Raw genomic sequence first — 61,472 nt, 5'->3', positions numbered from 1 at the left:
AGGAACTGGTATGTACAAGCAGAGAGCGAGTGAGGGAAAAATGCATTTAACTGTGGGGAAGGCGAAGCTGGAGACAGGACAGTGGTGTGAAGTGCCACAGGGCGGTGCATCCAGGAGTGCCAATGTTCTTCTGGCCACTGCTGGTGTGGGGTTGTACATAGAAAATAATAGGGGTGCATTTTTTTAGGCGCAGCATTCGCTGTGTGTTCTGGCCTTAAGAGAGTGCAGTCCCTTACTCCATTGGAAATACATGTGATGGGATAATGCCCTTTTAAACACCAGCAATGAAATTTTGTTCAGTAACACTGCGCTCTGAGAATGCAGGGTTACTTGTGGTCCCTAAAGTCTCCAAAAGTAGATCATGAGCCAGACCCTCCAGCTATCAGGCTCCTCTCCTGTGGAATCATCTTCCTGTTACAGTCCGGGAGGCAGACACCGTCTCCACATTTAAGACTAGACTTAAGACTTTCCTCTTTGATAAAGCTTATAGTTAGGGCTGGCTCAGGCTTGCCCTGTACCAGCCCCTAGTTAGGCTGACTTAGGCCTAGTCTGCTGGAGGACGCCCCTACAATACACCGGGCACCTTCTCTCCTTCTCTGTCTCTCTCTCTCTCTCTCTCGTATCCTATTACTGCATCTTGCTAACTCGGCCATTCTGGATGTCACTAACTCGGCTTCTTCTCCGGAGCCTTTGTGCTCCACTGTCTCTCAGATTAACTCATATCGCAGCGGTGCCTGGATAGTGTGACGTGTGTGGTTGTGCTGCTGCCGTGGTCCTGCCAGATGCCTCCTGCTGCTGCTGCCATCATTAGTAATTACTGTGCGTTCACACCAAATGCGATGGACACGATGTCATCGCCCGTAATGCGAGTATCGCGTCGCTTGATCACAAATGCCACCTTTTTGATCATCGCTTCATCGCTTCAATCGCGATGACGCAACCCTCCTCCCGCAATTTTCTTCACCTCCCGCTATTTTCTCGTCAACCATGGCTGAGTTAACTACCGTAGCTGCTCTTTATCTGTTGTGGACATCTGATTTGGATCGGAGACCCAAATGCCGCCGTGTCTGGGTTCACAATATCCTCCAGAAACGCACACAGCTGGGTGAATATCATCATCTCCTGCAAGAGCTGCGTCTGGATGACGGTCGTTTCCAGCGGTACTTCAGGCTGACGCTGGCCCAGTTTGAGGACCTGTTGGCCCATATCAGTGCGAGGATCTCCCGCCTGGACACCAACTACAGGCGCTCCATCCCAGCTGCGGAGCGCCTGTCCATCTGTCTCCAGTTAGTTGCTTATAATTTCTTTATGAAAATGAACGAAATACATAGAATAAATTCAATGTAGCAGGTGCTAAGTGTTTCTAATTAAAAAATGGTTGGATATCAACGCTGATTGGATGTTGTGGCACAGCGTCACGCGATGTCACTTGAAAAGTTCAAATTTTTCAACTTCAAGCGACACACGTGATGAGGTGATGGACGCGTCATCGCTTCATCGCGTCGCTCTTATCGCCTGAAACGCGTCGCTCAAAGCGACATTGCGTGTCATCGCGTCATTTACATTGATTTTGAATGGAAACTTGTGGCGTTCATCGCATCCATCGCGTTTGGGGTGAACGCACAGTTAGTCATATTTCTACTGTTATTATACACATATGATTATTGTCACACATGTATACTGCCAGATATTAATATATACTTTCAACATATTGTACCACAGTAGCCAGAACTATAACTATAATATTATTACTTTCATTAATGTTGTTGTAAGCTACTGTTATTACCGTCTGTCCTGCATCTCTCTCTCTCTCTCTCTCTCTCTGTCTCTCTCTCTCTCTCTTTCTGTCTCATTGTGTCATACGGATTACTGTTAATTTATTATGCTGATCTGTTCTGTACGACATCTATTGCACGTCTGTCCGTCCTGGAAGAGGGATCCTTCCTCAGTTGCTCTTCCTGAGGTTTCTACCGTTTTTTCCCTGTTAAAGGGTTTTTTTTGGGGAGTTTTTCCTTATCCGCTGCGAGGGTCCTAAGGACAGAGGGATGTTGTATGCTGTAAAGCCCTGTGAGGCAAATTGTGATTTGTGATATTGGGCTTTATAAATAAAATTAATTGATTGATTGATTGACTTTCATGGTCCCCAGAGGATGAATCCCTCTGACTTTGGTGATCCCCTGACTTTTCATTGAGCAACACCAGCAGATGAAAGTTTTCACTCATCCAGTGAAATATCTCACTACGCATTGTTGGATTGGCCCAGAAGTTTTATAGATATTCATGGTCCCCAGAGGATGTATCCTATTAACTTCAATGATCCCTTTAGTGATTTTTGGCAACTCAGGGGCATGGTTTTGGAAGAAATGTCTCAACAACTATTGGATGCATTGCCATGACATTTGGCACAGTCATTCTTATCTCTGGGCCTACTTCATTTGATACCCATAATGCGAATGGAGTAACATATAGTATAGCCATATTTTTTAATATTTTGGTGGCATCTTAGCTCACTGAACTGCCAACTCAATCACATACACCACGCTTGGCTTCACCACACCAAAGACTTAATGACTTGTAGCTGCTGTGGGAGTGTGACCTTGGAGACTGTTGAGAGAGCCCACCCTGCCACACACAAACAGTAATAGCGCTAACTATGAGCATCACACGACTTATGCTTCCTAACGGTTATCACTGGGTTTAACAAGAGTTGATCTGTGTTGGATGTTAGCACTCCTGTTGTGTTAACTTGTGCTAAGCAGGGAGACTCACGAGGAGGAGAGCGGCTCCAGAGATGCTGGCAACATTAAGTTAGCTGATCCAGCAGAGAGTCCGGATGTCCTGTTTCAATACTACTTGGTACTGGATTATTTTGGTTGACACCATAAAGGTATCTAGTACTGATACCCAGTCCCATTCATCCATCATCAGGTCAGACTTTCAATTTGGTCAATGACCACATACCTGCAAACCTTACATTTAGTGCTAATTAAGTTGCTAAAATGTTAACTTGCCAACATGCTAAACTTATATGATAATGGTAAACATTACACCTGCTACTGATGCAAACATCTGCATGTTAGCATGCTGACATTAGCATATAGCTCAAAGCACTGCTGTGCCTAAATACAGCCTCACAGAGTCACTAGCATGGCTGTAGACTTTTAGTCTTGTCAAAATGTATCTCATCCTACAGTTAGACTTTGACAGTTGCAGTGAAAACATGCAGGTCAATGGCCAATGCAGCCAAACATATGCATGTATGCATGTGTCTTCAGCAAACTCTGCTTGTATTTACACTGGGGTCGGGACAACTATAGAATGTAGGCTATTCAAGGTCATAATATTATCATGATTTAGTACACCTGTGCCCATTTGTAACATGACCTTCAGTGACTTAATGCATTTAAACACAGGGTCAACAAACCCAAGTAGCACTCTTCACAGTGAAATCATATCTGTAACAAATCAACACAGTAAGGAACTATTATTGTTAAGAACATTTATTGCATCCATTATTGCAAGTCTCCCTCAACACACTTCTTTCTTCAACATCCATTAATAAGCTGCTGTTACAGTGAGACAAACAAAAATAAAAACAAAATCCTAAATAATGGCTTAACATTAAAATGACCAGTTATACATGGTGACTGAAGGTCACAAACTTCTGTCATTTGAGATTGTCCCAAATGGAATCAGAGTGCTAACTAGCAGGGGCTAATGCAGTAAACAAAATTAAATGGATTACAAGAAAAAGAAAAAATACTTTTCATCTCTTTACTTAAAGGTGTAATACACCCCCCTTCACAGTGACATTGTTACGAGGAGATTAAAACCCATTTATTCTTCTTATTATTCAATAAAACATGCACTGATTACAAGAAGTTAATAAACACAAATCAACAGATTGGATTTTTCATATACACTCACTGTAACAGCATAACAACATAATTGATGACTTGAGTAAGCTGACCAGTAACTGCATTAACAGTCATTTTTGTGTATGCATCTGATCTGTTACAGTGAAGGTTTCTCAATCAATATGATGAGATTAAAATGCTTAAAAATGGACAGGAGGAATGATGATGAGCTTCATTATAGCACATTTGGAATGTTAACTTAATGAAAGTAAGACATGTGACAACAAAATAAGAAAAGAAGCCAGTCCCTGGGTGAGAAGAGAACACTCTGCAGAGGGTCTATAAGCCAGCTGAGATGTAAACTTGCCATTCTCAAGATATATTCTAGCATTAGAAACAACTATTTACCACTGATTTGGCTTTCAACCTGGTTTGTTTAAATGGGATTTTAGACTTTACCTGAAATCAAAAAACCAACAACAAAACATAACTGTGAGCCCTCTAGGCATTATATTTATATTAAAAATCTTTTGATGAAGAATAATGAAGCATAACCCCTCTAAATGTAAAGAAGCCTGCATAAGGTACACGTTATAAAGTGCTTTGTGAACATAATATTTACAAAACTTGATTTTTATTTATTTATTTTTTTTTTTACTATGGCAGCGTCACTATTTACAGAAAATGTACCCAGTGATTTGGCAAAAGAGACGCAGTCTAGTTTGCATTTGGTCACAATCACTATCATCCAACACTTATTATAGTTACAGGAAAATCCACCCAAAACAGAACTGGTAAAGCTGTACAATGTTCTTTTTAATTTTCTTAATCATGACTTTTGTTCATGATTTGGATTTTGTTCCCCTAATCCAGTTTTGTTTGTGAACTGAAGTTCCAGTCACTGTCAGTTTTTGGTGGCATTAGGGTTGTTCTTTTTTTTTTTTTCCAACTAAGGCTGCAGAAAATGTACTCAGTGATTTGGTGAAAAGTTTAAGTTTCATTTGCATCTGGTCACAATCACCACAATCCAATGCTCAATAATAGGAAAATCACCCAAAAAAACGAACTGGTGAAGAAATCTGCACTATGTTATTTTGAATTTTGTTAATCATGACTTTTGTTCATGATTTGGATTTTGTTCTTCTTGTCCAGTTTTGTTTGTGAACTGAAGCTGTGGTTACTGTCAGTTTTTGCTAACATAAAGGCAGTTAATGTTCAGTACAGTGACTGTATGGAAGCAAATACATGCCAAAATAATGTGAATCTCATCTTGTATTTTGTCTGAATTTTACTGATACATCAGAGCAACTTAATTCTTGACTTTAATAATCCAAAATTAGCCGATTTTTTTAAAGTTGTATATAGTTGAGTATTGTGCTTATTTTGAGAGACAACGCATAATACATCGTCAAAGTCTCACGCCCATGCCGCCCATGATCCCATCCTGCCGGCTGTCCAGGCAAGCCATAATAATTTCCACTTTGAAGAAGCAGTGTAAAAGGGGGCTATACTGTAAGTTCAGATAGATTGGTGTCAAAATCAATTTAGCTCAGATGCTTTCATTGTCAAAAGCAAAGCTGTAAAACAAGTAAAAACAGCATCTGTCCTACTTTTACAGCTGTCCTCAAATCCAGAGTCCATGCATGGACTGACCAAAATAAACCTGTTCTGTAAGAGAGCGATAACATACAGTACCGAGTTCTGTTTCTGTGTGGATTTTCACTTCCCATCAAACATGTCTCATATAATCATCCTCATAAGTGTGAGAGTATTGATCTGGATCATATTCATTATGAAAACTCAGATAAGCTGATTTTGAATCCTTGAGGATTAGAAAGCCCACGTACATAACTCCCATCACTGTAAATAACTTTGGCACAAAGTCCAACAGTGTCAGATAAAACATTTATTTTTTACCCTCAGCTGCCACCTACTGTTGTTCATGGATAAGTGAACCGTCCAGGTGGCAATGCTCGTCTTTGAGGGCCTTGTCACACTGAAAAAATTAAGGTTGGGGTAAAAACCCACAATCAGTATATAGCAGATGTTTGGTCAGATGAAGGTCTGGGATCCCATTGAACGATGCATTATTGTTACTATTGTGGTCTGATGTTTTTTAGTCTTTCATGTCCTTTCTTTTCAGTCCACATTTTTGGAAATTCAAGGGTCTGGAATTGCTTTATTTTGCTGGTGTATTTAACTTTGTGTTTCACACTCAGAAGAAAAAACTATTTTACACAGGAGCTCTTCGAACTACTGTTAATAGGGAAGTATCAGTTATTGTTGATATGTACATGTACAATGCCCTTATTTTCATTTATTGAGCTGACAGACATCCTTCTTTTCTTTCCATCTCAGATGATCTTTGTTCCTCACTGAAAACTTAAAGTCTGCTGTCTCTCTCAGTCGTCTGTGGTCAGTTGGCCACACCCTGAGGAGCCTCAGGTATGAGGGAGGAGAAGAAAGTTTTGAAGAAAACCCACGCTGTCCATATGACTGACACCCTGTGGGGAGGCACTAAAACTGCTGTCATTGATCCATCGTCAGCAGGTTCCTCCCCCTGTCTGTCAGCAAGCTCATCTGCCTGAAAAAAAAAAAAAAAAAGTAATTATACAAATGATTATTTATGGCAGTCGATTCTTACAGTGTTTTATTGCTAAAGGATATACTTCAATCCATAGATCAACCTATAGTTGTTTATTGGGTCTACTTTAATTAGATCAGTGAATTCCATTAGATTCCACAGTGGAATTCTGTTACATTTAAACATTCATGCGTACATGCAGGTTAGAGACCAGGGGTCTCATTTTGAAAACAGAGCATAGGATCCATACTAAAAATGTATGTGACAAAAGCCAAGTATTGTGTGCACCAAAACAATATTTAACACAATGAGGCTTCCACCTCACCATCTGCATAGTCAATTTCCAGTCTCCAAAATGTTTGTAAGCATGGATAAACGTTTTCCATCAAGCCTATTTTTATAGATCTCAACTTTTCCATAGGAAGCGGCGTACGCCTCTTTCAGGCATTGTTGTGTGTGTAGGCAATGTTTATAAATGAGACCCCAGACCTGAAACCAGATTGTCATGTCATCAGAGCACAGGTCTTGAACCACTAAGATATGAAGATGTATAACAGAGTATATAAAACTTCAGTTAATTGGAGATGAATCAGAGGGACACATCTAAGATGTTTTCTTACTGGATTTGGGTTCCCATTCTCGTTCTGCTGGACCTCAGGGGGCTGCAGGTGGTTGGGTCCTTGGACCTGCACTCGCCTTCTGAAGGGAAACCAACCAACAGTGTGTCTGTAGAGGAGAAAACAGCAGAGAAAATACATTTATATGAATGCAAACCAAGTCTTAGTGCTATGTAAACAGTTAAAAGTTCTGGGGTTAATATTATCCAACCGCTATAAACTAAAGACCATGAACTATCTTTTGAGGTAAACACTAGCCAAAGCTAAATTTCCTCCATTTGACTACTCATTATGAGGACGTTGTGTAGACTCTCAAACTCTGCACTTAATTGCTGTTGTATCAAACAAATAGCCCTCTCTAATGGTTGGGTAATGGCTAGAAAAGTGTTTTTCCAGAATTATGATGTCACAGTGAAGCTGATCTTTGACCTTTTAGATACAACGTGTCATCACTTAATCATTTTATCCTATTAGACCTTTGTTTTCATAATTAGTGTATGAGTTCTTGAGTTAAAGCCAAAAAATGTTTTGAGTGGTGACAGTGATCAAGCGGATGTTTGTGCCAAATTTGAGGAAACTCAAGGTTTTCTTGAGATTTTGTGTTCACGAGAGTAAGACGGATGCAAGGTCACAGTGACCTTTGACCACCAAAATCTAATCAATTCACTGTTGAGTCCTAGTGGATGCTTGTGCCAAATTTGAAAAATAATTCCCTCAAGATGTTCTTGAGATATCGCATTCACAAGAATGAGACAGACGTGGTCACAGTGACCTTGACCTTTGACCTATGCTTACCAAGTTGGATCACTTTATCTTTGAGTCAAAGTGGACGTTTGTACCAAATTTGAATAAATTCCCTCAAGGCATTCTTGAGAGCTTTATTTTTGGTTTTGTATTGTAGTTTGTGTTTGTCTTTGTTGCAAACTGTTGGAAATGTAGAATAATTTCATCTGAATAAATGACTGTTTAAAAACTCTAAACTCTCACTCCCTTTCTCTTCTTTGCTTTCTCTTGACAAACACATTTCTACACCCACATTTCCTGGAATGCAATGTGATCTTTTATCATTTCTTTGGCTTTTTTATAAATGTGTGTCATTCATGTATTACTGTAACAAATTCTAATCCATCTTTTTCTAAACCTATTTGATCCACGCCTGAGGAGTGGAATGTGTATGCACGTTTGTGTTGGGCTGAAGGGTTATGCAACAGCAAACAGAGTGTGAGACTGGAGCATGTGAAGTAAAGGAACAACATGGCCTAAACTGATGATAACAACAGCGCTCACATGGACCAGGCTGTTAGATGGACTCTGACCATTTAACATTTACACATCTGAAACTGAGCTGTGACATAACCAGAAAACTGTTTAATTACAGTTACTATGGAATGCCATAAGAAATAATAAATGAGATAATCTGCATTTGCTGGAGCCAAAACATACCGAAACACATACGACCCTAGATGCCTAAATTCAGGACAAATAAATCCATTCAACAAGTAAAGAGAGCTTTCTTCAAACAAAATATATAAAATCTAGATAGCATTGCAAATGAATCAAAGTTCTGTTCATTTTAATTTTTCAGCTGAATATTTGTTAGGTGATTGGAATAAAAAATTATTAGGGGATGTCAGGAATCACATCCTGCTGCAATACACATGTGGAAAGTCAAACAAAAAAGCTGAGAAGGCTGACAGCTGAGAACATAATGTAGATTTCCAGTCACTGATAATCAAGTACCAAGATATGTAGAACAGTCAGTTTTACAGCTCAACATTCTATAGGTATAAAAATACTTAATGCTCGAACTTAAGCTATGCAGTGTGGAATGTGCTGTCTGCAGTAATAATTCTTCCCTGGAGTTTGAACAGCACAGGGAAGTACAGTAAATGAACTGGAGTCTCAGGTCAGACTGTGGTTTGCTAAGATTTCCAGGTATGAGGAACCACCGGGTATTAGGTGTCAGTGTTGTCTTTACCCATGAAGCCATGTGTTTCAGATTTGTTTTTTGTAGTGATGTGGACTGTACATTTACTTTAGACAAGTCACACTCTCTGCAGCTCTTCTGGAGGAGTAGAAAGACCATTTTCAAGGTCCAAGTGGTTTACTCAAGGCATGCAAGGCAAATGCTATAAATGTTAGCTAAGTTAATACTTCTGAGTCTGACTTAATGGCTCCAAACATCTAGGTGGACACTTACTTGGAGCACACTTTGGACCCGATGGACCGCCTCAACAGAACATCACCAGCAGAAACACTGCTCATCGCTTTATACCTTTATTTTTGTTATTCTAGAAAATTTCCAATGTGGTATCTTCCAATTCAGGGCTCCAGGCTGCGACCAAATAGTCACATTTTTTTTACATATAATATAATTTGGCAACTTTTTAATAATAAACTAGAATATGTTTTGCACAGATTTCTAATCAACTGCACAATTCCACAAATGTTGACTTTTTCCTGACATCATAAGTAATGCATTGAACTCGGCAGGATTCACTTGTTTGCTTCTTTATGAAGCTTTGGTATAACAGGTTTCAAGGGTAAACATCCTGAAGGCTGGGCAATTTACATACACCCATACGCTGTTGTCAGGAAGTCAGTAATGCCTACCAGATATGCTACTATGCTCCTATTTCAAGTGATTTCATACTTAAATTTCCAAATAAGCAGTGACGTATATGCCTGTTTAAAATCAAACACAGACAGGATTTAAAGGACTACTCAAACAACCCTGCCTCCTATCAGGCCCTTGAGTTGTTTTACATGAGTGAACTGAGTGTGTGCCCTTACCTACCAGAGAGGCTCTGGATGCCAGCACAAGCATATGATAAGAGCCAGTAAGGTTGAGAGCTCAACAGTGAAGTGCTTTTAAGTAAGTCACTCAAGCCACTACAGACACACCAACACCAAGAGAGTGGAGCACATTACACCAGTGCTTAAATCACTGCACTGGCTTCCTGTGTGTCAAAGGATAGACTTTAAAATCTTGTTACTTGTCTATAAAGCACTAAATGGTCTCGGGCCTAAATACATCTCTGATATACAGTACAGGCCAAAAGTTTGGACACACCTTCTCATTCAATGCATTTTCTTTATTTTCATGACTGTTTACATTGTAGATTCTCACTGAAGGCATCAAAACTATGAATGAACACATGTGGAGTTATGTACTTAACAAAAAAAGGTGAAATAACTGAAAACATGTTTTATATTCTAGTTTCTTCAAAATAGACACCCTTTGCTCTGATTACTGCTTTGCACACTCTTGGCATTCTCTCCATGAGCTTCAAGAGGTAGTCACCTGAAATGGTTTTCCAACAGTCTTGAAGGAGTTCCCAGAGGTGTTTAGCACTTGTTGGCCCCTTTGCCTTCACTCTGCAGTCCAGCTCACCCTAAACCATCTCGATTGGGTTCAGGTCCGGTGACTGTGGAGGCCAGGTCATCTGCCGCAGCACTCCATCACTCTCCTTCTTGGTCAAATAGCCCTTACACAGCCTGGAAGTGTGTTTGGGGTCATTGTCCTGTTGAAAAATAAATGATCGTCCAACTAAACGCAAACCGGATGGGATGGTATGTCGCTGCAGGATGCTGTGGTAGCCATGCTGGTTCAGTGTGCCTTCAATTTTGAATAAATCCCCAACAGTGTCACCAGCAAAACACCCCCACACCATCACACCTCCTCCTCCATGCTTCACAGTGGGAACCAGGCATGTGGAATCCATCCGTTCACCTTTTCTGCGTCTCACAAAGACACGGCGGTTGGAACCAAAGATCTCAAATTTGGACTCATCAGACCAAAGCACAGATTTCCACTGGTCTAATGTCCATTCCTTGTGTTTCTTGGCCCAAACAAATCTCTTCTGCTTGTTGCCTCTCCTTAGCAGTGGTTTCCTAGCAGCTATTTGACCATGAAGGCCTGATTGCCGCAGTCTCCTCTTAACAGTTGTTCTAGAGATGGGTCTGCTGCTAGAACTCTGTGTGGCATTCATCTGGTCTCTGATCTGAGCTGCTGTTAACTTGCCATTTCTGAGGCTGGTGACTCGGATGAACTTATCCTCAGAAGCAGAGGTGACTCTTGGTCTTCCTTTCCTGGGTCGGTCCTCATGTGTGCCAGTTTCGTTGTAGCGCTTGATGGTTTTTGCGACTCCACTTGGGGACACATTTAAAGTTTTTGCAATTTTCCGGACTGACTGACCTTCATTTCTTAAAGTAATGATGGCCACTGGTTTTTCTTTAGTTAGCTGATTGGTTCTTGCCATAATATGAATTTTAACAGTTGTCCAATAGGGCTGTCGGCTGTGTATTAACCTGACTTCTGCACAACACAACTGATGGTCCCAACCCCATTGATAAAGCAAGAAATTCCACTAATTAACCCTGATAAGGCACACCTGTGAAGTGGAAACCATTTCAGGTGACTACCTCTTGAAGCTCATGGAGAGAATGCCAAGAGTGTGCAAAGCAGTAATCAGAGCAAAGGGTGGCTATTTTGAAGAAACTAGAATATAAAACATGTTTTCAGTTATTTCACCTTTTTTTGTTAAGTACATAACTCCACGTGTTCATTCATAGTTTTGATGCCTTCAGTGAGAATCTACAATGTAAATAGTCATGAAAATAAAGAAAACGCATTGAATGAGAAGGTGTGTCCAAACTTTTGGCCTGTACTGTACTTGTACGTTATGAAGCATCCAGACCCCTCAGATCATCTGGAACAGGTTTACTCAGTGTTCCCAGGATCAAAACCAAACAAGGTGAAGCAGCCTTTAGTTTCTATGGTCCCCGCCTGTGGAACAAACTTCCAGAATATCTGGGGTCGGCTGAAACTGTCAACTCATTTAAATCAGGGCTTAAAACATCACTATTTACTGCAGCTTACCAGTGAACTAGATATGTAACTTATTGTTAGGATAATCTGTAGCTATTGTTTTTATATTTGTCTGCTCTTGCTTTTGCTTTATGTTTGCTTTTTAAATGCATTTTCTGTACTGTTTTTCTTGCTTTTAGCTTTTGTTTTTAATGATCTATTGTTCCTTTAATGTTTTATCTTAACGTATTTATCTTGTAAAGCACATTGAATTGCCTTGTGTATGAATGGTGCTATATAAATAAAATTGCCTTGCCTTGCCTACAGTGCAGTGACACATTTCAGCCAAGTTAGGTCGTCAGACTTAAAAAACATAAAGATTTACACTTGTCAAAGTAGAAAGTGACAGATTGAACTTACAGGTACATGATGAAGAGAGTGCTCATCACCAGCAGAAAGCGGGTCAGGTTAGAGTTGAAGTACACAATCATGAGCAGAACGCTAAATCTTGCGGCGGAGTACAACCAGTCCAGCCAATCACGCTCCATATCCTCCTCGTCCTCCATCATGGGCCCGCCCTGTGCGTTCATCCGCATGTTCTGGTTGGCCTCTCCGGGGTTGATGAAAGCCCCATCTTGCACTGGGTTCTGATTGGCTGGCAGGTTGTTGATGGGGTTCTGATTGGCTAAGGGGGCTGGGACAGGTACTTGGTGGGCTGGAACGGGAGGGTACTGGCCAATGGTTGTAGCTGGTGCAGAGGGGAAAGTGCCTGCTGCGGCCAATGCTGCATGACTGTTGGTGGAAAATTTGACAAACGTCAAGCGTATGAAAAACTAGCCGGACACCCTCAGCCATATAAGATAAAATAAATGAGAACTCACTATTGCATGTAATACTGTCTTGCGTAGACATGTTGGAGCCAGAGTAGCTGTTGAGGGCTGTACAGGGAGTAGGTGGGAAAGGCTGGTTGGGTCATCTGTGGCGCTCCAGGCCTGCAGGGAACAATGACAGATATCAGATTAGTATCTGTTAAACAATGTAAACTTCATCCAGTGATATTTAAGAGAAAGTGTACGTTGGAATGACAATAAAAAAATATATATAATCCACTTTTTTATATATACATTACTTTCTATAGTTATACTTAAAGGCACTGCAGAATTATTTTTTTCTAACATATCTAATTAGGGTTTCTGCATCTGTTTGGGTTGAGACATCTTAAATGCAAATCAAGTGTGTTTCAATAATGGTTTGACATGCCCTCTTTCACTTCCCCTAAGCTCTTGATTATGTGCCCATATGCTGAGTGAGGATTTCAAAATAAAATGCACTCAATCACTCTTAAGCAGCCCTAATAATTCATTAGTGGTGTCACGATTCTCCAAATCCATGATTCGTGAAAGCTTTCGATTTTAAGGTAACAGTTCCATTCAGTTTTCGATTTTAGTATGGCGGCTATGTCACTGTTAGAATATCAAGTGTTGATTTGTAGAGATCAACAGCTCATTGGTTTTATGCCCTGAGAAATTGTCATTTACATTTTAATATTCTTCAGTCAAAAGATAGGCTACATGGTATTAGGTGATTTAACTACCATATTTTTGGTGGTAATGTACCACAATTAATGCCATATGGTAAAATTTAAATAACTTATATAAAATGTAATAAATAACAATAACTTATTGCACCAGCCAATTGAAAAAACTGTTAAACACAAAACAACAGCCACTAGATGGCAGAGGGGTAGGTTACAATAACAGCTTGAGTTTCCTCACTTGCAAAAGCCACTTTCACTTTTACTTAAACGGGCACTGTGTAGGAATTTCTCCTATCTAGTGTTGAGATCATATATTGCATTCAAACGGATAGCGCACTCTAGCACCTCACTGTTTCAAACGCGTATTGCAACAACGGTAGCTGCTGTGTACCAAAAAGCTATGATAACATTGATGAAACCATGTCATCCGATACTTCATGGAGTATTCATTCAGGCTCCTACACAGACACACACGATGCGAGTTGACAAACCCCCCCCCCCTCACCATGCTGGCTGTGTTTACAATGTAGGACTGTTGGGGCGGGTGTAAATCAAAACAAACCAATCACATCTTGTCTTTTGAAAACTGACTAGTGTTGTCACGATACCAAAATCTTTGTTTCGGTACCAATACCATTATGAATTTCGATACTTTTCGATACTCTTCGGTACTTTTCCTAAGGAAAAGTCCTTTTGGATACAAACCTTTAAAACAATAAATAGTAGGGGTGTAACGGTACCAAAAAAATCATGGTTCGGTAAGTACCTCGGTACGGACGTCACGGTTTGGTAACTCAAATGTTCCACCAAGTTTGTGTTGTCTCGTGTTGTCTCCCTTTGCAAGGCAGACTTTCTCTTGTCTTTTTTCACGTACGCCAGCTGCGGATGTTGATACAGGTGTTGTCATACACACCACTTGCGCAATCTGTGCTCCAATAGGAACAAGGAAGGCGTTTGCGTGCATAAATGAATTAAATAAATTAATGAATTGAATCAATTTAAAAAGTACCGGTATTTTCCAAATGCAGTATAGTACCGTTTGGAATACTCTAGTACCACGGTACTATTTTAGTACCGGTATACCGTGCAACACTACAACTGACTAGCCTGCTTGCTGCTGCTTTTCGTCACTCTACCTGCAGGCGGAAACGCGTAAGGTGATTCCGTATTTCTCAAGTATGTCCCTGTACGTACCTGTATTTTCAAGATGGCGCACGTACATGATGAGACACCGGTTGCAATGTATATGTAAATGAGAATTTTGGAGCTTACGGACATACTTAGATACGCTGATGGAGGTAAATACACATGTGCTAGGACACACTTTTGACTGCAAAATTTGTTTGTCTCAAAGAACAACTGAAATTGTTACACATAGTGCCTTTAAATAGTATAGCCTTCAAACTGTAGTTCTTCAGTCAACGGACGCATTTGGTGTTTACATAACTCACGGGGAAGGCAAAATGTTGCCACAACAGTGACTTCATGGAAACAGGAAGATTTTACAGTACTATTATTTCCCAGTCATCTCGGACTCAGACAGCAGCCATGGTGTCCCAAAAAAGTGCAGCTGCAATAGAGCTGGGAGATATGGACAAAAATTCATATGTATTTTCAGGCTTAATGTTGATACACAATATATATCCAGTATTTTCTATAAAATGGGCTACATGTTTATTTGCAAGTTCAGGCCACATTTGAGATGTCACAAGCACTTTTATGAAAAACAGACTGATCAAAATAAAATGCAAAGACAAGGATTTTTTTCCTTGTTTGAAAATATACAGCTGCACAACATATAAATGAAAAATTATATTAAATAAATAGCAGGGCTGTACGTAAACTTTTGCACATAGCACTAGAGCTGTAAAGCTTTAAGGGTTTGCAGCACAGGACACAAAACAATAACTTGACTATAAAAGTATCAAGTAGGCCTAAATCCAATGTAGTTTGCCACAATAAAAAATCTTTGTGGCGGGTTTTCTATGGCCTTTCATATAAATCTAGTGCTGGAAAATGATTTAAATACATTAATTAATTGGGCTATAATTCTTATTTATGATCTTATTTATCTGATCAGATGCTGGAACCACTTCAACTCGATGCGAAGGAGCAGTGGCTCTACTCTGAGCTATGTCCAGGTGTCCGTGCTCCTTACCCCATCTCTAAAGCTGAGCCCAGTCGCCCTCCAGAGGAAGCTTATTTCTGCTGCTTGTAGCCGTGATCTCATTCTTTCTGTCACTACCCGAAGCTCATGACATATATATGAGAGTTGGGACATAGATAGACTGGCAAATCAAAAGCTTTGCCTTCTGGCTCAGCTCTCTCTTCACCACGACAGTCTGGCGCAGCACCCATATCACTGCAGATGATGTGCCCCACAAAAATGTTTTTAATTTAATAATAATACATGTTGATGTTTTCAACATTATAAAGAGTTAGGAGACAGAGTCCTCCATCTTTTCCAAAACCACTGAATTGCCCAAGCTGGAGATCCCACAAAGATTATACTGGCCAGTCTAAAGTTTAACTGCAACTTTAACATTCTCACTGGTGTGTATACATATCTAATTTTTTTCAGTTTTTATAGAAAAGATATCCTGAACACATCCTTATTGCCAAAAAAATGTGCTGTCTGTTGATGCCAGTGAGACTAAATACAGTTCAGCGGACACATAATTTGTTCCATTATGACTTACACTGCAGCAGTAGGCCACGAAGGCGTTCCTGATGGAGACACTGGGTAGTGTGCATGAGTTGAAGCAGCAGCAGCTGAAGCTGAAGAGTTCTGCCTCCTCTGCCTCAGCTCTGGTGTGCTTGGAGTCTGGACTGTGGAGGAGGAGCTGCTGGAACTGGCTGCCATGGGCCTCGGACTAGAAGGACATGGCTGTTCCGTCTCTTTGGTCTGCAAAGGCAAGAGGAGTTTGAACTTCTGTCACTAGGCACTACAGCAAAGCCACTGTAATAAGACAAGCCTGTAGAGGTGTGTTTAATTATCTAGGATGAACAACACCTTAGAAGTTTTGTAGTATTAGTTGAGGCAGAGCAGGGCATTTCAAAGGGTAGTGAAACTAAAGTGAGTTATCTTTAGCTGTATGTTTGATCTCTAAGCTGTGGATGAGTTGTAGAAGATGACAGCTGAAGTGAAACAGTTCCACTTCACAGTAGGATGGTAATGAGGGGGGAGGTGAGGAAGTGCTCCTTCAAGTCTCAGAACTAAAACCTGCCTTTGAGCTTGATATGTCTCAGTATACTGGAGCTCCTTTAAAATCCCACAAAAACCTATGTATGCTGTTGAATTTATGAAAACGGAAACATCTGTTGAGTTTGACAGTTTGACCACAGTTCATGAGTGGTAATAGACCTGACTGACAGCTGTGTTAGAGACTCCTCTGCTCTGACTGGTTGTTTTCCTTCAACCATAGTAGATTCTAACATGTGCGATTAGAAGCAAAATGAGGAAGGAGGAGGAGGAGGAGGAGGAACATGATTTGTTTTCACAGATTATTTATCTCATCCCTCATCCCTGTCAAGATATAGTCATCAATCAAATATGACAAAAGTTATATTTTTATAAAAGTTACTGACTGTAGAGGAGACAAACACAACTTCCCACTCGAAAAAGTACTTTGTGAAAACACTGTGAAAAACTGAATATGAGTAAACCTCTTCATCCCTCACCTTAGGTCTGGCTCCAAGGGGTCCTTGGGGTGGATTCCTAAAAGCACACACCAGGTGCAGTGTGGGAATGGAGTCAGTCTGAGAAAGTGGAGATAAATGCCTGTATTATAAACATGGTAAAACACACTGATACATTCAAGCCTTTACATTAAACAGAATTAAGCCTATTAAACATTAGTATGAGCACCAACTGTCTCTACCACCATGAAAAACAACTGACAATAAACACAAGCCTCACATAAACCACACAGCAGGGCCGTGAGAAAAAAAACAGGGACTGTATGTCCTTTATTTACCTAGCAACAACAAATTCCAGAGGCCTGTACTATGAAGAAGGATTTGGGGTTAGCGAGGTAATTTTGGGGTTGATTCTGGGTTTTCAGTACTATGAAGCTGGTTCACTTTTTCCTGGGATAAATCCCTGTGGTAACTTAAAGTGAACACCTAACCTGCTCCAGAGCAGGTTGTCCTGATATAGAAAAAAGTCTACTAAGAGTGACAGGCAAGAAGAGTATGTATTTTATAGGTCAGAAGAATCATTTTATTTTTTTTAAGGCTTTCTATTTCCACTCTGGTTTTAAAACAGATCGACCTTCTAACAAATGGAGAGATCGTTTGCAACAATAAACACATAATGAGGATTTTTAGCTACATTTTTAATTGTGCAAATTTTATTTTATCCTCAGAGTGATAGCTGACAGTGTAGCTGACTTTATGAGAAACCTGTGAGAGGTAACTAGAAACTAGAATCACCACCCTGTGGTTGTATGCCTCCACGCACCAGTCAAGTTTCTCTTCCAGTTTACAACCATGTCTGTGAAAACACTGATGCATCACACACATCTTCCTCCGGCAGCACAGAAGATCTATACAATGAACACAGTTTCAAGGTGGACACCCAAGATGAATGTCACCTATTAAGTATCTGACCAAACATATCCCTTCTGTTCCTGAGATATGACGCTGATTAATGTCCAGAAAATTGTTTTATGCAGAACATCATGATGTCACGTTTTATTTTGTCATAATTAGCATGTGAATTCTTGAGTTATGGCCAAAAATGTGTTTTGTGAGGTCACACTGTCCTTGACCTTCAACCACAAAATTCTAATCAGTATATTCTGTTTGTGTCAAATCTTGTGAGTCTTGTGACAAATTCCCTTTAGGTGTTTTTGAGATATCGTGTTCACGAGACTGTGACAGACAAGGTCACAATGACCTTGATCCTTGACCACCAAAATCTAATCAGTTCATCATTAAGTCCAAGAGAATGTTGTGCCAAATATGAAGAAATTCCCTCGAGGTGTTCTTGAGATTTTGCGTTCACGAGAATGAAACAGATGCAAGGTCAAAGTGACCTTGACCTATGACCCTTGACCCCCAAAATCTAATCAGTTCATCCTTGAGTCCAAGTAAATGTTTGTGCCAAATTTAAGCAAATTCCCGAGGCGTTCCTGAGATATTGCGTTCACAATGGTGAGACAGACAAAGTCGACAGTGACCTTTACCTTCGACCACCAAAACCTAATCAATTTATCATTGAGTCCAATTGAACATTTGAAAAAATTCCCTCGAGGTGTTCTTGAGATATCATGGTCACAAGCGCGGGATAGACAGACGCCGCTAGCCGGCAGGCATAATATAAACCAAAGATTATATTTCATTAGTAAAATTAGTCCATATACTGTTAATTGGCTCCCTTCATTATAAATGTGACATTTCAGTCAGACAGACCTCATCAGTCTTTGAACTACTTTTCCAAGCTTTACTTTAGTAGCAGAAACATTTTGACATTTCTTCTACATATAACATATTCAGAGTAGTTATCATCCAACTGAAAAACAAAAAATACTTACACTATTCTTAAGTCATATATTTAATAAAACCTACAGCCTCGCCTATAGCCTTGGCTTACTTTTATTTTTTGGAAATTATTCTAGTGTTTCTACATGTTCTTATTCTATTGTAAGATTATAGGCCATGATTTAAGCGTCACTCGAATGAATATGACTTTCTTCCGTCCCATAAACAGAACATTCATAAATTAGTATCACTCTTTCATCTCATATCATATTAAGTACATCATTCATGGTTCTGATGATCTCCGATCAGGCTGATGCACAAATATTTTTACAGTTTACCTCAATGTTATTACCTCACAGCTCCATAGAAACCTCTTTACATATTTTTTATCCACAAAATAGTGGAGAATGGAATAGAATCAAAACAGTTTGGTTCTGGATACTCTGAGTCAGCAACTCTGAGATAGGTCCATCCAGTCTGAGGATAGTAAGCTTTCTAAAGATGGTGATTGGTTTACACACCTCTACGCACAGAGCTCTAAACAGAGGCAAACACAACAGGTGGTGAGGTTGATGTCCTCTTTGAGGATTCTGGATGATTTTTGTCTCATAGCTCTCCAGCAATATGAGCCTCAACTGGGATTTGCAAACAATAACCAAGAACCAGACACATGAAATATTATACCGCGCTGGTTTAATACAGCACAACAGTCCTTTGACAGGTCATGAAGAGCCTTTTGCCGCTATTTATTATCAAAAAGGGTGGTGAGAGAAAAGTATTTTGGATCCAGCCTACCTAGCCAGTACAACAGCATGAAAGCAAATCAACATATTTCAATTACTAATTTCAGGTTTTGCAATGAGTACATGTTAAACTTTACTGACATGAAGGTCTAGAAAAAAATCTATTTAAGTCAGCAAAATATTAATTATAAAGTCCAATGTCACAGTGTTAATTTCGTTGACGAAAACTATGATGAAAAATTTTCGTCAACGACCTCTTCAATTACAAAAACAAGATGGTGATGGGCCAAATAGATCTTGATAATAAAGATGAAATCTATGTTTCATTTTTGTTGATGAGATGCGATGAAAATGTTAGTGGTTATCTATCAGACATTTAAAGCTGAGAATGGCTGTACTTGCAATTATCTTCAAATGCTACAAGAAGGACAGGCTGGTAAACTCCGGTAAATAGTCTGCGCCAGGATGTTTCACTAGCCCAGAGCAGCAGTAAATAATCAGCTGTGTATGTCTTACTGTGGATAGTGGAGCTGTCAGCAGTTAGTGCTGCTTGTTAGCCGCTGAGCGGCAGCGAGCAAGCAGCCACCGACCACCGCAATTCCCAGCTGATCTCCGCAGGACTGCACTCTGTCCAGACTTAAGAAGGTTTGTGGTTTGATGCTGTCTGACAGGCAGGTAGGAGGCTCAGTTATCTGTGAGTGTAGCTGTGCTGTAAGTAAACTGTCTGAACTCAGATCAGTTTTCTCTGACAACTGAAAGCTTAGTTTTAATCACCAACTCTGTGAGAGGACACAAGTTTAAACCTCCAGACTAAGATGATGCAGATTCAGAATCCAGGCTTTAATGAAGGTATTTCTCTGCTTCTTAACAGCAAGATGGATAAGTCAGAGTTTACAATGAACCTGGGTACAAGCCCTAGTTGTCTCAGATTAGTTATTTGTGGTATCAAAGTTTATGAGAGCATAAATAGAGAGATGTTGAGCTTTTCAAATGATGATCAGTAAGTGTGTGCTCGTAAATCACCCCTCAAACCTGTCAAACACTGCTGGAGAAATTACAGTTTGTAAGTGTGTAGAATTATTCGTAGTTGTAGAAAAGAAATTGTCTAAATTACATTTTTTATACAACTTGTCACCTTGATTCTAATGTCTGATCCCTGAACTAGCCTCACTGGATCAGTTTGAAGATAAAAAAAAATATAGAAAACTTCATGACTAAAAGTCAACTAAAATGTCATGAATTTTCATCGACTAAAACTATGAAGGACAAAAATGACTAAAATGTGACTTAAACTAGTAAAGCATTTTCATCTCAAGACTAAGACTAAAAACTGTCAAGAATAACACTGATCACAAATCACAAATTTCCCTCAGTGGGCTTTACAATCTACACAGCACACGAGCCCTCTGTCCTTGGATGCAATTTTGATAAGGAAAGACTTTTGCAAGTACAGCCATGTGTACTTGGAAACAGACAAACATACACTCACACATACCTGTCTGAAGAGATCTTTAATGTGCAGATGATCAGGTAGCAGTTTACCAGCATAGATGAGTCTCTGCTCACTCACAGCCTACAGAAAAAAAACAGGTGGGTTTATCTTTTGAGATAAAGTAACTTCAGTGACTAACAAATCATGACTTGATTTGGGTGATGTTTCTGCAGATGGGAAACAACCTTCAGGAATTTTTCAATGTCAGTGATGGTTGAACTGACTTTTTGGGGAAAAAAAAAAAATTGAAATCATTTTTTTACCCCAAAGCAACAGCTTTTTTCAGTTGTTGTCAATAAGTAGAGAGTGTGTGCAGCAACAAGTGGCCGCTGAGAGAAAAAGCACTGCTCCTGAACCTTTCAGAGAGTGCTCTTTTTTTTTTTGCAAGAAAGCACGTAATAAATTGAGATTCTCATTTGTTGGCATGTGTGTATTTATATGTTCTAGGCTGGTATGTAAGTAATGGTAACACAACACAGATGTTTGTATGTATGAACTGATCTAAGGTTTCAAGGTTCCCTTCTCTCATTTTCTATGCATGTATGACTAAACTGTGTATTATATATTTCCATTTTCCATGCAAAGCATGTTTTTATCTCTGGGTTTAAAACACACTATACAAATACATTTTATAATTGTCTCAATTATGTCTTCATGTATTATATTTTGATATTACCTGCACTGCCAAATTTAATTAATACTTATGACTCAGTGTTATTTCTGCTAAAGCACGTATCTCATTTTCCAGACTTGATCGGAAATCATTAACTTTACTCTCCCACCTTGGACCAACATATTTGAGAGCCTACAGCCTGACCCCACCTCATATGTACACTTTGCATCGACATCCTCTCCTCTCTACTGAAGCATAGATCCTCTTCCTTTCATCTGTCCTCTGTCATCTCAGCAGCAGTTTCGGTGTACACTGTGCTGTTTAACCTGTAGTCTCTAAGGAGGATGAAACTTGGCTGCTTGATGCTTAGGGTTTCGGTCACTTAGCTGACTGTCCTATTTAAGTCAAAGCAGCTCATTCTGTCATTCAACTTTTTATATATTATCATCAGACAGCTCCACAGCCCAAGCCTTGTGTCTACAAAAATTAGTAATTAGGGATGCCCACTGTTGGATTTTATGCTGATATCCGATATGCCGATATATAACGACTTAACTGCCCAATCAATAACCAATACCAATATATCCACTTTTCCCCCACCTAATATTAGTAATAATTAAGTTTATTCTGTATGAATTAACATCATAACATGCATGCATAGTCTTAACAGTCATAGTCATAATCTTATCACGGGATTTCCCTATAAATTAATACCCGGTGGGTACAGTTAATCTTTATAACATTCCTACACACTGCCTGTTTTCGGGAAGCCAACTACTGTAAGTTAACGCCTTCAAAAGTTCCTGATACTTGTGCAGGTTTGTTGTGAGCACACACAAACAGAGTCAGACATTAACAGGCTGACAGCTGTTAACTGGTGTCAGCCCTCTTGTCTCACTCAGCTGGTTCGTGCCATCACATTCCAGAGCACAGCCTCGAGATGCTTGTCACACGAGCTAACTAACGTTAGTTCCGCCAACGTTAGCTAGCTGCTAACTTAGCGTACGTTATCCGCCTCACAATTACTCACCGGTTTGGTTGCGTAAACAGTCGACAAATGTGTTTTTAGGTCCTTTACAGTCCAGTGTAGATAGACCCCTTCGACGGCTTGGTCCTCCTGAGCCTGGTTGGGCGTTTTTATAAGGAGAGAAATCGTCTCTCGTTGGGAATCTCCCACATCCATTTTTTACTCTTTCACTAAGTGTACTCTCGGTCTTTGGACGATACAATTACTTAATATGTTACCACTAGTGTAAATACCAAAAGTCCTCCTGGTACACTTTATCAGTGAATAGGTGAAAACGACGCGAACTGTTTCGTCTACTGAGTAACTCGCTAAACTCGGCTGAATCTCAAAGTGTCTTTGTGCTGGCTGTCATACGGGACTTTAGAGAGAGGAAGGGTTGTTTCCAAACACACTGTGGCCGCTCCTGATTGGTTACAGTCCGCGTGTGCTCAGACGTGGAGGACTTTAAGCAGTCGCTCTGTGAGCATGCGCAAATAAACCAAAGATCGTTTATATGTAAATCACACACTCTAGTGCTATTTTGCCAGCTACCCCAAAATAAACGTTAAATACAGACTAGCTCGTAGACAGTGAATGTATAAGTAAAAGCGAATGAGCCAAAAGATTATTTATTTGTCAGTTTAAAATGAAAAAAGATAAATGTCGGCAAATTAGTTCCTACTTTTTTTGGTGTTAGACGTTTGTTGCTCCTGAAAACGTAGACAGAGTGAGTGGTCTTTTTTTTCTTTGTACTCTCTGACAGCGAGACGTTTTTTTGACAGCTGAACTTCTTTTTATCCACCGAAGTTGCATCAGACGCGTTCCATCAGCTGTTAATCGACCTGAAAATGATTCCAACGATCTTATTCTGTAGCCTAGCTGTGTAATTATAAACAGAAAAATAAAGTACTATTATAATTATACTTGGAAAACAAACTGACAAGACTGGATGTCAAACGCTCAAGTTCTGGATGGTGAAAATATGGCACTCCACATAACCATAGTGGTTTGTCAAGAGTAATTTTTTGGGGGACTACGCCTGTTTTCAAAATCCATACATGTCATTCCTATGATCTAAAACAGTAAAAAAAAAACTTGTTAACATAAATAGTAACTCTTTCCAAATCCAAAAACAAGATTACTGAAACTCAAACTTGTGATGTCATAGGGTAAAAGGTCTGGAAATACTTCATAGGCAATGAGTGGTGAAAGATGTTTTGGATGACACTGAGAACACCCAGGGTAGTGGTCTGAGTATATGGGCACATGTTCTGTTTCAGGGCTGAGAACATTACAAAACAATTAAGCTCATTTGGGAAGAAAAAGAAAAACATTTTGCAAGTCTACGAAATCAGGCTACCATTCACTGTCTATGGAGCTGCTAGAGACTTTGCTCTCTGACTTTGAGAGAGAAAGGCTCATGTTCACAAATATTCATTGAACTTTCCTAGGCCATGGAAATAACATAATTTAATTGTGTCATACTCACAGTATTTTAATTGCAACATGTCAAAACATTGACCCAAGTGAAAGTACAATTACTCCCATGAAAAAAATGACTCAAGTGAAAGTAAAAGTAAAAAAAAAAAACCTGTCTGCTTAATAAATTACTTATTTAGTTACCTTCCATTTTAATATTTTTTATGGCGTGCTCAGTGCAAAATAAATAAAAAAAAAACACACTTGTTAAAAAAAAACTTTTTCTTTTAATCTTTATTTTTCTATGAAGCAGAGCAGGTAGGCTAACAAACAAGGATAGCATACAGTTGAGACATGAACAATCTCTCTGTCTGTCTCTCTCTCCATCTCTTCCTCCTTACCCCTCTCTTCCTGATTATTACATTAAAGATTAACATTAGACATGAAAAATTAACATACAGAAAATTCACCTACAGAATGTGTATCATACTTCAAAGAGCTTGCTGGGGTTAGGGTTTTTTTTTAAAGCGGAGATCTCAGTGATTTTCAGGAGGCACAGCAAGCACTTAATTACTTATCAGAGGAAGCTGGTGATTGGGGTCTGATTTTATTTAATTTATTATTATTATTATTATTATTCTGACCCTCCCCAAAGCTATAAACAGTTTTTATTGATTCTCCCTGGGTTATTGTCGGAAAATGCATGACCCTCTCTCCAACATAAATTAGTTATTGGACTTTTACTTTACTTTACTTTACTTACCCTTTGATGTTTGAAAGTTAAAGGTTCAAAGTTTAAAACAAAATCGTGGTGTGAAAAAGGCCCCGGTGTTAGTTTGCTTAGTTTGTACAAATGCTTTGTTTTTGGTCAAATTTTAAGTGACACGTAGAATAAAGTGATTTTGATGAAATATCACCATTTTACGCTAAGATCTTATTATGTATTTTTTTTCCTAACAGAAGCATTCCTCGGACATGATGTGTCCCAGGACCATCAGGAATTTTTTAAAAAAATCCAATGATAATTTCTGTTTTTTTACAGTTTTGGGCTACAATAAATGGTGTAATTTTGGCAGTTTTTAAAGAAAACATGCCTTCCAACTGAGTACAGTAAAATAAATACAAAATGCAGCCATTTAAATATTTATGCCCCTCCTGAAGCTATAATAATAATAATAATAATAATAATAATGTTTAAAAAAAAAAATACAAGTCCTTCCCCCTGCTTAAAAAAGTATCTATGCCAGGTGCTATAATCCTCAAGTGCCTTAACTCAATGTGCTGTCTGTTGGAGCTAGATCAAATGAATGATTCATAATTGATATATTATCCGAAGCCTAATTTTTAAACAAGTAATATTCATGCTGGTTTAAATAAACATTTGATTGTATTCCCCATCTTTGCTGAGCAACTGTTTTTGTGTGAAAGGAATTAAAGGCCTGCCCCATGTAGATGCCTGTCCCAAATATAAGCCTGTTGATTTCAGGGATTTAAGCAAATAATAGCCCAGGCTATTAATTGAAGTTTTATAGTAAGCATAGTACTTAGCAGTTATTTTTCATTTGTTCTGTAAGTCTGTGAAACATGTTAATATCAACAATCAAGTTGAGCTAAAGTAACTAATTGTTGTGCCACAAATTTAAAGGTCTAGTGTGTAGGATTTCGTGGCATCTAATGGTGAGGCTGCAGAACACAACCAACTGAAATTTCTCCCGTGTGCCAAGCATACAGGAGAACTATTGTGTCTGATGCGAAAATGCAAATGGCCCTATCCAGAGCCAGTGTTTGGTTTGTCCGTTCTGGGATCCTGTAGAAACAACATGGCGGACTCCGCAGAAAAGGATCCACTTGTTATGTAGCTAAATGACTCATTCTAAGGTAACATGGACCCGTACCCGTAAATTCTACACACTGGACCACTGAAGGAAAAAAAAAACATTGTGGTGCACATATTTGTCAAACATTACAAATCATTTTGATAAACAATTGTCTTTACAATCAATAATGGCTACAGTTTTGTATATGCTCCCTTCAGTGATTTCCATTTGCAGAGCTTCTAAAATGTGTACATCGTTAAGATGTTAAATTTAAGGGCCAGAAGATGGCAATTACAGAATCTAATCATACATTAATTACAGGATTAGATGATCATCAAAGTGAAAATGTCAGGATGTTAGTGAGTAATCAGTTGTAGTTCAGTATCAGTATACTGGTCTGAAGGAGACATTTCACTGGCAGTAGAAGGTGAGCACGTTTTCCTGATTTCCTCTGACCATCAAAATTGGAGGTCTCAGATCATGTGACAAGAAGTCCAGCCACGCCAGGTAGAGAGTATTGGGACACACTCCTCTCCTCCCCACTGGCATGGTTCTGTCAGGAGACATACAGGGTCACAGTATGACTACTTATAATGATTTAAAAGCATCTACGTACGATCCCTTTTAAAGGTAAAGTGATGGAAGGCTTTAAAAAAATGACAGACAAGGCAACCATTGAGAGCCATTCAGGGTTGTGGTTAGCATGGCATGTAATTATCCAGCCACTCCCAGCATTGTCTACCTTCTAATAGAGTAGCACTCCCGTGACCTTTAATGAAGAATTACTGTACTTACATAACAATCAGAGCAGCTTCTCTGGAGTAATCCTGCAGGACCTCGTTTAGACGAATCTGACGAAGAGACTGGATCACACAAAAAGTTTTACAATTTTAGTTGAGGAAGACAGGAAAAAAGTGGTGTGGGTTGATCAGTTCTTTTTCCTAAATATGCACTGATCAGAAAAAACATTTAATGAGTCCTGGAAACCTTGGGTTCTGGCATTTATGTGGACGCCACGTGACGTGCTCCACCCACCCCAACAATGATGTCAAATGAGTACCCCCCTCATGGCAACAGCACTCCCCTAAAGCCTGGTTCACATTCCACGATTTTCAACGTGATTTTGACGTCACAGAGGATCTTGAGAGCCACCTTCAGTCGGAAGTGAGTCTGCAGATAGTCTGCCACGACGAGTCCTTATGTGTGAACAAGCCTATGAGCAAGTCGCCCCCTCGTCTGTGAATGGGATTGGATATGTGACATGCTAGAAAACTGTAGAAGTCTGACAAATGTGATGAGGACAAGCAGGGTTGCCAGGTCCGCTTATTAGCCACGACTTTGGGCTTGTTTTGTTGTAAAGTCGCTTACAAATATTGGTAGTCGCGGGTTGCGTTTTTTTGGGCTTGTTTCTAAAGAGGAGTTGCTTATTTGGGCTTGCTCTCTCTTTTTTTTTTTTTTTTTCTTCTTCCTTTCCTACTTGTCTGCATTGGTCTTCATAGCTTAGCGCCACTAAAGGGTGTAAGCTTCTTGTGAAGATTGATGCACTGTTAATCTTGCAGTCAAGTATTTTATACCCATAATGCATGGTTGTGACCGTCACCCACCCTCCCTGGAGACTAGCCTAACAGCCTTTATTGGAAAAACTTCCTAATATGAGCCAGAGAGGGCCGTGATACACCAAAGTGTGTCAAGGGGAAAGTAAGGAAACAAGCGAGGGGGAGGGGGCAGGTGCTTAAGTCCTGAGTTATATAGTGACAGTGCATGCGGAGAAGAAGGAGGAAAAACAAACAAACAAATAAACAAACAAAAAAAAAAAATGGGGGAAACAGGCAGTGTAGCTGATGTATTGTGGCCTTGAGGTGGTTGTGCTCCATGCAGATTATCAAAAATAAACATATACATGTCTACTATACTGTACTGCAAAACAAAAACAAAAGAGAAGTCTATACTGAACACCAAAAATGTGAGAGTCTTGGTGGAGGGGGAAAGCCCAATTGCAGAGAAGAGTTGCCAGCGTGGTGTGGTAGGTTTGAGAAGCAAGTGGGCCCCTTTGGAGTGATCCCATCGGTTCTTTGCGATGCGTCACGGAGCTGAAGTATCGAACATGCATGCATGTATTTGAACCCTCCCAATGTGTTTATGAAAACCATCACCAGGGTCCAGGGCCAGCCCTGTGGGGGAAGGGGGGCGGTATGGCACCCCAAGACCGCAGGAGCGCCCAGACCCCAAGACCAGGGAGCCGCAGAGGCTGCAGGACACCACGCAGGCCCAAGGACCCAGGGCACCCCCAGAGAGCCAGAGACACACCCCAGACAGGCGGGGCAGGAGGGCCCGCCCACCCACCGCCCGACGCGGACAGTGTGTGTAAACCCACCACCCCTCCTCTTACTATGATTCTCCGATCCCTGACGGAGAAACATTAACCCTACACTGTGAATGTGAATGTGAGTGCCCATAAGTGTGATGTGGTGCATTAAAATTGAGGGACATAGGAGACAGGTGGGGGCAAGGCTGATGGCTACAGCACACTGCTGTCCTGCAGCCCGTGCAGCCATAGGCACCTGGAACCTGTTCCCAGCTGTCCCACAAGATGTAAGTGTATGTGGTGCTTTAAAATTGGAGAACAGATAAGGATAGGCTGGGGGGCAGCATGGAGGGCTACCGGACACCACTGTCCCAATAGCCTGCCCCATCATGAAGCCCCCCAATCCATCAGTGGTCTGCACCTCGAAGAGTGAGTGTATGTGGTACATTAAAACTGTGGAATGTGTGGTGAGTGAACTAAATGTGGTTTAGGAGGCCAGGCCAGTGTAGGCCTGGCCCAAGGGCTGGAGGGATGGATGGGAGGGGCTAGAAGGTGGTGCCAACCAGACCCCGGCGCCGCGAGGCCCCCAGCGCCCATGGACAGCGGGCCAGGCGGGCCCCAAGGAAACCCAACGGGCCCCCACCCAACCCCGCCCCCCAAGCAACTGCAGCGTCAGGCCCCCGCAATGGTCCCGACCTGGGCCACACCGCCCGCAGCAAATCGACCCCCAGCAGAAGGACAAGGCGCGCCACCAGGGTGCACGGACGACGGGCCCCACCCAGCCCCCCCGAACCCCGAAGCGCAAGAGCACAGGCCAACCCGCAACCCCGCCAGTACCCCCCCAGACCGCCACAGACCCAAAGCCGGACCCCCAGCCCATCCGACCCGCCCCCTACCGCCGGCCGCACACCAACGGGCAGGCCCACACTGCGCAGCACCAGAACACCCCCTGCGGGCAGCACCCAGCACCCACACCAGGCCCCAAGCCGGGGGAAGACCCCGGGCCCGCCCGAGGCCGGGAGAGGGGAGCAGGGAGGGACGGGGAGAGGGGGGAGGGAGGAGGGAGAAGTGCAGGAGTGGAGCGGGGGGGGGAGGAGGAGCCCACCCACCCCGCACCACCAGGGGTGGAAACAGCCCCCCAGGGGGGACCGGCCACGCCGCCCCAGGCCCGGGGAGCACGAGGAGACCCCGCCTCCCCCAGGCACACAGGGCGAGCAGTCCAGACGCACCCGCCCCCAGGGGAAACCACCCGGCCCCGCGATCCCCCACAGAGCCAGGGAGTAGGCCCGGATTCAAGGGGAAGAAGGTGCACCTAACACATGCTTAAGACCTTGAGTTCTGATGAACCGCTGTGGTATATTGTGGTGAGAGATAGAGGGATTAGGGGTTACATCATTAACAGAAACACGTTACATATTACACAACAGTCTTTCTTGAGTTGTAATATTTATATGTACAGGTGGCATATGCTCATGGGCTTGCTCTCTAAATGCCGCCTTTCTCTAAATATATCCATCACTTCTTTTGGGCTTGTTTCCATAGCCCTGGTTGCTTGTTTCTCTCCCAAGATCTGGCAACACTGACAAGCAACAACAACAATGGCGGCATCCACAGGATCATGGGGAGCGCGTTGTGTTTGGACCCAGGCCTTAAGGCAGTGCCCCCCCAGCAGAACAATGCACCATGCTACACTGGTCTCTGGTACTGAGGCACCCTTTGAGTCCTGTTGTTTGTGAGGTGGGGCATGTCCCAAAAATGCTTGATCTGATTGGAATCTGAGAAAACTGGAGGCCAGGTTGATGCCTTGAGCTCTTTTGGGCCACTTTCACTTTTGGCCGCACCGAGTCAAGCCATGCTGGCCCGATATGCAATTCCATTATCACTTTAGAAGCGCTGTGCCTGGCTGAGCTGAACCAGAGATGGACCTTCTCAGGAGTACGTCCAAAAGCCAGGCCACCCACCCTCAATCTGGTGGCGGTGACATCTTGCCGACTGCAACCAATCCTTGGCAACCCTGCTTCTCCACTTCAAATAAGCATGTGTGTTGCAACACTGAACTCACCTCTGTCTGCAGGAGACCAGAGAGAAAGGTGTTTTTAGAGGTCTCTGTGTGTTCAGCTCTTAGTATTTCTGTAGCTTCTAACTAAATCTCTGTGTTTTGAAGTTTAGTTTTTGTTACTTGCAAATCAGCCCACTACTTTTAAACGGCATCACTCAAGACAAGCTATCATTGGTTACAGACACACCTCCAAGCGGGTAGCCCTGCTGTAATGGAAATGCAAATCCCTGCTGTGCTGGGCTGATGGCCCAAACCAGCACATGACTGTTGAAAAGTATTTGTCATGTCCCTTGGGCCATTCCTGGGCAGTTTTTGCATTTAGGATTGCTGTTATCATAAGGAGAGAGTGGGGGTTACGATGTTTTGGTGGGTGGAGTTAGGCTTGTGCCAGTTTGGTCCGGTTTAAGGGCTCCACCTGGTTTAATTCACGTCAACTGGATAAACCGGAGGAGAGAATTGCATTGTAACATGCATTATGACAACTTAATAAGGTTTATGTTTGTTTATAAATGAAGTGGAGGAGCCTACAAGTGTTTTGTTCAGTTTGTCTCAGAGGCTTCAGAGGGACTCCGCAGCTCCGCTCAGGTGTCTGCTGCTGCTGCTGCGAGAGATCAAATTTCACTGGGGGCGGGGAAAAGTGAGTGGAGTCAGCAGTCATTCAGTTTGTTGCCATAGTAACCCGTTTCCACTGAAGAAGTTCCTGGTACTATAGGCCCGTTTCCACTGTTCCTGGTACATTTGGGGGGCAGGAACTGCTACAGGAACGTCCTCTCGTTCGGCCTTCTCAACCGCCATGTCTCCACTGAGAGAGCGGAGTACGAGGAAGGTTCCTGTAAAGTTACGGGCTGCCTCTGGATGTGACGTAATCATTGCGCGACCATTTTGACCGGGGCGATGTAGGGATGCCGTTAGCCGATAGCGGTGTCTGTAATAACTCACTTAATGGCCCGTGAAAAAAAATTTTTTTCCAGCGGATGTCTTAGTTACAACATGATTGAGCTAACTGGAGTAGTTTGATGTCGTGGAGGCTTTTAACAGATGACGTCCTGATGTTAGCTTTGCTGCTGCTGTTAGCTGTCCCTGTCAGCTGATGCTTTCTAGATATCGTTATTTCCCAAAACTGAATAAATACCACACATAGCAACACAAAACTGCTTTGCTAGCTCAATCATGTTGTAACTAAGATATCCGCTGGAAAGAATAATTTTTTCACGGGCCATTTAGTGAGTTTTTTTACATGGCGGCGAAAGCTATATGAACGAGCTAATCCTCGTCTGCTGAGTTTTAAAAATGCCGGCTATTTTGTTGCTTTCTGTTGACGTCACATCCCTCCTTGAGTATATCCAATCAGCACCAAGTAATCCCCAAGCCCCAGCCAGGAGTCTTTCGGGGCCGTTCTGAGTACCTACTCCGAGGCAGGGACTTGTTTAGCCCCCGTAAAAGTTCCGGAACTCTGTCCCTTGGGGGTGGGTCCTGCGGTGGAGACACGCACCAACGGCCCCGGCCCCGGCCCCGGCCCCGTAAAATTACCCCAAAGTTCCTGCGGTGGAAACGGGCCTTATTTGGGGGGCTGGAACTACTACAGGAATGTTCTCTCGCTCGGCCCTCTCAACCGCTGTATCTCCACTGAGAGAGAGGAGTTGGAGGAAGGTTCCTTGGTGTCCTTCTGCGTCTTCTTCTTGTGTAACCTTGTGTGTATTGGCGGTTAATACAGCCACCTAGTGGATTGGAAGCGCATTACACCTATAATGGGCTTTTATTGGGAAAAATAGCTCAAATGCGACCCCCAGTGGTAAAATTAGGTATATAATTCAATATATCGGTTCAGTTAGATATTTGGCTTTAAATCAAACCGGTTGGAAAATTTTCAAACCGGCACAAGCCTAGGTGGAGTGTGTCCTATGGTATCCACTAAGTGCCAGGACTCAAGGCCCCTTAGCAGAACATTGCATTATAATGAGATGATCAACCACTTCACCTGTCAGCAGTTTTAATATTGTGGCTGATCAGTCTACTTGCTGTATCCAGAGGTGTGTGATTTAGTGTGCATCGGCATGAAAATGCTTCTGTGTGTTTGTCAGACCTTGGTCTTGTTCCTCTCTAAATCCTGGTCAGTGATGATCCATGGCTCCTCCTGCTGTCTCAGTGGCCCAGAATCACAGTGCTGTTTGGGATTTGTATCCAACTTGAAGCGACCCACCATGTTCTCAAACTGATGAATGCTGGAGCGTACAGAGACAAACACGGGAATCATGGGTAATTACACAAAGTAACTGTTAAAGCAATTCAAGTTTGGTCATTCTTTTTACTACAATGCTTGTTTGTTTGTTTTTTTCTTTTTCTTTTTTTTTTTTTTTTACTTAACTCCCCCTTATTATTTTTGCTGTGAAGCACATTTGGGAGCTGATCCATCATGAAACCTAAAATACTCTGTTTAACAGCAACTATGAGAAAGACACGGATGCTTGGTTTACATTTAGTACAGCAACATGCACAGGATTTTAGGAAATCCATTTCACTGATGGTAATGACTTTCATTAGTATCACAGAAGCTTAGAGAATTGTTCAACTGCATGGGATGTTTGTGCTCTCATCTATTTTTTTGATCCTCAAATCAAAGCACTCTAAATGAATAATGTGCAAATCAAGTGTAAACATGAAGGCCCGAGAGAAAAATGAGCCACTACCAGTTAACACACAATGGGTCTCATTCATGAAAAGTGAGTAAATCTGTGTGTAGATTTGCACATAAAAGCCTACTCTACTAAAAATCTACTCCGGATTCAGGAACACCGCGGGAAACTCAGATTTGATCGTAAACACGTGTGTATGATCATGAATGCCAATCCATCGTAAAGTGACAGCGCGCTCCGGGTAATCAGCAATTAGCAAAATCCCCGCCCATGAATAGCCAATGACCACCATATAAGGAGGTGTAGGTGAATCCAGTCGACCTGTCAGTCATGGCGCAAACAAAGAAAGAGAGGCTCACAGTCTAGGCTTGGGCGATTGGACGAATACATCACCAGTTGCCCATTGGCTGAGTCCATCACGGTTGGTTTCATTTTTGGCGATTTTTTGGGCGATTTTTGTCATTTTATTTTGCTAAATTAATGGTCTGTCTCCACAGAATTAAACTCGGTACATATAGTCCATAATAACTATGTAGAGCACAATTCAAAGTGTGTGCGTATTGGAACTGGCAGCTTCACACTGATTTCCGACGAGTCTTTCACAAAACACGTCAGTGATGGCGGAGCTGAAAGTTACGGCTGGGGTCCACCGGCAACGGGAGGGGCGCGACACGTCTGCAGCGTGATTCCCGTAGCAGCTCGCCCCCCTGTTAATCAATTACAGTGGCTCCACCGGCAACGGGAGCGGCGTGACAACCCCCGTCTGCCGCACGACAACTCTCTATTTTAGGATGCTCTTCTATTTTTGTCGCGCTACGCTCCCCTACGCGACCCTCCAGCAGATAAAAACTACATGAAATAGTGTGCTAAACGAGCACAGTGTGTTTTAAATGAATAAACCATTATCAGAGGTGATATGTGATGATTTTTTTTCATGCATTTACCCATGTTTATCCGTGACATTGTGTAAATGTCCATGGCGGACATTTGAAAGCGAGTAGATGACAAACAAATATCAAATATATGTAATAACTTAGGTGGAAAATGGTTAACAATGTTACCAGCCATGCTAAGCACCCTCTCTGATGGCCTGCTTGTTGCCGGTATGCACAGATATTTCTGTGCCATGTTGGACATGAGTGGGCTCGCAAAGCACGCTGCATTTTTTTGCTGCATTCATGTGGTGTTGATCCGATCTGATTCGAGTTGCCCAGTTGTTTTTCTGACATGAGGTGGCGTTCATGTGAATTATCCCATTCTGAAAGTAATTTTTCGATTCTTTCCGACATCACATGAATGCAACATCCCTCCTCTTTTTTTTTCTCTGCCATACACACAACTGCCGAATATATCGGCAACCACCGGTTGATGGGCTGACGGTGGCCGGTTGGAAATTTTTAACATATCGCCCAACCCTATCACAGTCCCAACTATCTGCTGCAGACAAGCGCATCGCTGGCATAATAAGGGAGACCTCCTGACAGAGACAGTGACATGCCTCCACTGGAGTCAACATCAAACCCAGACGGTAAGGTGTTGTATCATAATACATTCTGAAAACCATCACTGATAGCGTAGTGGTCACCAAACAAACAGAAGATTCATTTGTGGGGTTTTGAATGAAGTGGGAATGGGAAACCAGAGATGTTTTGTGCGTAATGGATAAACATCATTCAACATGTAGAGAGAACGTGTAATCTATTGAGTCGATTTACATAGATAATTCACAATCATGAACCTAATCTGGATCTTAAACCTGCTAACTGCCAACTAATTTAACTAAATGTGTTATATTTTTAATATTTTGTCATGTTAAGATTACGTGTTTCAAAGGCATCTGTGTATTGTATACATAACAGAGCGCAATACGAGTTAAAATTGTAATTTCCAATAGTGACAAGCAATATTTATGTGCTTTACTAAATTTACACAAGCACTACAAGTGGTCAGGAGCAGGAGTAGATTTTGTTAGTAGCTACAAAAAGATCGGAGCTACTAAAATATTGATGAATGCGAATTTCCGTCTGTGAACAGTTTACACACAAATTCCTTCTTCTCACATTTCATGAATGAGACCCAATGAGCCTGGAGCTGTGCAGGCCTCTGGCATTCAGTTGGTAAACTCAGCTGGGGTTGCCTGGATCACGTGTCATTGCAAAATGATAGCTCTGTTTACCTGTTGTTTGTGCTTTGCTTCATTCTCAAAGACATACTTTAGTAGCCTTACCTCCCAGGCTGGGGGTTCTGGTGGATGTCAGGAAGCACTTCAACATCATGAAAGCCAAGGCGGAATTTCTTGATCAGTGCCAACACCCTGGAAAGATAATATAAATCTGTTAAATACAATGAAGTTTTCAGTTTTTTCACAGAATCTTGTACTTGCTGTAAACCACAACAATCAGGGATGTCGTGATTGCAGCAGTTAACATGAATTTTTGAGGGGTTTTTCTACTGCAAAACACACCTGCAGAATCCTGAAACGTGGACAAAAGATAAGACAAATCACCATGACAGAGGCTGTTGCATCCACATCTATTACTCTAACTGATAAGATTATCAAGGTGATTTAGACTGAATAGCCACAGTGATTGGTAACATTAAGGTAGTATAAATCAGTTATAGAGGCCTGTTTGCATGATAAACTCTGTGTGTGTGTGTGTGTGTGTGTGTGTGTGTGTGTGTGTGTGTGTGTGTGTGAGTGAGTGTATGATAGAGAAAAAGTTCAGGAATTGAGGAGTCTCAAATTAAGTGTTTAAACATGGTGTGACAGTTATGTCTCAATCGCGTACTTCTGTACTAAACACTTAATAGTGCACTAAATGTCTTAACACTGCATAGTACGGGAAAATGCAGCGCACTACTGGCACACTCAAAATGGTCCAAAAGTATAGTGTGGAATGATGGACACTTCGCACCCTCAGTGGTCGCCCTCTTTGTGATGTAGTGGAAGCTACATAACAAACTTTCCATCTTTTGACATGGTTGGGGATAACAAGGAGCCTGTTAGTTATAAATGTTTTTTGCACTAAGTACCAATACTGTTGTCTAACAGAAGCCATTAGTAATGTTTGTTGGGTCTGTAATGATTTGGTAACGTGAGTGCTAGCATTTGCTAGCTAGCTAACTTGCTCCTATAGCTAAAGCAGCACATTTCTAATCAGCACTGAAGTTGTGGCATAAGTTTGGTTTATGTGTGGGCGGAGATGGTGGTCAAATGTTGGTGATAATGCTCCACCGTTAGTTTGCAAATCGCTGTTTAACAAGAAGCTTAAGAAGAAGAAGAGGCAGTTAAAAAAAAAGCCATTGTCATTTCCAGTAGGTGCAAAATGGCAGTGCACGATTTGAGACACTACCCTAAATAGAGCACCACGCAAGAAGTACGTACATGTATGTACTACATTGAAGTGTACTAATGGATGTATGCCATTGGAGACACACAGTTTGACTTGTCTTGGCTGGAAAAGCTGCTGAATGTGTAAACAGGCAATGGTTCATTAAGATATTACACATCTCACCTGTTTCTGGTTTTAATATATCAATGTTGTTTTTACAGCTTGTTTATGTCACTTCCAAGTGGCCACACTCATTGCAGGTTTTACTGTGCAATAGCCAAAAACAGCCATATTCCTGATATTTTTAATGTCATTATCTCAATGTCTTGATTAAAAACATTAAAACATTAAAAAAAAAGTTGGAGGCACAGCTGTTCTCGAGCCATCTGGAGCCATCGTTAATGTTGTTAGTTACACCTGTGGCTTTCTCTCTACAGTACTTCCTGCCACGCTAATCAAAATGACTGCTGGGTCTTTGATAACTGGATAATTCATTATTTCATTCATTTCACTTTATTCTTACACCTTTTCGGCAAAAGTGCCAAAGAAATCAGGATAAAGTGTGTACAGCCCACAGCAATCTGAAGTAAGTGCTTACTCCTCTCTCTGCTCCTCCTTCCTCTCTGTGTCTCCGCCCACAAACACTCGGACCTTACATTTGGCCCAGCGCTTCCTCCGAGTCAGCAGGTAGGGCAGCAGCAGGGTCAGACCTGGTGAACCACACACACACACACACACACACACACACACACACACACACACACACACACACACATACATGCAGTGATAAGGGTACCTGTCATAATGATCTTGATAGAAGAAAAGAAGGTGATAGATAGAGATGAGGTGAGTTGAGGTGGAGAGATGATCAGACCTCCGTCATCAGACAGCCAGTACACATCGATGGTCTTCTTCCCTTGTTTTTTTTGGAACACTGTACTAGGCTGAGGCTCTGGTTCAGTGGAGACAGAAGCTGCAAACAATTTTGTATACAAAACAAATAGTTATATTTTATATTCTAATGACATCAGTATATAGGATTTCTGGGTATTTAAATGGTATGTTTGGAATTGTCCACCCTGACCCTATCTTCTCATATTTTTGTGTCTAAGTGACAGAATGAGAGAGAAGAGACAATTTTTGAAAATGGTCAAGTATTGAGTGTGCCCGCTGCAGCTGGCAGCAGCATAAATGGCTGTAATGTAACCATTCGGGGCTAAAAAATCTTATTTTTGCTACAGACAGGCTCAGGTTAATATTTTAAGTGTCTGACAACATTATGGAACAAATCCCTACAGATGCTGACCTCTTTATTAAAGAGTAAGATCCTTTTTGTTTAACCTGAAACAGCCCTGAAATCCCCATTGCCAATTCCACCAGACTCCATTTAAATCAATAAGTCATTTTATCACCATACAACACACTTTATTCAAAGCTGACAAAAAAAAACCCTCACGAAAACCATCTGGACTCATCTCTCCACTGTTCCAGCAATCACCAACTCTGGTTTGATTGAAATAAACCCATAATTCACCCAGTAAGATGCTAAAATATGCTAGCTCTGTACACACTAAAATGACTGATTATTTGAATGGAGTCTGTTGAGTTTGGCAATGGTGATTTCAGGGCTGTTTCTGGTTAAACAAAAAGGATCTTGCAATTTAACATCAAGGTCTATCCTTTAGGGATCCTTTCCATAATGTAGTCATGAGCCTTTCAGCAGCAAAAACAAGTACTCTTAGTGGACATAAATTGACATTGCAAACATTCCTGGAGTGCTTACATTGCAGCCTGTACCGGCCCATTTTCAAAAATTGTTTTTCCCATTAGTCACTTAAGCTCCGTTTCCACCAAGCAGTTTGGTACAGTTCAGTTAAGTTCAGTACACATTTTTTCTGTTTCCACTGTGAAAAGTTGTGGAGGTACCAATGGAACCGTTCCTTACCATCCCACTTTTGGTCACTCCTCTGTTGGGGTACCTAGCACACAAATCTGGTACTAAAAGGTGGAGCTGTGAACACTGCAGTCTGTTGATTGGTCAATGGCAGATGGTCACTGTGCTCAGGGCTGAGTTGTGGCTGGTTTTGAGGCTTATGTGACCATTGTTTATACTGTGGCAAATCTTACATATATCAGTAAACTGTAAATGAAAGTATTTTTGCTGCCTCTTGCAGGAGCTGAGACATTCATTAATGTGAACTGCATATATTCTAATCCTCACTTGGAGAAAAAAAAAAGTATCATGGAGCACCGTTCCTGTGGGCTATGGCGACACTAAACCCCTGGGCTTGCTGGATAAGGACTAAATGCACGAACCAGCTATTTTTAAATATCTCATTAGAGAGATTCTCACTGCACCCTGTTCTATTTTATTGTAAAATGTCAGTGTGCAGCCCTATTCTGTGGACAATATATGAGGTGCAGACTTCTATTGGTGTCACCTGTGACACGCTAAATGGACCCAGGGCCTAGGTACCATGTCTGAAGGGTTACTTGTGGCTCCAAAGGTACCATACTTAAAGTGTTTGGTGAAAACGGGGCTTTTTCATAATTGTTAAGCATTTACCCTTTAGTGCAAGCTTATTTTTTTCCACATTGAAGGGAGCTCAGGCCAATTTCACTCAAGCGTTTTTATTGCCATGATAAAAGTAACAATAAAAGTAATAGCTTGCATTTTTAAAGCGCCTTTGATTGGACCTAAGAATGCTACATATATGGAGGCTGACAAAAAACAAACACTCTTGAAGAAATGAATGCTGATATGATCACGCATATACATACATGTAGTCCTTGTTTGAATGCGGGAAGGGGCAGAGATGGTGTTTAGACTCTCTTGTCCTCCATCAAAGCTGAGATTAACTGAAACAGCAAGAGAGGAATTTGCGTGTATTGTGTATTCACTCGCAGTCAGTGACTGAAATGATGATGGATGAATGTAGACAGCTAGTCCCACCATGCCCCTTGTTAACACTAGTGTAGCTGCAGCAGAAGTCAGAGTTCATTGAGGGTGCAAAATTAATTTACTCTCAGAGTGCTTCACTCTCATTTGAAATAAGGCTCTCACCAAATGACTGAGGCGGATAAGAGACGTCCAGGCCGTCCTTCATTCTCAGCATGCATACACCATACTGAAGGTCAAAGGCATCGCTGAAACACATGTTCGACAACTTTGTTCCAAAGACATAATTGTCAATGCTTATAACAATGGCACAACAATGTATGCGCACACACACACACACACACACACACACACACACACTATGCGGTTTCCTGTACTCACTGCAGTATTCCTATGTAGTTGTGTGCAGCCTGAGGTGTGTCACTGTGGTAGTCTTTCTTGAAACCCATCAGCAGAACATTTGGCTTAATACGACCCAAACCTGCCCCCTGGTGAACAGTCAACAACATGGGAAGAAGAAGAGATAGATCAGGACTCACAGTTATCCCTCTTCCACCAACTTTAGCTCTGGTTCTTCAAGTGGTTCTGTTCATGATTCCTGGAACCTTGGTGCTACCTCGTGAACCAGTTTGCGTTTCCACCAGTTTTGAGCCGTACCATTTACACTGAGGATGTGTCAACAGAGGGCATTGCACAATGCAAAGCGGGAGTAAACAATTTTTGAACCTTTGTTCTGTTAATAAAGATATCCAAAAAACAAGCATGGGACAACTATTAATGAGACCATTGCATGGTCTTTGAGGATTTCCCATTTGAGCTCTCCATTGTTGCCTTCTCCATCTTCTCCTTCCAGTCTGTAGAATGTGACACACCAGCTGACATTGTCATGGTTCGCATTTCAGGTCAGGGAAAACCTGCTTCTTTTCGATTCCAGCTAGGAACCAACTTCTGCGGGTTCTTCTGCACAAATTTATTTTTGGTCGTAATGCTCTGAACAGTTCACAGTAAGGTGCTGAACAGGAACGGAAATGGTTCCATGTTGGTGGAAAAGGGGCAAAAGCGTGTCCACCTTCCTCAGGTTCTCTTCAAGGCATCTAACACTGACAATGCTGGATAACCTGTCTCACATAGCTGATTACCAACTGCTTTGTTAAGTCTGGCTTTAATCCATTTGGGAACTTGCCCACATGAGGCACGTCATTGCCACATGTTAAGCAGCTGGAATAGGAATGTTGTCGACATGGAATTTTGTTTGTGTTTTTTTATTTTTAAAATCTACTATAATGAGTAATAACATATGATTAACCTTTTTATGGTCATACTTGGTTAATGTAATAATTCAGATTGTGGAAATACCAAGCGGCAGCCTCTGGGGCTGAAAAATTAAGCCAATGCAAGGTACCAGAAACTGCAGTTCCTCTGACAGCCGCTTCAGGATGGCTCCAAGAGTGAGTCATTCCCCATTGACCCCCCCATCTTAAAATACCCAACTGTACAACAGAAAAAAACATGTTTGCAGCCTGGTACAAAAAAACATTTACCATAACAACTGAACTCAGCATGAACTCAAGCTAGGCCCCAACAGAGTTCATTTGATGGAGACGGTTCATTAGAATCAAAGAGCAGAGGTATAATTCTGACCTGTAGCAACATGTTCACTCCTGGGCGTAGCTCTGTAGCCACTACACCACTGTAGAATGACTTGACTTTCCGTCGGTTCAACCAGGTAACATGACTGTCGCTGCTCACCTTTTCCACTACTGATGGGGAAGGACCAGCCTTACAGATAGAGGGTGGAATGGGTCATGATTTCAGTGACAGCTCAAACATTAATGTTTCCAAATTTGAATTTGAAAGTTTATTCTTGTGTTTTTACTAAATCAAAAATGAAATCTTCATTGGGTGGTGTGTATGTCTGTGCATGTTGGGTTGTACTCACAGTGACTACATTGCCACACATCATGAGACTGAGATTCTTCGTGAAACAGGCTGCGAGATCCACCAGAGCTGGGCGACTGCTTGGAGGACCTGTTAGCACCAAACACTGGGGTCTGAAAGGTGAGTACATCAGAGTTGGATGCTGAAGTTTAGTGCAGAGCCCCTGCAGACACATGAACACCTTTGTTCTTCAATAAATGGCACTGTCTCTATGAGCCATTCATTGTTTTTACTGGTGACATAAATGAGACTGATGAGGTCTTGGACAGGATCTTGACCAGGGGTGTAGCAGCAAATTCTAGGCCGTGTGCATAATAATCTCATTAAATCCTGCTACTTCCATCAATGAAATATGATCAAAATCAAATCAGCTGTGTCTTTTCCTGACCTGACTAGAACGGCTTATTCACACTGTTGTAATCTCATACCTTGACTACTGTAATGCACTTTTTATATGCCTCAGTAAATCTTCAGTTGCTTGGCTTCAAAAAGTGCATAATGCTGCAGCTCGTACTATAAGTGAGACAATCTTAGGTCACATATCACCCCAATTCTTGCCTCCCTCCATTGGTTGCCAGTTAACTTCACAGTTGATTTCAAGATTCTTTTAATAACTTTAAAGCTCAGTTATATAGCTGAGCTTCTGGCTACCTATGCTCCAAGTCATGACCTGAGATCCTCAAGCCTACCCTCACTAGTCAGCCCCAGATCAAGATTGGTAACTAAAGCTTTGTAATTTTCTGCCTGATGAGATTAGGCTGGCTTGCACATCACCTTTTTTTTAAATCATTGCTTTAAACAGAAGAAGCTTTCCCTTTTAATGCCTGATTTGTACTTTTGTGATTTGTAATTTTTTTTGTGTTTTATTTCCTTTTGTTCTGTTTTTGCCTCTGTACACACTATTTTTTTGAGCTATTAACATTTTTGTTGTATTGTTAGTGTTGTCTTTTTTTCATGCACTTTGTGAAGCACTTTGTATCCTTGTTTAGATAAGTGCTTTACATGTTATTATTATTATTATTATTATCATTATTATTATTGTCTCTTTTGTTTTTGATTAATCTCTCTCTCTCACACCTTTTGATTTTTTTTTTGTACGAATTCAGTTTGGTTTCCTTCTCTTTCCTTTCTTTTCTACTTTTGGAACCCTGATGTTTAGGGAAACCATTTTGTGCTTTAAGGAGGGTAAGGGGCCGATATTAATGTCTTAAGATTTTTCTGCCTGAATTTGAGGTGGATCTGGTCAACATGCTAGGAGGAGTACACTAAAATATAAAACATATCGTTTCCTGTCAGTAGGCGGCGCTATAACTATCACTAAACAGTGGCATGTAGATATGTTCAGGCCATGGCTCTTATCAAACATGAGGTTTGATGGAGTTTTGACCATGCGCAGCTGAGTTACAAACCACTTCCTGTTTCATGGCGAAACATGGAAATTTGATGTTTTACCCTGATGAAGAGTCAAAAGCATCACAAATTAACATTGCCAAGGTCTTTGGATGATAGTGCCTTAATTTGAAAAAAAAAAAAAGGTTAACAAAAAGCCCTAAAAATGGAAAGTAAATTCAGAATGGCTGATTTCCTGTTGAGTTTAGGGTATAGAGTTGTAGGCCATTGTAGAAGTTAGTGTCACTCTGGTTCTCTCATCAAAAAGCCTAAGGGATTTTTCCATTGGATTTAGGATTATTGCAGAAAATAAGCTCTGTGGCAAACTAATATTTATGGTACTTACATGTTTTGTTCAGCAAGATAATCTTCACAAATAAACACCTCTTTTATAATTTCTTGAAGCCCCAGTACAATTGCCAGAAGTAAAATGCTAAAATGAGCCTATAAATGAGCTACACTACAGTCACATTATTTAACATCCCTACCACAACGATGCTGAAAAGCTGTGTTTGGAATGAAAACATTTTTTTAAGATACATAAAAGCTTCAGAACTAACTACAGACCTTGTTTCAGGCATCTCACCAAAAATCCATACAAAAAACCTATTGATTTGAGACAAGTGAAATGGGAGTGCAAAAATGCTAACTTATCTTGGGTTTTAGGACTCATTGCTGGGACAGTCTATGGCTCCCAGAGACTTTTTTTAAGTGTGGGGATGTTACATGTCATATGTCCAAATAATAATAATAATAATACACATGGCAATTTCAACAGGGTCCTTGCAACTGTCTGTGCTTGGGCCCTAAGTAATGAGCTTTTAAGGCGCTGTTAGGTGGATTTTGTTACCTTTGAACGGAGCCAGGCTAACTGTTTCCCCTGTTTTAAGCCTTTATGCTAACCTTAGCAAACTGTCTCCTGTATGTAGCTTCATGTAACTGATATGGGTAAGGGATAACAGATATGAGTATTGATCTTCTCACCTAACTGTCAACCACAAAACAAGTGCTTTTCCAAAAAAGTTTACCTTTAGGAGTGAGAACACAAACACAAACTGCAGGAAATTATCCTTAAAAAGCAAAGCTTGATGAGGACAATGAAATGGATTTTGTTGCTGGACAGCCAGCAGTTCCTTATACATGGAAGACCTACTACAGCAAGCAATACTCTGGACCCAAGCTATTCTTCAGTGTAAGAACACCAGGTACTGGCACACTTGACAAGAACTGTTCTTAAATTGAGCTACTATGCTCATCCAAAGTACCACAATCATATCAAACTACAGGTGTGTGATTGTGTTACTGACCTGTAATTCTTGATATGGTCCGCCACATGGTTGAGGCCTACACATTGGTTCAGAGCGATGTTGTAGGAGCTTGCCTGGACTGACGAGCCCCAGTTAACATCTAAGCACAGAGTAGAAGATGGCAGCTGTCTAGTGTGTGACATCACACAGTCAGTTTGTCTGTGTGTGTGTGTGTGTGTGTGTGTGTGTGTGTGTGTGTGTGTGTGTGTGTGTGTGAGAGAGAGAGAGTGAGTTTACCAGGCTTCTTGTAGAGTGTGTATCCCAAAAGGAAGATGACGATACCAAAGACAATGAGGGCTGCCCACCAGTTCAGCAGGAACATGATAACTGCACAAACCAAAAAGCCCAGCAACGACAACCACTTACTGTAGAACCTGAAGGATGGACGCCAACCTGTAGATATACACACATACATATGCATACACCTTACACAAATGTCGCTATCAACCAGAAATTCAGCTTCCTCAAAACAATTCCACATCTGCTATGCTTCATTGCTAAGTCTTGTAAGAAATAAGAAATCATTTGATATGTGCATCCATTCATGCATTTATCTGTCTGTCTGTCTATTAGAGCAATATGTGTTGTTTGTGAGTTTTCTACCTGGTGAGTTGGTGATGGAGGCATGGAAGCAGCTGAAGTTGATCAGGCAGTAGGAGCAGAGGAAGAAATTGGAGATGATGGGAGCGATGGTGTTCAGCTCGGCTGGTAAAGAGAAAAGACAGAGGGGAGAAAATAGAATTTCAGAGAACTATGATTCACATTGTTTTTCAAAGTTATAATCTTTACAGGGCAGGTCCATATTTTGAGGTTGTGTATCATTCTGCAGCATCCTAGAAGTATTCCCTTGGTATTCAAATCACAAAATGTAAAATTTACTCAAAGTACATGTGTTACTATTTGATACAATTTCAATATGGTACAACTGGAACCAAAAGTAAAACTACGAGTCACCCACCATACATATAAGTCAGTTAACAATCAACCCCTTCGCTCCATGGTCCGGAAGCCTGAAGAAACGCTAAGTTAGTGTTTAGCTAGCTGTGAAGTGTTCGGTTAGAAGAGAAGCAGTTAAGGTTTGGAATAGGATAAGGGTAAGGGTTACATATGGTTACTTATAAGGTGAATGATGTCTTCATGTATATTGACAGAAAAAGTGAATTATCGTTATGTTTGGCATCATGTTGTCCACAACAACATTGCATTGTGACACAGATCAAATAACCATCTTGTTGGTGGGTTTTTCTTGTACTGGTGGTAGACATAGTTTGCTGGGAGGTGTTTTGTAGGCTCCTAGCAGAATGTGGCTGCAGCTGTACATGTCTCACTCTATGGGCCCAATGACGTGGAAGACATGGGTAATTTTGTACCCACAAAGTAAATTTTTTTTTGCTTCATAAACCACTGAGCAACTTCCATATGGGGCCCCACCTCCAACACTGTATCAAGGTTTTTCTTTTTACACATTCATGAATATTATCTGATTGATGATGTTAATGCAAACCCAATATTTCCCACTGCTGCTGCTTCAAAATAAAAAATGTCTTACCGGTGAAACAGCAGGGCTTTTATTGTGAAGCTGTCACTGGAAACACACTGTATTTGTCAGTGAGGTTAGTGCTTACAGTGATCGTTCATCAAAAATGCAACCACAAAACAAGCCGTGGTGCTTTTGGGCAGGGTAGATGAAGCAACAACAGTGAGCTGTTAGATGAAGAGTTGATTAAGAGTTGCACACCTTCATCTCATCAGCATACATGAGACAGCTGTTAATACTGTCTTGCAGCCACTTTTCCCATTTTATAAGACTCTAATCATTTATTTGGGAGGGCTGATGAGTTATAAAACTCACCCTCCAGCACATATTCTCATTAAGAAGTTTCAGGACATTCCTGTTTCCATTCAGACTATAATTGCTATAATCCCTCCTGGTCATCTATAGGGGTCAGAGGTTCTCTTCAAAGCCTCACCAATGAGAATGAAGCAGGCAGCGATGATGTACGCTAGCAGGTAGCCTCTGAGTGGTTCTTCATTCTTGCCGTAACTTTTGCCAAAGAAGCCGATTAGAGGGTAGAGTTTGTCCTTACACAGACACTACCAGAAAAAACATCAGATATCTTTGTTACAGCAGAGAAAATCAGGCTGCACTGAGGTGTATATTCACAAAATACAGCATATCTGGTGTGTATGTGTGTGTGTGTGTGTGTGTGTGTGTGTATGTGTGTGTGTGTGTACCTGGAAGACTTTGGGAGCAGACACCAGGCAGGCCAAAGCAGAGGACAGCGTCGCTCCAAATATACCAGCAGTGATGAGAGGGGCGAAGGCCGACACCATGCTCATTGCCTACAGACACAAATGTGATGTTAAACACATTGGCTCTCTCACCTGAGGGGGAAACTGTCTGTTTACAGGATGACCTACTGTAACTGTAAGTGATTATTACAGAGGGAGACTGAATCAGTTATGGAGAATGACATTTTTGTTGGCTTATTGCTGTCACTGTTTTCACTGTGTATTTTCTACCTCTTGTAATAAAAGAAAAGCTGTTTTCAGTGATTTAGACTGAAAACAATGCAGGTAATTTTACATAAATACCAGGCACCCGTAATAATTCTATTTACGAAAACTAACGTGAAAACTTCAACATCCCTTTTTCCAAGATGAAAACAAGAGGACGAGCTGATGATATTGATATTGATATTGAAAGTCGAGAACAGTCGTGCTTGTAATTGCCTTCAAATGCCACATGAGCGACAGACTAGCAAACTCCAGTAAATATTCTGCACCAGGATGTTTGGCCAGACAGCAAAAACACCCACAGCGGAGCAGCGTCAGCCGCTGGCGTGAGTTGTGAGCCGTAATTCAGTAAAATCAGCTGTGTATGTCTGACTGTGGATGGTGGAGCTGTAGAATGGATTTGTGGACTTAATTGCAGCTGTGGCTGTTAGCAGTTAGCTCCGCTTCTTAGCCGCTGTACTGCAGTGGCGCAAGCAGCCACCGGCTGCCAAACTTCATATCTGTTGATCCCCGCAGGCCTCCACCCTGTCCTCACTGTCTTGGGAATGTTTGGCTCAGTTATCTGTGAGTGTAGCTGTGCTGTAAGTAAACAGTCTGAACTCAGATCAGTTTTCTCTGACAGAGATGAAAGATATGATATGGATATGGATAAGTCAGAGTTTACAGTGAACCTGGGTACAAATCCTAGTTGTCTCAGATTAATTATTTGTGGTATCAAAGTTTTTGAGACCATAAATAGCCATAAATAGACCATAAAATACAACCTGTCAACTTAATAAAAAAGCATATATATAAAACATAATGGTTAAAAATTGAATGAAACATTTTGAATTTTCATCGACTGAAACTATGAAGGACAAAAATGAATAAATGTGACTAAAACTAATAAGCATTTTCGTCTTAAGACTAAGACTAAATCTAAAATAGCTGTCAAAATTAACACTGCCAGGCAAGTGCACAGATCAAGCTCAAGCACCTGTCCTTTTGCCCTGTGTCTAGATGGGTGCCCATTCTGCAAAACATACATTTTCAAAATTTCCCTCCACCTCTCTGGCAGATTTGGTTCACCAAATGCCTGGTGTGAACGAAGACAAATGCCAAATTGCTTTCCCATTTCTGCATGTCTTTTCAAATCAAAACTCAATTTGACATAATGTTCACGTCTCCCACATCATGTCTCATGTATCTCTGGTAATTAATTCAAATGAAAATAAGTTTGGGGCTGTGGTGTGTAAAGAGCGCAGAGGAGGAGAGGAGTAGAGGCGGAGCGCGATGCTGCAAGTGAATTTGCACGTGACTATTTCAAAGAGAAAGGAGAGGAAGAAAATGATTAGAGGATGAGAACAAATTGAGGAGAGGAGAGGAGAGGAGAGGAGAGGAGAATGCACTTAGCCTGATTGTTGCAACTAATCACAGGCCTACTTTGTAGTTTGGAGGGTGGATTGGTTGGATTATTATTTTATTTAACCAGAGAACAGCGTTTGCACCAACACTTCTCGTGTGGGAAAAAAAAAATGGGGAAGACATGCCCTGTGTTCCACTTGAGCACCTGCCCTGCAAAACGTCTGAGCATGGCACTTATAAATACAATATGATTTTACACTGAGAAACAAAGAGTGGAGAAAAAAATACATTTCATTCATTTTTGTGTCTTGTGAGTGAGCTTGCACTGACCTGATAATAGTTACTGATGCCATAGGTGCATGAGCTATCGTTGATACACTCTGTGAAGTCCCATCCATATCGACAAGCTAAACCAACACAATCCTCAACAGAAGAGGACGGTAACAGGGTGTCGTTTAACAGACCAGATGCATCCCGCACCACACAGGATCCTTGGAACAAACACACACACATGGACACAAGCATGCATGAATAATTAAATACTGAACAAAGTTATTTCATGTATTTTGTCTCTAACTATTATTTACTATGCCCCTAATGGAACATAGAAAAAATAGATGGCTGGAAAAAAGAAAGAATAAAGTTCACTATTAATCTCAATTTCCCCGGTGTTTGGAATTTGATAAATGCCTGCAAGCATTTCAAAAGCACCAATCTAATCACCACCAGGTGTCATACAAGCACTGTCAGATGTTTAATAAACACGTGGTGTTGCACATATGTCTGGCTCTGTAATGTAATGCCTAAGGCAATTTCCTTTCATGCTGATATCCAGCCAATGAGGGTAATAGAAAAATGGGCCATATATGGGATTGTTCATGGGTTATATATTGGCCCCATGCCAATTGCCCACATGTGTGGGTCTACCCAAATGGGCCCCAGATAAGATGCCCATTTTGGGTCCATACCCTCTTGCTACCAAGGTAGCCCTAGCATAACCATGTGGGGGTGAAGTCACAGATGTGGGCAATTGGCATGGGTTCATATGGAACCCATGGACAATCCCATATAGAGCCCATTTTTCAACCCATTTACTACCGACATGGGCCCTATACAAATGCTGGCTGGGCAGTTGCTGGTATAAGGCTCAGCTATGACAATGTGACAGAGTGATTATCGATTATCATTTAATTGAGGCATAAATCTATTATGTACTAATGATATAAATCTTACTGCAAAGTTTCAGTCAATTTATATCATAAAAAACAAACAGTATTAAAGTTTGAATTTTAAATACTGTTGTTCAATAAATTCTGAATGAAAAACCTTCAGTGTGTTCAAAAGACAATTGTTTAAATTTACAATAACTTTGGAAAAACAACTTAATTTCCCACTTGTTGAGAATGCTGTTACCTTGTAATCAAAATCTTATTGTATAATGAATGAATTTGCAAAACACTTTCTATAATTGGGAATTATAACCACAGATATCCAGCAGGGGGCTCTCTCTCCCCAGTAATAGAACAGTGTTGTGTGATTCTGAAATCACTTTGCTGATATGATCAACTTAGTGGCTCACTGACTCTTGTATTGTAAAATAAAGGTAACAGTTAGTCTGTAGAGTATTTATAACATTTCAACAGTTTATTAGTTGAGATTCAACAATTTAATCTATGCTGCATAGGCTAAGTAAGTGGTTCACATCAAAATAAACTATTTAGAGAATATGAAGGTATGTTCATGAATTGTCAGGTTTACTCTATAGATAATCTGTTAAAACTCTATAGAATAAAGTAAAACAGTTGAATTGTTAAAGCTCAACTAACGTGCTGTTAAAATATTAAAGACTCTTAAATGGGATCAAGTACAACAGTTTACTTACCAACCTACAGTACAGGCCAAAAGTTTGGACACACCTTCTCATTCAATGCGTTTTCTTTATTTTCATGACTATTTACATTGTAGATTCTCACTGAAGGCATCAAAACTATGAATGAACACATGTGGGGTTATGTACTTAACAAAAAAAGGTGAAATAACTGAAAACATGTTTTATATTCTAGTTTCTTCAAAATAGCCACCCTTTGCTCTGATTACTGCTTTGCACACTCTTGGCATTCTCTCCATGAGCTTCAAGAGGTAGTCACCTGAAATGGTTTCCACTTCACAGGTGTGCCTTATCAGGGTTAATTAGTGGAATTTCTTGCTTTATCAATGGGGTTGGGACCATCAGTTGTGTTGTGCAGAAGTCAGGTTAATACACAGCTGACAGCCCTATTGGACAACTGTTAAAATTCATATTATGGCAAGAACCAATCAGCTAACTAAAGAAAAACCAGTGGCCATCATTACTTTAAGAAATGAAGGTCAGTCAGTCCGGAAAATTGCAAAAACTTTAAATGTGTCCCCAAGTGGAGTCGCAAAAACCATCAAGCGCTACAACGAAACTGGCACACATGAGGACCGACCCAGGAAAGGAAGACCAAGAGTCACCTCTGCTTCTGAGGATAAGTTCATCCGAGTCACCAGCCTCAGAAATGGCAAGTTAACAGCAGCTCAGATCAGAGACCAGATGAATGCCACACAGAGTTCTAGCAGCAGACCCATCTCTAGAACAACTGTTAAGAGGAGACTGCGCCAATCAGGCCTTCATGGTCAAATAGCTGCTAGGAAACCACTGCTAAGGAGAGGCAACAAGCAGAAGAGATTTGTTTGGGCCAAGAAACACAAGGAATGGACATTAGACCAGTGGAAATCTGTGCTTTGGTCTGATGAGTCCAAATTTGAGATCTTTGGTTCCAACCGCCGTGTCTTTGTGAGACGCAGAAAAGGTGAACGGATGGATTCCACATGCCTGGTTCCCACTGTGAAGCATGGAGGAGGAGGTGTGATGGTGTGGGGGTGTTTTGCTGGTGACACTGTTGGGGATTTATTCAAAATTGAAGGCACACTGAACCAGCATGGCTACCACAGCATCCTGCAGCGACATGCCATCCCATCCGGTTTGCGTTTAGTAGGACGATCATTTATTTTTCAGCAGGACAATGACCCCAAACACACCTCCAGGCTGTGTAATGGCTATTTGACCAAGAAGGAGAGTGATGGAGTGCTGCGGCAGATGACCTGGCCTCCACAGTCACCGGACCTGAACCCAATCGAGATGGTTTGGGGTGAGCTGGACCGCAGAGTGAAGGCAAAGGGGCCAACAAGTGCTAAACACCTCTGGGAACTCCTTCAAGACTGTTGGAAAACCATTTCAGGTGACTACCTCTTGAAGCTCATGGAGAGAATGCCAAGAGTGTGCAAAGCAGTAATCAGAGCAAAGGGTGGCTATTTTGAAGAAACTAGAATATAAAACATGTTTTCAGTTATTTCACCTTTTTTTGTTAAGTACATAACTCCACGTGTTCATTCATAGTTTTGATGCCTTCAGTGAGAATCTACAATGTAAATAGTCATGAAAATAAAGAAAACGCATTGAATGAGAAGGTGTGTCCAAACTTTTGGCCTGTACTGTATATCACTGACAATACAAGTTATATATTTAGGCTACATGATAAATAAATGCCTAACATGCCTGCCTAACAAATTGTTTGAGGGCCCACTCTCTCTATGGGCCCCCTCACCCCATGGGCCCAGTGCAACCGCCCTGCCTGCACTGTCTATATTTATGCCCCGGTCCTAATATATAAATACTAATGTTACATTACTACTGACATTAGAGTGCAATGTATAGGGTCAGTTGCTTTTTTCACACACTGTGTGTCGGAAGCTAGTTTGCCATTTCCACAAGTTCTTTTAGTCTAATAAATACATGAATAAACATCTCTGTTAAATGCCACAATCATACAAACACAAGCTAAACAGCCTTCACTAACGTACCTTTCAGTCTTTTTGGCCAAATCGAACCAACAACTGCTCACTGCTGTGGATGTGTGCCTTGTGCTAACATTGGTTGCTATCAGCTGCTAAACAAGAGGCTATGGCCCCACAGTAGCTCTCTTTCCCTCTTGTGCTGTGCAACCATAGACTGTATGTGCTGCTGATGAGAGTCTATCGCTGCACAGCAGCTCATTGTTTGTGGTGGGGTCATGTATGTTACTGTGCTACTGGGTTAGCTGCTATTTGAATAGTGTAAAATTGCAACCTGCTAATAATATTTAATTCTGCAAGGTAATTTTAAGTGCATGCTGTTTTATACACTGGCTGAAATAGACATAGTGCTAAGGTAAAACTTCAAAGTGAAAATATAAGGTAGTCAAAAGAGCAAAAGAACATCACCTGGGTGATTTGAAGCCCATCCTACTGTATGGGTAAAAGCCGTTTGGCAGGCAGTTGGGCACAGTACAGTACAGTATACAGTACCTATGGTTGCAGTGATGATGAGGTAGGATATGGTGGTCCAGAATATTGCTGACAGGGTTCCCCTGGGGATAGCCACTGCTGGATTCTGGGAAGGAGAGCACAAAAGACACAAGCATAAGGCTTTTCAAAGTACAATTATATTTATTAAGATTAGTGTGAACATGCAAGACCTGCATGGTATGTAAGGCATGCAGGCAGGTTTATATACCACTGACAACAAAGCATGATGTTTCCTAAATCAGGATTTTGCATGAAAAGAATTAGGCTGAGAAAAGGAAACAAACCATCAGACCTTCAGATCTCCAGAGATGTTAGCTCCTGCCAGGATACCCGTGGCAGAGGGGAAGAAAATAGAGAACATTCCAAAGAAGCTGCCCTCTGGTCCCCGCCAGCTGGGCACAAAATTGGCAGCAAAGATATCCGCTGTTGAAGGTGAAATAGTCAGTTTACTGGAGCACTCTGTCAGGGAGAGGCTCCAAGATTGGTCATACTTGATTTGTGTAAAAACCAGCAAACACATATAAGATCCCACTATACTGAAACAGGAAATTTTGCATAGACATTCAAGAATATGATATTTTGAGCAAGGACTGAACAGGAACCTTTGTAGCTAAAGAAACCCTTGGCTTGTTTCTGTGGGGTAGCTGGGATGATCGTTCCAACAATGTAACTGGCAAATGACACCATGATGACCAGGAAGAACAGAACCTGGGCCTGTGGAAGGCACAATATAGGGTTACAAACAACACAATGAACATTCTGATGTGTCTGTTGCTTCCAGTTTTTATGTTAACTTGAAGGTCCAGTGTGTAGGTTTTAGTGGCATCTAGTAGTGAGGTTGCAGACTGATAACCAACTGAAACCTCTCCCATGAGCCTCCCGCGAGCCAAGCATGTCGGAGAACTATGGTGGCAAATGCAAAAACATGAATGGGCCTATCTAGAGCCAGTGTTTGCTTTGTCTGTTCTGAGCTGTAGGAACATAGAGTGCTCAAGGAATGAGTCCTAAAGCCTGGAAATTAATTAGTATTTTTGCACTCCAAGTTACCTCATCTTGAGGCCAGTGGTTTTTTTGAATGGGTTTTTGGTTAGATGCCTGATATAAGGTCTGTGGTTCACACAAGCTTAAGAGACTGTCACATTTTGTTGCACAACATAAAACACATCAGTAAATACCCCACTACAGAACATCATCACGCCGCCACAGCACCCAGGATACCTTGCACTACATATCTCGACATGGAAAGCCCATGACCAAACATTAATATGTGACTAGGTCGGAATGTGAATGTGATGCCTAACCACAATAACCTAACTTGCCGAAACCTAAAAACGCCCAACCATATTGCTTTTCCTAAACATAACCAGAGTAACTTTACTTGCCGAAACCCAACCTTCGTTACTTTGTGTTAATGACGTAACTTTATGTTGAGGACAAAACATCATTTGTGGGGCACTAATTCGTAGGATATCCAACTGTTGTATGTGCATTTATGGAAGATATTAAATGAACTGTTGTATGAGAATACATTGAGATACCCCTAAATCCTGCACACTGGACCTTTAAGCTAATTGAATGCGCTCTCTAGCTTTAAATCATAGGTAGAGAAATGAAAGCAGTATCTATCTTCTTATGTAACTCTCAGCTCTTTGGATTTTCCAAAAATAATCATGTAACTTCTACAGTGATAAAACATCCAGCACATCAGATTTTTTTTCTTTTTTTTTCTTCTTTAGATTCCAACCACTTGTTATTAACCATGGTGGCAGTTTGCAATAAATGAGCAACGTTCTCATATATTTCATAAGCTAACCTTTGACTCCCATGCCATGCCAGCCATTGAGATACCTAGTAGACATGTGACAGTGATTATGCCAATGATGCGGATGTCATTGGTTCGATCCACCATGACAGCTCCATTTTCCTGGAGAGGAAAGTTCAGAGAAATTTAAGGTCTGTTAAAACAGAATGAAAAACTGTGTCCACAGTATTACTATAAAAGCTGCTCCTCGTACATATCAACACTCTGTGTCTTACTTACGGACATGAGGTCTGTAACAGTCTCAGCAAAGCCCACAGTATGCATGGCGACAGCTACAGCATTGGCAAAAGCAAAGATCAGACCAATGGACCCACCCAGCTCTGGACCAAGGCTGCGACTGATCAGGAAGTAGGTCCCACCTGAAGACAAGAGGGGGAGGGGAAGCAGTGAAAACAATGCATTGTGGGAAATGTGGACATCATGGTAGGTATCACTGGCAATTAAATGTAACAATGTCAGATACAGTCCATGTATTTTTCTGATGTTAGTCCTTTTGTTCACAGTAATAATATTATTAAGTACGGTAGGTTGTTGCATGTTTCACTGAGCAAACAGACCTGATTTGACCTTGCCGTTGGTAGCAATGGCTGAGGTCGAGAGTCCAGTGATCCCGGTTATACAGGAGGACAGCAGGATAATCACCCAAGTCAGACCTGACATATAGACACACACACACACACACACCGAAATGAATGACATGCATTAATGAATGCTTTCATAGAGTGCAATATCTGAGAAGATACAATTGACCAAGCATCTAAACAGATTTGATTGAACATACCTATACCAGCTTGTGCAGTGATCCAAGGCAACCTCAAGTACAAGATCACTCCCCAGATGTTTAACATGCAACGGATCTACAAACAGACAGATTTACCAAAGACACAAGATCTGGTCGAGCTCTGGTTAAACCCAGCCAAGATTTGAAGTTCAACACCAACATCATCATTGTACTATAGAGTCTCTAACCAAACTACATGGTTCTACAGCCTGAGTTCTAACACACCATGATTACTGCAGAGTAAATTACTGATATTGTGCTTTTTATTACAAATTGGTCAGTTTCCCACAATAGCAGTTTCTCACACTCAATAAAACAAAGTGCAATTTTCTTCTGCTATCTCACAACAATAGATTACTGGTCTCGGACCAGAATACATGCTTGATCTACTGGTTCCCTACAAAGCATCCAGACCCCTTAGGTCATCTGGAACTGGTTTGTTGTGTGTTCCAAGAACAAGAACCAAGCAAGGTAAGGCAGCATTCAGTTATTATGCTCCTCACCTGTGGAGCAAACTTCCTGTAGATCTGAGGTTTGCTCAAACTGTCAGCTCCTTTAAATCAGGGCTAAAAACACTATTGTTTACTGAAGCGTACTCTTAGATTAAATACTTACCTGCTGTATTTTTAACTACACACTGCTGATTTATTTTATTTTCGTCTTTTATTATTATTCTTTTATTATTCTTATTATTCTTATCCTGACTATTCTATTTGAGTTTATTGTTAAATCGGCTGCAAATGTCAGAGATTTCAGGGCTGAGGACTGAGTCCGGGCTGAAATCTCCAATAGGAGAAGTTTCAGAGTCTAAGGAATTAAGAGGTTGGGCTGTCGTCATCCCTGTGGGGGGTGACCTGGAAGACTGAGTCAGCTGCTATGACTCGACAGTGGGGAGCACGCTGTGAATTCAGATCTAGAAGGGAGACGTCCTGTGATGGATCTTTAGAGTTCATTACAATCTGAATAAGACCAGTGTATGGAACCTGTGTCCGGCGGGACGGTAAGACTCTGAGTGAAGGACTCAAGAGCAAATAGTGGGCGTGCTTTGGGTGTATTATTAAGGGAGACATCCTATACACTCATTAAAAAACAGACCTGACCAACAAAATTCAAGATGGTTCAGAGGCAGGGACAGGAGATCCTAGCTGAAATCTCTGACAGAGCCGGTTTTTGAAATTAAACTAAAATGTTGTCTAAGAGCACTTTTTGGTGGCAAGGAGTCGCAGGAGTGATATAGGCCATCACAGCCTGGACCCTTGGCCGTATAGCTTAGGCAGCTATACAAATGTTCTATGCAGTGCTCTTAGATGCAATGTATTGAGCCTATTTTTATTTTATGTTACTGTATTTTATCTCAATTTCTATTTCCTTTTTTAATTGACTGTTTTTATTGTTTTAAATTGTGTCTTGTTGCTTTTAATGTCTCTGTAAAGCACTTTGAATTACCTTGTGTTGAACTGTGCTATACAAATAAACTTGCCTTGCCTTGCCTTGCCTTGCCTTACTTAACAGGCCAATGTCACTCAAATAAACATGTACTGACCAGGAAGAGACATAAAATGACCACAAAGTGATACAAAAAGACCACAAATAAAGGAGAGAGGAAAAAAAATAACTTCAAAGAGATACAAAACAACGACAGGGATGATGATGACGACAAAGCAACACAATACAACCAAAAAAGACACAAAATTACCTCAAGGACAAACAAAATTACCCCAATAAGACACAAAATTACATCAAAGAGACCCAAACATCTACAAAAAGATGCAAAACAACCACAGGGAGACACAAGATGATGACAAAGATACACAGAATCATCACAAAAAGTTGTACTGTAATTACAAAGCATCACTGACAAAAATGAAAGCACAATAAAAAGGTTTATTTCATACTTGTACTGTAATGAACAGTTATTTTATAAAAAAGGTAAGGCATTCACAAAAATTATCACAGTGAGCTTGACCTTTGACCTATGAGCACCAAAAAACAATTGGTGCATTGTTATGAACAAGTGGACATTTACCAGAAATTTGAAGAAATTTCCTCAAGGTGTGAGATATTGAGATATTGCAATTGCGAGAATAAGATGGATGAAAGGTCACAGCGACCTTGAACTTTGACCACCAAAATATTATCCTCGAGTCTAAGTCAACCTTTGTGCCAAATTTGAAGAAATTCCCTCAAGACATTGTTTAGATATAGCTTTCACAAAAATGAGACAGACAAAGTCACAGTGACCTTGACCTTTGACCCATGACCACCAAAATCCAATCAGTTCATTGTTAAGTTCAAGCGGGAATTTGTGCCAAATTTGAAGAAATTTCCAAGGTGTTCTTGAGATATTGCGTTCACAAGGATGGTGCAAACGGATGGACGGATGGACAACATGTCGTATGCTGTAAAGTCCTCTGAGGCAAATTGTTATTTGTGATATTGGGCTTTATAAATAAAACTGGTTGATTGATTGATTGATTGATTGATTGATTGATTGACAACCTGAAAACATAATGCCTCCAGCCACAGCTATCGTTAGCTTATGGAGACATAAAAACTTGACCCACACTGCTGAGCTGCATCTCAAACTGATCTTATGGGTTCCAGCCTTCAGATGAGTTCCAGCATGTGGATCATGCTGCTTAAAGATCCTAAGACCCTAAAAAGCATTTAACTGATCTGGGACAGTTGTAACAGTCCACATGCTGATTCAGAGACTTTTCCATCGTAGCTAGTGTAAACTAAATCTGAGAGAAATACGGAATATTTGGATTTTTTTGGGTTTGTAACAGGTTTTCATGTCAGCCTTGTGTAATATGTCAGAGTGAAATGTGATGTAATTTTTTTAAACTGAAAATTTAAAGATTGGTATCAAGCAGCTGCAACTCACAGATATCCAACAGAGCCCACAGTGTTCTAACCGAACCTACCATGACTCCCTGTACCCAGCCAAAGCGAGTAGGTTCAGGTGGTGGCTCCTTTTGCTCGTCCTCATCTTCCTCTGAGCTGTCTCCTCCTTCCATCTGTCCACCTGTTGTCTCCTCATACAAGGGCGGTCTGGAGTCAACCTAGTGAAGTGAAGTCAAGTAAATTTTCTTCATATAGGCCAAAATCACAAATTTACCCTTTATCTTTAGACCCCAATGCAGAAAAGAAGAATACTTCATTACAAGTAAAAGCCCTGCATTGAAAATGTTACTAAAGTGAAATATGAAAATGTCATCAGGAAATTGTACTTTAAGTATTAAAAGGAAAAATACCCAATGCAGAGGAATGGCCACTGTGATTATATTATATCATTAGATTAATATTACTCTCGCTTTAATGTAAAACATTTGTTTTACATTTTGTTTATTGGTGGTCATTTGTAACTGTGTTTTAAAGGACTGCAACTGTGATTACCTTAATTTTGGATTAACCTGCTTGTTTTGTGTAACAGTCCAAACATCAACATTATTAAAAAGAAGGAATTAAAAGAAAAAGCAACAAATCCCCACATCTAAGAGGCAGGAACCAAACATTTTTTGTTCTGGTATTTTCATTTTTTATTTATTAATTTTTTGCCTGAACAATGTATAATGATTATAAAAGGACTGCACTTGTATAGTGCCTTTCTCGTCTTCAGACCACTCAAAGAGCTTTTAAACTATGTCACATTCACCCATTCACACACAGGTGGCCTAGACCACCACACATGGTGCTACTTGATACTCAGTAAGCATTCACACTCACTCACACACTGATGGAATGGCCATCGGGAGCAATTTGGGGTTCAGTACCTTGCCCTTGGATACTTTCACATGCAGACTGGAGAAAATGGAGATTGAACTGATGAGCTTCTGATTAGTGGATGACCTGCTCTACCTCCTAGCCACAGCCGCCTCAGTTGATTAAGCCTTGGACTAGTACATTTTCAAAAGTTGTTTTTTTTTTGTTTTTTTTTTGTGTATGTGCAAAAATCTTTATTTGTAAAGTAACTAAAGCTGTCAAATAACTGAGGTAGAGTAAAACATACAAATTGAAAGTCTGAAATTGTTGTGACGTAGAAGGATAACATGGTGTGAGAAAAAAATTATCAAGTTCAAGCACCTCAAATTTGAGATATCAACCTCTGGTAAATGGAACAAATATCTGGTGTATCATAGGGTCAGAAATTGTTTCAGACCATTTGAAGCATATTCAGTGGAAAATAAAGGCTAGAATTTTGACTGTTATTATTTTTCTTAAGTTTGGTAATCTGAGTAGAGCTAAACATATGAGCTGATAAAGAGCAAAGAGTCCTCACCTCAGGGTTTGTGCGCAGCTGGTACAGAGACGGTCTGAAACGCCTCCGTCGGCCCCACACCCCTGTGTTGGCGTAGAAGTCATAGTGTGGTGGGGTGTCTAGAGTCTCGTAGCCAGTTAGAGCATGAGATCCGAGGGATGCTACACTGTTCCCATCACCATAACACTGATAGTCCCCAGACTCATCATACCCTCCAGGTGGTGACTTCTCATTGGCTACTGGAAGTCTGGGTATGTATGCAGACGAGTGAACACCATCGCTGGCTACAGGGAACTCCATTCAGAGCAACAGATTTGTTGTTTCTGTATTTAAGTGAATTGTACCCACAAAGCTGGCTAAGACAGTTAGTCTTGGTATAAATACAGCTGTCAAGATGATGGAGCCATTCTGCAGTTTAAGGTGTGTGAAGGAGGCTTGGTTACGAGGGCTGGTTTTATATCTGACCCTAAGCAAGCAGGAAGAGCCTGAGGCTATGTAAAAAGGCTGGTTCAGTGAACACTCAAACAAGACTCATTACAGGAATTATTAAGCAAGACATGGGCAATTCCACATTACAAGATAAACCAAAAAGTCATTGTGGACTGAGCTGGCCCTGGAATTACACAGTTCCACTTAACAAATAAGTATTTTTAAAATGCCTGCACAGATTCAACATCTTCCTTGCAAAGTAGTGCATAATTAACATAATTAAGCTATTACAGCAAAAAATACTGATTCCTTATATCCACTTATCTCCACTTTATATTATGTTAGGCTTGTGTCTCTGTTGTGTATATTTCCGATGAGTTTGCATTAAGTTGCATTTTTTTTTCTGGTTATATAATCCCAATTATTAATCACTGATCCCTGGAGGAGATCATTACACACACACAGAAAATAACCTTGACTGTGACAAAACAAGAGCAACAGTGCATGCTTGTTAAGATGTTTCGATGATACTCCACTCTTCAAACTGAATTTAAATTCTATTTTACTTCATTATAAACGTTATATATATTTTACTTAGAAGCTCTCCCATGACAGTGTATAGCTGCTATAGAGCCAAAACATGACTCAGTTTCTCCTTATAACAAGAAAAATGTGATATATTATTATTAAAGAATAGGAAAAAAAATGTTATACCAAGAAGTGTTTGTCATTCTCAGGCCCCTATCTGGAGACTTCAGAACACTGACTTCATTTAAAGTAGTAAACCAGATATTAAGCATTGCACTTTCAGGTCAAAAAAGAACAGTTAAAGCAAATGGTCAATGCAGTGGAGACCGACATATCCTGACTTTAAGGGCCCTATTAAAACTATATATATATATATATATATCTATAACACATGGTCTAAAGCATGTGGCACAAATGCATTTCGAGCCTGTCCAAGTCCACTTTTCTGCTAGTTAATCTGGGTGCACAGTAAGGCACAAGGGACAAAGAGGTTCTATTTGGGCCCTTAATTAATTAAAGGTGTTTTGGGCATAATATGAATTCAACCAGAGTGTGTCTCAAATTGCATACTTCCATTAGTACAATTCAATGTAGTCCACTATGTACACTACGTGCTTTTTGCATGGTACACTAATTTTAACAGGGTAGTGTTGTCTCAAATCGCACACTGCCATTTTGCATTTACCAAAAGTAACGACACCTTTTTCCTCTTCTTTGTCTTCTATTCAAACGGCAAATTGCAAACGGACTGTGGAGCATTACTGCCAACATTTGACCGCTGTCTCTGCCCACACATACAGTTAACCAAACTTACACCATAACGTCACCGTTGATTGAAATGTGCTGCCGTAGCTAGGAGCAATTTAGCTAGCTAGCGCGCTCACATTATTGTGTTATGCCCAGCTCATTGGAGACAAAAAACGTTACTGACGGCGTCTATCTAACAGTTTTGGTACTTAGTAGTAGTGCAAAAAACATGTATAACTTACATCAGTATAACTATGTTCAGTGTAGCCAGCTAAGGCTCCTTGTTGTCCTCTACCGCTATGTTAAAGGTTGAGAAGTTTGTGACGTAGCAGAAGTTACGTCATTAAAACTGTGAATGTTGGAAGCACTTAGCATACTTGTGCACTCAAAATATTAAGTGTTTAGTACCGAAGTATGCAATTTGAGACACACTGAGATTGTCATCTTCCATACCCTTTAGCCAAGTGTTCCTGCACCTGAAGCAATGCTTTTGACATAGCGGATTTGGCAAATTGGAGCAGCGAGTGGTTTTCTGCTGAGAGTAATGCAGTTAGAGTAGTAATGTCAATGTACAAATATCATGGGCCATTTAAGCAGCAAAACTATAAACTTGACTGAGGAAACAGAACTAAACTTTTAGCTTCTGAAATAGTCAATGAAGTTATGCTGCTCCCTGTGTGTAAATGTGCATAGCATCTCTCTAAATGAGGAATAAGATGGCAGCTCTGCTGCTTTGTTCTGATCTCTGCTATGCTTCTGCTTCTGCAGAAGAGAATGTATTGTGAGATTGTATTGTATATTATTACTGATTATTATACTGATATTATTTCACCCACC

At 40.9% G+C, this 61,472-nt stretch overlaps 2 protein-coding genes across 2 annotated transcripts; both read right to left on the bottom strand.

The window, feature by feature from the left end:
* Window positions 1-3,484: 3,484 nt before the first annotated feature.
* On the bottom strand, window positions 3,485-23,138 carry herpud1 (homocysteine-inducible, endoplasmic reticulum stress-inducible, ubiquitin-like domain member 1). Its single transcript, XM_033635529.2, has 8 exons — window positions 22,768-23,138; window positions 21,128-21,205; window positions 17,087-17,164; window positions 16,105-16,310; window positions 12,750-12,860; window positions 12,289-12,660; window positions 7,062-7,167; window positions 3,485-6,441 (listed from the first exon to the last, which is right to left on the bottom strand). The coding sequence occupies exons 1-8, from the start codon at window positions 22,918-22,920 to the stop codon at window positions 6,274-6,276; spliced, it is 1,272 nt and encodes a 423-aa protein (XP_033491420.2). The 5' UTR covers window positions 22,921-23,138; the 3' UTR covers window positions 3,485-6,273.
* Window positions 23,139-24,438: 1,300 nt separating this feature from the next.
* On the bottom strand, window positions 24,439-59,339 carry slc12a3 (solute carrier family 12 member 3). Its single transcript, XM_033634143.2, has 26 exons — window positions 58,953-59,339; window positions 57,598-57,735; window positions 54,671-54,746; window positions 54,447-54,542; window positions 54,109-54,248; window positions 53,881-53,991; window positions 52,670-52,781; window positions 52,360-52,490; window positions 52,068-52,152; window positions 48,033-48,193; window positions 46,077-46,184; window positions 45,812-45,935; window positions 44,445-44,546; window positions 44,079-44,234; window positions 43,842-43,941; window positions 41,147-41,258; window positions 40,849-40,986; window positions 39,589-39,695; window positions 39,373-39,455; window positions 39,090-39,167; window positions 37,183-37,281; window positions 36,907-37,018; window positions 35,204-35,290; window positions 32,427-32,565; window positions 26,775-26,842; window positions 24,439-26,532 (listed from the first exon to the last, which is right to left on the bottom strand). Exons 1-26 carry the CDS (start codon window positions 59,229-59,231, stop codon window positions 26,391-26,393), a joined length of 3,084 nt encoding a protein of 1,027 aa, XP_033490034.2. The 5' UTR covers window positions 59,232-59,339; the 3' UTR covers window positions 24,439-26,390.
* Window positions 59,340-61,472: the final 2,133 nt, after the last annotated feature.

The sequence above is a fragment of the Epinephelus lanceolatus genome, chromosome 5, assembly GCF_041903045.1.
Source record: "Epinephelus lanceolatus isolate andai-2023 chromosome 5, ASM4190304v1, whole genome shotgun sequence".
Classification (NCBI taxonomy): Eukaryota; Metazoa; Chordata; class Actinopteri; order Perciformes; family Serranidae; genus Epinephelus; species Epinephelus lanceolatus.
This window is presented reverse-complemented; position numbering and strand designations above follow the sequence as displayed.

What these genes read in the sequence shown, in the direction of transcription:
- herpud1 (XM_033635529.2), bottom strand. Translation starts at nt 22,920, where the DNA reads ATGGATGTGGGAGATTCCCAACGAGAGACGATTTCTCTCCTTATAAAA. An exon ending in CTGTTTACGCAACCAAACCG is followed by an intron (nt 21,206 to 22,767) that starts GTGAGTAATTGT and finishes TTTTTTCTGTAG; the next exon opens with GCTGTGAGTGAGCAGAGACT. An exon ending in AGACAGTATTACATGCAATA is followed by an intron (nt 12,661 to 12,749) that starts GTGAGTTCTCAT and finishes TTCCACCAACAG; the next exon opens with TCATGCAGCATTGGCCGCAG.
- slc12a3 (XM_033634143.2), bottom strand. Translation starts at nt 59,231, where the DNA reads ATGGAGTTCCCTGTAGCCAGCGATGGTGTTCACTCGTCTGCATACATA. An exon ending in CACTGCACAAGCTGGTATAG is followed by an intron (nt 54,543 to 54,670) that starts GTATGTTCAATC and finishes TCTATATGTCAG; the next exon opens with GTCTGACTTGGGTGATTATC. An exon ending in GAGTGAACATGTTGCTACAG is followed by an intron (nt 39,696 to 40,848) that starts GTCAGAATTATA and finishes ACTGTTCACCAG; the next exon opens with GGGGCAGGTTTGGGTCGTAT.